This window comes from Diadema antillarum, unplaced genomic scaffold (genome assembly GCF_040938485.1).
Source record: "Diadema antillarum isolate AM-2024a unplaced genomic scaffold, OU_Dant_1.0 seq00000057_RagTag, whole genome shotgun sequence".
Lineage (NCBI taxonomy): Eukaryota > Metazoa > Echinodermata > Echinoidea > Diadematoida > Diadematidae > Diadema > Diadema antillarum.
In genome coordinates, this window is record NW_027271163.1 from 654150 (window position 1) to 726238 (window position 72089).

The window sequence follows — 72089 nt, forward strand, 5'->3', positions numbered from 1 at the left end:
AGTCGTAGTAAATGAGATTCCTGCGGGAATAATGCGCAGGTAATAGATGCTCGCTGTCTGTTGGAGGCCGATGACTTGTTTACCCCGTCTGGGTTGTGTGTGTGTGTTGTGTGTGGTTCAAACGAGCCGGATAAAAGAACAGAGAAGTGTGTAAGATATCCTGATTTTTATTTTACCTTCGCACATTACGCTGTTTCAGGAACGTGTTCCAAGAAAGTTACCAACCTGACATATATGGTTAGCAAACATATTATTCTCTGACTCTCTCTCTCCCCCCCCCCCCCCCCCTCTCTCTCTCTCTCTGAATTACGTTTACGTTTATCCTGACATCATTTGTGAATGAAGAGGGTGAATCAGAATCTGTATATTTCTTTCAGCAAAACATCGAAATTGGTTCAGTACAGGGTGAAAAGGTAAAATTTATGGATACAGTGTAAAGGTAAAACGGACAGTGTGCAATAGAGAGACAAGGAACCAAACAAACAATAAGTATCAGGGAGAGAGAGAGAGAGAGAGAGAGAGAGAGAGAGAGAGAGTGAGAGAGAAGGAGGGGGAGGGGCCAGTGTAATTTAAAAAATTTGATTTGATTTGATTTGATTTGATTTCTGCATTTTTCACGAAGTAAATTCAACGTTACCGAAGAAATTTCTATAGAATGATCATACATTGACAAAAAATAGGGTCTATATACACCAATCATACAGTTCGCTTAAATCATAGCATAGTAAAATATGGATAATTGGAAAATCGACAATAATTCAATCAAATTATTATGAAAAAGGCCTACTACTAAGTGGAAACTTGATTTTGATGACGGCCTCTGAAAAGAATACATATGAAATAATAGATATTATTAAACATTATTGTATATGAGAGAAAGAGAGTGAGTGAGAAATGGATGAAACGGGGGGGGGGGGGGGGCATCATTTTCATCCTGATGCGAAATCAAAGAATGGAACAACGTGCATGCGCCGCCCATGTGTTGATCGCACACAGTCATATGGGGAGTCAGTTTGTTCTTTTGCCGTAATGGCCGAATCTCAAGAGACCTCTCCTTAAAACATGGTTTGCATCGAGGTTAAAAAGGCGAGCTGCCTCAATAGTAAGACAAACAAATTGAGAAGACTATTCAGCAGACATTGCACTCAGTATAAAATAGTAAATCTCTGTATTGTGTGCACAAACCTGTGGATATACATACTATAATAATGTTACACCGAATAAAGATAATGCACAAGAGCATTATTGAATATGAAAATATATACGTAAATGGGCATAAAATTGTATGTACACTTTGTTCGTATAATGTACTAAGTGCCAATGTGCTGGCCTACGTAGCATTATACATCGCGCGAGCACACACAAACCCACACCCACACCCACACACACACACACACATACACACATACACACACACACACACAGCTATTGGAAGGATGAAGGCTCCCGTTGGTAACATGATGCGGTAATTCAAGAGTATCTTTTACTTGCACATTATGTATCACGTTTAGCTGTATACTGTACTAGTATTTTGGTATAACACGTGCACCATCACATACTGCCACTGCACCAACCCATCCCAGTCTATATATCTGTGTTGCAGCTGCTATATGAATTACTTCATCAAGACTCAAGACTCAAGAAACTCACACGCGCACACACACCCACACACACTTTTGCTGATGATTTGATGAGGTTCTATATTTGAATTTTATTCAACACACACACACACCACACACAAACATGCACACACAATCAGCAGCCCACGCGCACAACGCAATTATCTTCCTATCTTGAGGGACCTGCTCCTATTCAAAACTTAATTTGAGGGCCTGCAGTGCCCCTGGATGCCATCAGCGACAGCGTAATGAACTAAATCTATATTAGGTTTAACGACCTGATGTAATGAAAAAACCTTCACACACACACACACACACACAAACACATATATATATATATATATATATATATATATATATATATATGGATATATATATATATATAGATATATAGATATAGATTTACTCAGGCCTTTCAACTTGCTTCTTACTGAGGTTTTCCAGCGCATCGTCACATTTTTTTAATGTGTACCCACAACGCACACTAACCGTGCACATTCAAGCAAAATATTAAAACGCACATTCCTCATACAAGCACACACACCCACACGCATATACATAAATAAATCTTGTGTGTATGTATGTGGATTATATATTTATAGATGTACATATATATTCACTATTTTCCCTCATGCTGCAAACTGATAGACAAAAACGCGTCTATGTGTAGTTGTATGCACATCCACATTAAAACTAATAAATGTGCATATCAAAGAAGAGAAGATACATATCAAATGCACTCAACGTATTGCCTCAGTTTCCAATACATTCAACATGACTAACACGCCATTTTTTCATCCTTTGAGGGCAAATACCCTACCCACCTTTAATGGACGCCAAGCAGGGAGTGTTTGAATGTGCAGCCTATATTTGGTATTCCAGTCAGATCTTATCGCTGACGATCTACACTCAACGGGGAGAGAAAAGTTCCAAGAATTTTTACATTCAGTCCGTCTCGCCAGATGTGGCTCATGTCGACGTTGAATTTTGAGCAGAATGAGTTGAAACACCCACCTAATCTGTTTGATGGGTTCTGAAGTATCCGATGAATCAGATAAAAAGGTAGAAAAACCGGCCTGCATTATTGTCATCATGATTGCTTCCAACTCTTGATGACTTAGTAAGTTGCAATACAGTATGCCCCCCCACACACACACAACAACAACAACAACAACAAAAACTCCAACATACAATATATTGGATTGGCGCATTGATTACTTTTGGTAATGGAAAGTGAGTGCTATTTCAGGGTCTAAAAATATAACATCGTACCTACATCTTGCAGAAAATCCCATTCAGTTTGGTTAAGTTGTGAAAGAAAAATGTGATTGTTGTATTAAAAGCATGTCATGGGTTCTGTTTCTTCCAAGTATAGCACTCGGACGCTCTTGGAACTGTGAACACAATGAACAAAACTTGGAGGGAGGAAGGAATTCCTGACACTACAAAGATCCTCATTTCTCTTTCACCACTGAAACAAATTGGATAGGGTTTTCTTTGAGGTGTTGGTAATAAGTTATGGTTTCATGCTCTGACATTGTTTTTGGATTGATTTACTATAAGGTTATTGTTCCGGAGGGTCCCATTGTATTTTTTTCGGGGGGGGGGGGGGGGAGTCATACGGTACCATCAATTTAATCAAAAGTCCTTTCTCTCTCTCTCTCTCTCTCTCTTTCCCTCCTCTCTTTCCTTACACATTTTTTATTTTTTTATTTGTTTTAACACTATGACATGTTCTTTTTTTTCTATCGATGAATTACTGAGTTTTGTTAATACATAGTACATGAAATATACAACATTCTATAAACTGAAGTTTATTTGGAATCTTCATTCACGGTTTACTGCTATTTGTTTTCAAATCCTATTGTTGTTTTTTTCTTTTCAAGTGTTACGTTTATCTATGATTTTCTTGATGGGCAACCTGTCATGAGTTATAAATCAAACGTTGTATTCATGTCAGTTGGTATACCCTGTAGAAGAAATACATAAGATACTAAGTAATCAAGCCACTAGTACATCGTTACTTTACTTCATAGTATAGTAAACATGTTGTGTTTATGTGCAAATATGTGTTTAAATATCGTCTGTTGAGAATGAGAAGGGCGTTAAGTGGTCTTGAACACTATGGGTTTTGAGGCAACTTAACGCCCTTATCATTCTCAACCGACGATATGTGTATCACTAAAATCTTTGAATCTGAAATTTTGGTGGTCTGAAGAAGATACGTACTGAGCCGAAATAAAAGCTAAAATTGCAATCCATTTTGACTCTTAATTACCCGATCGGGGCACAGCTGATATCGTGCTCTGTAGATAATTATTATCATATATTAGTATTGACATCATTATATGTATGTATGTATGTATATATATATATATATATATATATATATATATATATATATATATATTATATATATATATATATATATATATATATATATATATATATATATATGAATATGTGGCTGTCTTTGTTTTACAAGATTTATGCGGAGAGTAATATCGTGATTTGGTAACAACAACGTGATACAGTTTTGTTTGCTTGACTTGTACTGCTTTTTTCTCCTGCAATTATCTTGCCCTCTTCAAAGGCCTCGAAGTTTATGAGAATAGTAAAACAAACACGAACAAGGGAAAATGCTAATTGATCTGATAATAAAAACAAGAAAAAAAAAAACCGGAACAGATAAAAACCATGAATACTGAGCAAATGTTTTTAATGGTGTATGAAAAGAGAAACTACAATGTGTTGCTAATGAATATGATTATCTAGGCTGACCTTTTTTTCTTTACAGTAGCTCGAATAGAATTGCAAACATTAATCCTCTTTTGGAGTGGTAAGACCTCCTTTTGAATCCAGGCCATTGCCACATTTAATTTGTTTGCCATGCCAGAAGTCACGTTTTCAGGAAACACCTTCTTCGTTTTCTCCATATTCTTGTCATTGACACAGATGAGTTTCACCGCCCGTCTGAGGGGCTATTACGAAACTACGAAACATCCCTGGTAGTCATCTGGTCAACCGTGATTCCGACATCCAAGATCTTTTAAAGGGATAGTATACTATTGGTTGAGGTGAGGATTCAGCTTTTACCTTTTTGCGAGATACTAAGAAACCACTTTATGAAAATGTAAAACAACAACAACATGCAGTTCTAAGAGAAATTCAAAGTTAATAGGATTAAAATCAGTTTTGAGATGGCTGAGATGTCAAAAAGTAAAGTAAAAAGTTTCCATAAAAGTAGTTCCCACCTTTGATTAGGATCACTTTGTTTTGAATAATTCAGCCATTTCATACAAATTTCCATCAAATAAACTTGGAATCATTACGCTCCTTCTTGTCTCATGAGAGGTTTGTCATTATCTCCACAAAAAAAAATCGTCATAAAAAATGATGGGAACCTGAAGCCGCATCTTAACCTCAAACTCAAACTATATCATCCCTTTAAGTTACGTCGTTGTATAACTCTGCATGTCGCAATTTATGTAACTTTTGTGTGCCCCTCCCCACGGGAATTGGGTTTAGGGCTAATGACGTAAACTATTGGTCAGTATGAAGTGGTTCGTTCACCGGCTTCTGATACTTTACACCGATACTTCAGAAATTCCACGAGAGGTTGTACATACATTTGTCAACTTGAGTCGTATTCCCATAATCATGGCTATTGTTGAAAAAGTAGTTGTTGTCGGATTTTTTTTTCTCGATATATTAGATTTGGGGAATGATATATCGTGATAACTGCACTCTAAAGAAAAACTCCCCCAGGTCGAATTGACTCAAGACGTATTATTCCTTTGACATTTTTCTATCTTCCAAACATGATCACCTTTAGGCAATCTTTCATGTTTTGACGCTGTCCTTGAATGACTGAATAGGGACGTGGTATTTTGTTTATTTCACAGTCAAAGCTTGTTTGTAACATTTTCGAAGGCCTTTTCTTTTCTTCGTCGAGAGTAGATGTAAAATGATATAGATCACACGACCTTCGATGCATGTGAAGCGTACATTTTTAGGTATTATGTTGCTAAAGAGCTATGTGAAGACAATCAAATCAAGTGTTACATGACAACACTTTACTGCCCTGATTGAAATGACTTTATCCATATGAAAAAATAAAAACAGGCAATCGTGACATATAAGCCCGTTCGGAGTTCCAGTTTGCATGAACATAAAAAAGGGTAATTTTCACTTAAAGGCGTATTGGTTTCAAATTCACTCAGATGAGAATCTGTGATGTAATGATTATTCATGTAATCCTTTTAAATACTACTTCTTGCCAGCATATCCATCTGACAACAATGGCATTCGGTAATATCAACAGAAAGAGATTGTCAATACATATAATACAAAAAAAAAAATTATTGAATGTTTTCCTAAGTGTATAGTTGACTTATCATTCTGGACATCTGGTCTACGCAAGTTTGTTCTTTGTCTGAGCAGGATTGATGAATTACATAACTTTTCACCTAAAGCTTACGCATCATGTCGCTCTAATCACGGTTGAAGTGTCCCTAACTGACTAAAAACCAGAAGTACGTAGGAATGTGCCAAATAGCTAAGTCCGAACTGGTTAATCGAGGCGCATGAACATAAACAAACAAACACACACAAACACAATATGTTTGTGGTAATTATGTATACACACATTTTTTCCTTAATATCGTCTTTATTTGCAGGCTTGCTTGTTTGGTTTTGCAACCATTCAATATTATCAGCTTTTGGGCGTGAATAATTGACTCTGAGAGGGGAAAGAACGCAGATAAACGTCATGTTTAACTCGGTAACGTAGGTTCATATCTTCCGTAGATATTCCACATTACACATTGATACAGTAGATATACAGACAAACTTACACAAGGGCGGCGGTATGTGTTTCTAAGGAGGGGTGGCTGCAGGTGGCTGCGGGGGGGGGGGGAGGGGGAGATCAGGTGCAATGGAGAGTCGCCCACCCCCCCCCCCCCCCCTTAGACGGGAAGAATAAACTGATGGAACCTTTGAAAATGTATGGGTGTTGTGATTTTTATCGATTTCTTGTTGTCGGTTTTTTTTCATCCTCACTCCCCTGTTCCGAAACTCCTGATAAATACAGACAGACAGACATACATACATACATACATATATGCATATTTATAGATAGGCGCACGTTTTCACACACACGGTATTATGTCATTCGTTTTCTCCTCTTTCTCTCCCGATGCTCAATACACCTAATGGATAGCCACCCTGGCTGGTCCCTACAGTCACCTGTGGGGGCCAACCACCAGTGGGTGGGCATCGTTCATTTCGTTGTTGGGGGAATGAGTCAAGCACAGACAATGTACATAATTCCCCTCCACGAAACTAATGGAACAAAAATAACAGATTAACGGACACACACACACACACACACACACACACACACACACAGATTCTCCGGTGTATATATTAATTCTTGATTGTTATCGAGGTGCAGATGTGAGTCAATCTAGATCTTTCAATTAAGTTTGTCCAGGGAGGTGGAAAGAGATTTTTTTCCCCACCTCCCTGGTTTGCCTGTTCATAATTTTGAATGATGACATAACACAGGGGCCTCGGAACCGGGGGCGGAACAGGCATTGGTTTGTCTGCTTGTTCTTATTTGTCTTTTAAGTTGTCTGCTTGTTCTTATTTGTCTTTTAAGGGTGGGGGCTCCAGTCCCCCACCCTCACATACTCTTTGGGCTGCTAAAATTTGAAAATGAACAGGGGAAAAGAGAATGGCTTCATTAGGGTTACGCTTCGAGATTTTTCCATTAAAGGGGGGGGGGTGGGGAACATTAACCCTCGATCACAACCAACCACTATGACTGCCCCTAACCCACCCCTGACACACACACACACACGCACACAGACACACACGTTCCGAGGCCCATATCAACTGGTATGTCAAGAGACAATCTCGACACTGCATTTCCCGTAAAGAGTGTAAGATTGCCGACATTTACAATGTCCATTATACTTGTGGACACGCCGATTTACACTCCGGGGGAAAAATTGTTCCAGCGTTTTCGGGTTTGAACAATACGAGAGCAGGATAGCTAGGCATGTTCCGTACGTCTTTTGACTTGCTGTACGCAGCAATTGTGTGTATGACTGAACACATGCATTGATTTTCTATAGGCGCATATAGAAATCCTGTTCACGTTGTTTCTGCATTTTACCGGACCGCTCTCGCTCTCTACATCGCCGACGTAGCTCGTAGCGTGTAACAACAGCAGGACAGCATGACCCTTAGGGCATGTTGACGACTGCTCAGGCTCACTATAGAACACAAAATCTCCACAGCTGCTTCACTATCCGGTGCATCGGTAATGCAACGCATACATCACGATCAGAAACAACTATAATCATATTCGTTATGATTCATATTAGGTACATGTATGTATTTGCCGGGCTCAACACTAAGTTTTTCGTCTGAAAAAAAAAATGAAGAAAAATCAATACATCTGAATACAAATGTCGTGGCCAGAAAAAAAGAAATAAAGACAACAATTCATTTTGAATCTTATGTACACGATACGGCCATACCAAAAGCTACCTCTTTTTTGTTTTGATTTGGTGGCTTCACGTTTACATTTAGGTGCCACCTCTAATGTCCAGCCTTGTATTATTATATACACATATAGCATATATACATATATGTACATATCTATTATATAGTATACATATATATAGTATGAAAATATGTATATGTATATATATATATATATATATATATATATATATATATATATATATATATATATAATGTGTGTGTATGTGTGCGTGATTTATTCCTTAGTTTATTCTTTCTTATAATCGGTCTTGCCTGATGATTTGCCAATTACGCAACAACAAAAAAAGCAAAATTAGATAACCCTGATGGGAAAAAAAATGTTTGCGTAAGCTCTCAAGAGCTAAACCCGTCATGAAGGCTACACACACACACACACACACACACACACACACACACACACACACACACACATACACACACATACACAATTACACAATTACACAATAATTTGTATACGGTGGGGGCCATCGAAGTCTAAGTACATCCTCTTGAGAAGAGGGGTACGCCGGAAGCAACCTGACACCCAGCAAGGAGTGTCTGTCGATCAGTTCTTAATGAGTGTCCATTAAATGTGCACTAAATTTTACAGTGGTTAGATGTTTTTATCTCCTGCAGTAGTTAATGGAACTATTTTTCCTCCGACACAAGTCCTCTCGTAAAACAAGTCGTGGCGCAATACATAGGCAAATCTCATATGTCATTGTTTATGATAATCGGAACGTCAGGTAGATCTTTTTGCGTCAGAGCGCAACACGGGTGCAAGTGGTACTCGTGATTTGAAAATGTCAATCGTATTAAGTACCTCAAAGCGTAAAGCAAATTTTGAAGCTGCCTTAGTCTTCGTTTACATGTTTCTGTCTGTCTGTATTCCGGCAACGCTTTTGTTAGGCCTCGTTATATTTACCTTCCTATGTTTGATTGTATTCCTCTTCTGTTTTCACTGAATATTCTACTTTGCCATTACCCTCCTCATAACGTTAGAGCATCTTACTGTGTTGGGGTTGTATAACACTTTGAACGATGGACTTTAAACAATAAGCGATTGATATTTCGAACGTAATCATCTTTAAACCCTAGAAGGTAGAAATAATTTCCTCTCCATTCAGATCATTTTCATTTTATTTCAAGACGCTGATAAAAAGGAACTTGCTCAGCCAGTGGCTGTTATTCTGCAAGTCTGTGTATGTAATGTAACAAAAAAATGGCACCATAGATTCGGTGTATAAAAATGATTTTTAAAAAAGAAATCACTCATAGAGAAAAAAGCATTCATACAGAACATGAAGACAATACAGACATTGACAAGAGATTGACATATCATATAACACAACAATGGTACTTGGGAATAAATTCTGGTTTACGAAAAAAAAAAAAAACAAGAATCATCTAAAGTCTAATCACTCTATACTACTATAGCTGAAATGTTTTAAAGCGTACGTTGTCCTGCCCTCTTTGTTTGAACAAAAACCAGATTTTCTTTTCTTCTTCTTTTTTCTTTGCAAATCCAATGTCAGGTCTGGAACAGAAGCTTTCTTCTGGCGCTCTGATAAATGATCAAACCACGCCGGGCGTATAGATTACTTGTATCGCTGCGTCTCTGTTCCATTCACATCGCTGAAGAATATTTTAGTCAAATTGTGACTAGTCGTGTGACTAATTGTGAATAGTCATGCAAGTATGGGTAAATTTATTTTCAAACAGGCATCAATGCTTTCTTACCTTGAACAATGTCGACTATGGCGGTAACATATTGTGTAAAATAAATGGAAATAAATGTACATTGTACGCACAGAGTGAACTTATCTTCAAGAAATTAATATTTTTGTTTTGTGAACCCCATATTATCATTGTTTCAATGTCTCTCTTCTCCTCCTAGCACTTTTAGAAATAAGTTTACACTGCATAACCTATAATGCCTTTGTGAAGCTTGTAGGTATATTATGTTCATTGAGCATGTGTACACAGAACAAATATACAGACGTAAACACAGATAAAAAACGTATATGTATACATACACTTGTTTCATTACAACTGCCTTCTTGTTTAAGTTTTTACATCCCGTATCACAAGTACTCTATTGCCATTTTTCCCTACTTAGCAGTGCACTTCGGAGGGGGGGGGGGGGATAAGTACCTCGATCCTGCAGTTTTTTTTTTTCTAATGTATATATCCTTAAGACCATGAATAAGATTATCGTAATGACAAGCCTTACTAGCCGAGATATCTGCTAAGAATCAATTAACCTCGTTGAACGACACGAATGAGCTGAATAGAATTGAATTAATCAGGGATACATCATGTCGTTTTCGCAGCATGATATCTTGAGTAAATACCATGTAGGCTACTTCAGCAGTTCATTATCGCGTATTTGGAGCATGAACGGGTGAGAACATAGCATTATAAACACTTGAATGCATTGTATTAATTAAAACTTATAATTATCAAAGACACGCATAATCTTTAATTTTGAGGATTATTCATAATACTTGTCTAGTTCTGATAAATAAGATATTGTAATATATACAGACAGTCAATATTCTACAATATCTTCGCGATTAAGCCCTTGTAATATCATCACTGTTCATTATTAGATTGTGTGGGCATTAAAATGAGACCAATTTGTTCTGAAATAAAGTGGAAGATAAAGAAAGAAAGAAGAAGAGCAAACGCATGTCTTTATGAAAGAGAGTTTACTGAATGCCGTCGCCTTATCCCTCATAACAATATTGTGAATATTCCATTTCAATGGCAGATAAATGCTTTTGTACTCACATTTTCTAGTACACTTCATGTCTATGCGCGTGGGTGTATTAGGTTTGGAAGTCTATTCATTCGGCACAGTGATACAAGTGCGCTTCGGCGCTCTCCTCGATTGCAAAAAAAAAAAGAAAAGAAAAGAAAAGAAGAGAAAAATGCACCGTGAGCGTGTTGAACAAGTCACGTTCCCCGCGAATCAAACGCTCACATGGAGACAATGAATAGCAACGTGTATTCTAGAATCGCACAATGCCGTGGAGATTTATATTATATCGTCTGCCACTGAGCGCTTTCCTTGATCCTTCATAAAATGGTGCCCTACTCTCATTTTTTGACAGACGATTTAAAGAGGAATGATGGGCTGTTTTAAGTCATACTAAACTCTCTCACTGTAACATGTAAAGCAAAGTTTCAAAACTGATATTGCACTCCGTTCAAGAGTAATTTCTTATCAAGTCCAAGGTAACTTTAACAAACAAAACTAAACCGCACAGTGAAAATATCATAGAAATCTGACTAAAAAAAAGATCAAATGTATCAATTCTTGCATTTTACATGTCATCACGGAATGGTAATATAGCTCTTTTGAAAGCACCAACCTAGCTTAGGTGATAATGTCGTCATTTTATAGCTGCCACATTGGTTTTTTCCCGAAAAATCATGAAAATCAATGGTTTAATCCATAATTCATCAACTACAGGGCTTTCTACCTTAAAGACATCGTTAATATGTTAAAACATCTATACAGTAATATGATGTGAAGGATATGAATCTCTTTTCTTTGCTTTTTTGATAAAAAAGGACTTCAAATATAGTTGGAAATTGTGTAGGTGGATGGGAAACTTATGAGGCCACGGCACCACCAACTCATCTGAATTTACACGTGTGGTTACTACTGATATCACTTGTGAAAACATGTGAATCCCATAACTTACCTATCTAAACTCCAAGTCTGATGATTATTTACCTTTCTTCTTGTTTGTTCTTTCTTGTTTCTTGTGTGGAATCGCATTGCAAATACAAAAAAAAAAAATGTGTTGCGTTTTACCCACTAGTAAGATGCGGTTCATGTTAATAAAGATTCATTCTAACAAATCCCCAAGAGGAATCGAGTCACATGATCCATTCAAAATAATCTTTTGATAGTGTTTATGGATTACTTTCATTCCTCGAAGATACCACAACCCTCAAATCTACTGTGGTGTTTTGGTTTTGTTTCGGGGCTTTCTGATTGCCCCCCCCCCCCCTCTCGTCTTATTTTTGTAACTTTCTTTTTACCGCGTGGGTTAGATATGAATGTTACTTGATTTATGTATTTGGAAGAGCTCTCGAGATCCCCCGAGAATATTCCTCTGCAAAGATAAGAGATATTCCCAGGTCAACATGGCTGTATTCAGACCGTTTCTCTCTGAAGTCCAGCCACGTGGGTTGCGCCAGGGCTGGGGTACGCCTACACACTGGCAGTTTACACAGCGCTCTCCATTAAGGCTCTTTGTCAGACGGCTCAAAGGAGGTAGAACAGTTGATTGATTGAAGAAAGCATCTAACGCCCAATCTTGACGATTATCTGTCGTTACAGGAGTCAACAAATGTGTTTGTAGGGGGATGGGGTGGGATGGAACAAAGTAGACACGACGTAACATGACTTACCATTACACTCCCACAGGTGACCAACCTCCTACGCAGCTTATGAGCCTTAGCAAGTATATGCCTTCGTATATTCTGACCACTACTATAGTGCGGTGAAATGGTATAGAACCATCGTATTGTGTGTTGCTTTCAAATGTTAGAGTCAGTATGCAAAACACGGTATCCATCCTCTTTCGCCAACCAGTTCCAATGCATCATTCTTCCACCTTGCAGCAAATCAATTTGTTTACTTTATTCATACCATGATGCCAATTACTTTTAACCTCTTTTTGTGAAGTCGGGACAGAGGTTCCTAGAGCAAATAAAATACATTCAAGAAAAAAAGTAAGAACCATTACCCTCTTCATCATTGTCACTGCAGTACGACTACATAGCCTTGAAGTGTATTAAAACAATCTATGCAAATTTTAGCACGGCATGAACATAGAAGCAATATTGTACATGGCTGGAAACAAGCATCATGATCTTTAGTTTGCACATCAAAGGAATGGTATAGTTTTGTTTGAGATGGGGCTTCAGGTTTCCAGCTCTTTTTTATATAATGAGACAACTCTCATGAAATATGAAAGAGCACACAATATCTAAGAAGAATTCTATGTTTATTTGATAAAAATTGGTTTTGAAATGGCTGAGACATCCAAAAACAAAGATGTTGTAATAATAGGTGGGACCCCCTTCTTATGAGGACCTCTTTATTTTACTTTTTTGTGGATATCTTGGCCATTTTAACACCAATTTTCACCAAATTATCTTTGAATCCCCATTTCAACCAAAACTATGTCATCCCGTTTAATCAAACCTACTCTAAGATACATTTCGTGGACTTACTCTCTCTCTCTCTCTCTCTCTCTCTCTCCCACCTTCTCATTCTCCCTCTCCTCCTCCTCCCCCTTCTTCCTTTCTTAATTCTCTATACTATCTTTCCATCAATCAATCACGTTAACTCCATCTCTCTTCCACAATCTACCCTTAATGGAAAACATTAAGGCACAGAAAATTGAACTTCTCCGACAGCGCCAGAGCTGCTCCGCTGATTGATGACTTCGAACATGATCCGTTGATGGCAATCTTTAATACAGCGTATTTTTAGGTGGTTGTTTGTTACTGCACATTAGACATTGTTAATATATCTCCTTCAAAATACGAGGATGATAGTTATGAAATAAACAAGTCTTCTCGAACAGTCCTGGCTACAGGAGTGTAGCATTTTTTCTGTCCTTTTTATCCTTGTTCCTGTCCTTGTCATACGCATGACTCAGAAGTGCTTTACTCGTAAGTCCTAATGCATAAAATATGACGGCTGTATGATAATTTGACAGTGTAATATGTATATTGCACAACAGACAAACGCATCCACTAAAAGCGTGTGGTTCGCAGCAAGCATCAACATAATAGGCAAGAATACACGCACACAAGCACACGTACACACACATACACGCACACACACACACACACACACACACACACACACACACACGCACACACACACACACGAACACACACACACACACACACACACACGCACACATTCTGTGACATAAACACACACGCTGACGCGCAAACAACATCACTCTCATCTTACGAAAATTATTTCGCCCGGAGTTAATGTCAACAAAATAAATATAGCTTGACATGACCGCATTATCTGACACGGTGTTATGACCTATAGCTATATCTGTCTGGTCTTCTGTTTCTTTCTAATGTATATCTCTCCCTATCTCTCTTTTTCTCTCTATCTATCTTTCAGGGTGTGTGTGTGTGTGTGTGCGTGCGTGTGTGTGCATGAATACTTGTATGCTTCTCGGAGATAATCTTTCAGCAATTGAACACTCGTGTTCAATGAATTTTTTTTTTGATGACGAGTATAACGTGACTCGAAACTTCGTTGCAATTACGTCCAAGCACAGGATGTTTTCCAAAAATTCGTAACTGAGAATAAGAGGATAAGAAGCAAGGAAAAATATGAGTGGAAAAAAAAGATTAACAGAGATGTCAGAGATTGAGACAGATTAGGAGAAGAATGGAAAGAACAGGGCTTATGATTACAAGGAACATCGGCCTTGCGAAGAATTAGTGTGTATATCTTTGACTATAAACACACTTTAGTGGTCGATCGTACTAGTTGCTTATTATGATTGCATTATCTAAAGCTATCTACTCACTGGCCTCCTTAACTCCATGTATGTTTCGTCTCTTTCTAAATCTACCTCTGTTATCTCCTCTACTTCTGAGTTTGACAACAATTGAACATACACCGTGTACACAGAGTTCGTGTTGTTGATAAAAGAGACATAAATGTATGTGTGTTTTCAGTCGCTCACAGGCAAAGACACACATATACGCACACACACACACACACACACACACACATACACGAACACATTCACAGAGACAGACAGACAGACAGACAGACAGACAGACAGACAGACAGACAGACACTCACTCACAAGTACGTTGTTTCTTGCACGCTCCCAGATTCTCTCAACAACATTCTTGCATGTTTTCTGTTATATATTTGTGAGTCTGGTGCTGTTTGTCCTTCCTTGGCATACTGCGTCAGTGATATGAGTTGTAGAATTATAAGGTGAACACACACACACACACACACACACACACACACACACACACACACACACACACACACGCACATGCAGGCATACACGCTTGTACGTCTTTCTTTTTTTCCCCACTCGGATAAGACATGGTATGAATCGAGATATCGTAGTTGCCATCGTTACCAGATTCACTCAACAGTGCAGCAGTGCACAAACAAACAAACAAGCACAAACAAACACAAACAAACAAACAAGCATTAAACAAAAGTGTTAAACAAAAATTACACAACAAATTCAGCAATTTAAACTCTCATACCCACTCACTTAAGGCACAATAAAGGTTCAGATATCCACATGTTTTTCATTTATGTCTGTCACGGACAGTGTTTTTAATAAACATATATTCATACATCCGTATGTTTGGGAAATTTCTTCCCAGCTCACGTGTTTTGACATGTCCCAAGTAGAAACTCGTAGGCATATCAGTGATAGTCAATATCAACAGCGCACAGCAATTTATGAAGAAAAAAAAAGTTTGTATGAAGATGAACAAACATCTTAACATGCATTTTCATATAAATTTTGCTAATTGAAGTTTCAAATTACTTTAAAAAATAAAGAAAAAATACTGATTATGCAATTAGGTATATGTCCTGTCCAGCAAGGTATTTTATCTCTTTCTATGCAGATCAAAGTATCCAAATATATATCGTCTTTTAGTTCAGAGTAGCATAACATTCCTCAGAAAAAAAAGAAAAGAAATATCGATGATGCACAGCAACCGACAAAAAGAACAGAAATAGCAGAGGAATTCATTGACTGAATGTTGTTTTGTCAAGAATGGAAGCTAAAGTTTTTTTAGGAATATAAATATTTTTGAAGCTTGCAAAAAGAAATCATTTCGTGAAATGGACGATTAATTCGAACAATCGATACACATTAATGGAATCAAAAAATAGAAATACAATGGGCGGAAACGGGTCAAGTGAGTGTCGTAGAAACATTGATATACAGAGTAGCAAGCAAGTCCAAATTGTTGCACGGCAAACACATCAATCAGAGTTTACTGTCCAGTACTTTGATGTTGGTGTCCATTGGTTAAGTTCGTACTGAGGAATGGTGCAGTTGATGAATTACGATCAAGGTGCGGCTAATGTCCTTTCACACCGTCACCCCGCTGTCACTTTCCGTGGGGCTGACCGACCCGTCACGCCTGAAAGGAAACCGGGAGATGAAACTGCCAAGTCGCGATGAGATTTGAGCATTGTTCTGTCCAAGAATGGCTTTGAGGGACCCCGACCGCTTCCTCCCTTCGCCACAACGCGGACTTTTTCGGCCGGGACTCGTCTGGCGCTGCATTGCTAAGTGCCGCTCGATGGCCTCTCCCAGCAACTGAGCGTCGAACATGGCCTCTGATGAGATGTTTTCCGCATTCTCGTTATCAATGTTCGTGGGGATGTTTTCACTGTCGGACTCGTTGTGCTGCTCGTCCACGAGCTCATCGATCAGCTTCTCCTTCGTAATGATATGATTGCCGTTCTTGTCTTTGGGAAGCATGGGTTCCAATTCATCGCGGTTCATGTCGCACTTCGTCAGTCGGTTGGCAAGGGCCTTCGGTGAAAGATGAATGGAACGGATGGAAGCATTATTGACATTGTTCTTGTGCAGCATGAGTGGTGAAAATTTAACATTATCCCTCCTAGACTCACTCAAGTGTGCCGGGCTGTTGGGGTCGGAACCCGCGCACTGCCGCAATGGAAGCTTAGTAGCTCGGTCTCTGCTCTCCCGGATCTCAGGCAATACATTCGCCTGCTGCTTGGCACTCCACTCCTTCTTCTCAGCCAGTCGGTTGTCGAGGACTATCTCCCCTTCCTGAGGTACCTCGGGGGTCGATTCCAGCTGAATAACCATGGTGTTATTTCTCTTGCGGCCGAATCGATGTCGCTTGGACTCGGTGATGATTTGCTTGAAATCCTCGTTGCTGCAGATGATGCCCTTCGGCTTATCCCCCTCTGCCGGCACCGTTGAGCTATGCTTCATGACGCCGCGAAGTAGGTTCACATCTATCGCTGATTCGCTGTGTGAGCGCAGCATCTTCTTTTTGGGATGTGGTCCAAGCTTCTGATGTTTGCTCCGCCGCGTCTCGGCAGACGACGTTGGCGATGGTGGTTTGATGTCAACGTCTGCTACGGAAGAAGAGCGAGTCATTTTACGATCTTGATGCATACTGCAAAGCCGGTTAGTGGAGTTGATGGGGAGTTGAACAAGTCAGCACCTGTTTGATCCCAATTAGGACGGTTTAATCAGATGCTTGACCGAACCGTCTGAGATCTATAGAAGCTCCTCTCGTATTGTCACCGTGGTGTTGGGATGCAGATTGACTGCTTCGTCTGGAGAACTCGCCGAGGCGCTTCTCTACTCTCGCTGGCAGATGGAATATCTGTGCCACGACAACGGAGGCGCGACGCTTATATGCATATCACCCAGAATCCGTCCTTCCGACGTGCGTGAGGAGGCAAGCCTGTGATTGGTCGGTTGCCGGCGTGCCGTCGTGTGGCACAAGATTATTGTAATGCACGCCTGCAGAGCCGTTCTACTCAGGTTCACCCTCTGAGTGCGTGACTTCAGCACTGACGTCATGGATCAAATCTTCCTATCCTTTCTGAAGATCGTCCACGGAGTGTACGGATCTCACTGCTGTCCCGAGTGAGCGAGAGGAAAGGGAAAAGAAGCAAGGAGACAAAACGAAGACGTTATTGAGATGAGTCAAGCCGTTTTGCAGGCAGCAACTGAATATAAAAATCGCGCTTTCCAAGGACAGAGATTCACGAACTTCGGAAAACGTACGTGAAGGGTGTCTTAGATGAATGAGTCAATGCAACAAATTTCTGCGACGTTCGGAGCAATTACATATCGATTAGTATTTGTCATATCCGTTCTTTGTCAGTCAGATAATTGGTAACTATTTCTACCCCCAACAAGCGCACTTAACGAGCATACGTACATGTACATACATTATATACTATATATGCCACCACAATCATTAGCGCCTTGACTGTAAAAAGACTTGTGTCTTGTCCCAAGTCTTCATTATTAAGCTCCTGATATTAGAGTACATTCAATTAGCCCTTAGCACAGTGGCACTAATCATCCCTACGAAGATATGCGATCAAATTATTAGTATCGTTCTCTATTACACTGGGTAATAGGCATTATTGTCAGCCTCTTTTATTCACTAAACCAGTTTACTAACTGTTTGCATACTTTTATAAGAAATGCTTGACATTGCACAAACTGCACTATGCCGATTTATTTTCAGTTTAAATATCATAATTAGGAGGGACAGATGAACGGGATATCTTTTAACTCTGTCATTTGAAAATACGCCAGGATATGTCCATTTCCTTCAAAGCCTATGATATCATTTCGAATAAGGTCCATTCTTGCAACTGATGACACATTGCCCTACATCGACGTAAAACATCTAGGAAAATATTTCATGAATTTGAATAGGTCCATTTTTGTCTCGTAAGTTTTTTTCATTCTCTCTTTTTCGACGTAAAAACTAACCTTTGTCGATAAACCTGTCGATAATGGAAGATGCGGACATTAGTTGTCAACTGCCGAAACGACATGACATAAATGTCCATTTCTCCCTCCATGCAGATCTATCAAAGAAAGGATGCACATTGTAGTGCAGGGAAGGAACTATGAAGGGCGCCATCATACACCCAGAACTCGCCATGCGCGAATTTACTTTTACGAACATAATAACTATTGCCTAGATAATCGACCGTTCCTGTAATTTATTACAATGCATGGATGTTTCTTTTTCTACAGCCTAGCAACGAAGCATTTCAGTCACCTGATCCCTCCCATTAAGTTCCATGCAAGAATTCATTTAGTTGTTGCTAGGCGGGGCAAGCCTCTATGACGGCAAGCTTTGTAGTTGTAAAGGGCAACTTTTTGTGAACAAAGCATGCATAAAATCTGAATACATTACTGAATAGGGTGTATTCTATACTGCTACTGAACTTGGTGTCTATCTATCATTAGGTATTTCGTGGACACATGTTTTCCTGAGATATAAACACACTTTTGCGTGTAACAAGTATAGCACTAAGTAGAGCTACGGTTGACAGCAGGTGCGAGAACAGTATTATGATACGATGTTACTTATAATGTTATTGTATAATTCAAAATGCAATGGTTAAAGTTGGTAACAAAAGAACGTAAGATCTATCACATATATTCGAAGCATGCAGATACCAGTTATATTGTGGGAAATTTGGTTAAAGATGTTTTAAACATGGCATATAGGGCGGGGTAAGTTTCTTGTCATTTTTGTAGTTTCCTATGCTCAATGACTATCATTATTTAGGAACATATGATAATTCATGTATATATATATATATATATATATATATATATATATATAACACCATATTGAGATTTCACGTATTGACTCCACAAACAGGTGACGAAGAAATTACAAATATATAATGTATATATTTATGTTACAGTAATTACGTTGACATCATGTCAGTTTTGACATTTTTCAACATTTCTAATGCACACACACACACACACATATATGTGTGTGTGTGTATATATATATATATGTATATATATATATACGTATATAATAAATTATATGCATGTATTTACATATGAAGTTTACATAGCAGATACAGACAACATTAAAGATGTAACTGTCAACCGTCAACTTTATCGTTGTATTGCTGTGTACACCTTCCTTATGACGAGCCATTGCTCTGTACATTATGAAGTAAACAGGCATTCTTAAGGGTGTCACCCCATAGTATCACTATTATCATGACCTCTTTGGGTATGCCAGAACGGATGACACTGTGTAAAGTGCAGCACTTCACTGTTACGCAAGTTCCACGCCAGGAAGTCTTAGGAATAAAACCTTACGTCAGCCACCTGGATCATTTATATCTATACTATCGTTATTTATTTTCCTCTATTTCGGTCTTCAAAAAAGCGGAAGGATTTTGCAAGCCACAAATCACTTCCTATGGAGTTTTATGGATTCCCTATAATAGCTGTTGTAAATCCCGTCCTCCCACGGTACATACGAATGTGTGATTACCTTCATTCACATAGATTCAAGCAACATTTACTATCATCGTGTCGGGTAGACATTTTTGTTAATTATAGTAGTATGAATTATCGTTGGCATTCGACCGATCAGTTCCAAATCCTTTTCCCCATTCGCTCATAAGCCATGTTTGGCATTCCCTTCATCGTGTCGTGCTACTTGAATAGAAAGGATTAAATGATGCTGCGAAAATGTCAACGATATGAAACAACAACAAATCAGGCGATCACATGTATTATCACATCAAAGTAGCCACATGATTTATGAACTTGAGAACCGAAATGAAATTGTTTAAGACTTGAGACGTAGAAATCGTTCGATGTTGTTGTCCGAATAAGCAATATTCACCTGGGGTGAAACTTTGAAATCGATCGTTCCAAAGAGCGCATGTGAATTAAACGTGAAGAGTTTGGTATGAATGTATCCTTCCGGTTGTTTCGTAAACCCTGCGTTCAGTTCATTTAGTTCATTTATTTCCACATCTCAATAAAAGAATCACATGTTGGCAAATGACAAACATGAGACACATAGGAAATATAAAATATACAAAAAAAGTGCACATTATTACATAAAAGACATAAAAATAACAAAGTAATGAGTGTGGAGGAGGCTACATAGGCCATTGGCCTTTCGAGGTAGCTCTCCCAATCAAACAAAGTTATCAGTTATCACAATATACAAATAACAATATGTATGGGTGGGATTATCATATTCATGGCTTATTATTAAAAAGAAAAATCTCAGAACCATCTAAGGCGATCTGCTTTTTTTTTTGGGGGGGGGGGCAAAATACACCCTCATTGCTAATATTTTGATACCTATATTATACTGGCAACCAGAACATAATAATCGACTCCCTCATTTCCGTGGACTTGTAGTTGTGCATGTCATCGTATAAAAGGGATAAAAGTTCTGTATTATACCGCAGCTTCCGGTAAATGTTGTGACTTACCCGCGATATTCGATCGAAAGTAACATAACAAATTTCCCCTTTATGTCCTTACTCTTTCCCTCCTAGATTTGTTCCTGTCATATCTATTGATTCCTCTCAATCTTTACATCGGATGATGGATCAAATGTCTCTGGAAAAAAAAAAGAAGAAGAAAAACTGAATGATGGTCATTACAAACAACATCTCCTCTCTTCATGAACTTATTATTATGAATTCAAATTAGGCTGTTAGACATTTCTTTAAAAAAAAACAATAAAACTCTTTCCGGTCCCATATAAAATGCAGAAAATGAACTCACAGATTATTTTGATTCCCACGCTGTCGTGATATTTTTTTTTTATTTTGTTGTTGTTGTTGTTGTTCTGTTTAATTTGAGGTCATACCACAGAGAAGCAACAGAAAAATAACCGTTTGCGTACAGAAAAGAAAAAAAAACAGCCGTTAGTGTATAAAACAGGAAAGAGAAGATACAAAAAAAAAGAGGAGCAAAACGACCGTCAGACTGTTCCAAACGCAACAACAAATCAAACAGCAAATGAACTGTCTGGCAATCAGTGTCGAACAACTTGGGGTACCCTGTTTTCATCTGGACTTGTTTTCATCACCTTTTGATTAGTAATAAGCGTAAGAAAATGATGCGTCATTGCCAAAAATTTTTCGACAAGAAACAATAAAACAACAAAACTCACCAGTTCCGAATATTTTTTCTTTCTCTATCTATCTATCTATCTGTCTATCTATCTATCTATCTATCTATCTATCTATTGATTTGATTTTTTATTCATCCATCTATATCAATCCATTCATCTATCTATCTATTCATCTATCTATCTATCTATCTTTCTATTTATCTATTTATCTATCTATCGATCTATATATATATATATATATATATATATGTATATTATATATATATACATATATATATATATATACATTGTATATATATATATGTATGTGTATATATATATATATATATATATATATATATATATATATATGTGTGTGTGTGTGTGTGTGTGTGTGTGTGTGTCCTGTCATCCCTTCTTATCTCTCTCCTTTTCTCTCCTTTTTATTTCACATCCGCTAATCAGCCGAAAGAGCAAAGTAGATAGACGAGAGACAGCGTTTCGAGGATAAGAAAGGAGCAGATAACGACTAGACAAAGAGATTGACTTAAAACACCCGACGTCTGTTCAGGAATCTCACCGACCCGAGGTCAGAATGGCCCACACGCAGACGTCACCACTACACGCGGCACACTCTAATTAAAGATCTCGAGGTCCAAAAGACATCTCGTACCGAACGATTCTGACACGAATGTGCGTGACAGATACTTTCTTCGGACATTAATTAGTCAAACAAGGATTCAACTGGTAGTGCTTCGCGTTATTAATACTACTTGAAAAAAAAAACTAACAGCAATCAGATCAGGAAGAGAAAAATATTTAGAATTACGCAGACAAAGGACCATTAGTCTCCTACAGATGCTGCTAAAGCACACCCTTACGTCAACCACCGAATACAAGACAACGGACAGTGGTCTTGAAATCAATATTCCGCGTGCGTGTCCATTCTCGGTGTTCCATTTACCAAACAACACAGTCACTGGCACCACATACTACTAATAAGTACTTGGTCCGCTAATACGAAAGAGAATAATTATGACGTCAGATACTCTCCGTTCTGCTTTCTTTGTTTTGGGGCGGTGCTCAGTCGTAGGGATAATTAGACATATCTATGCACGTATGTAGAGAATTATAAATATCAGGGGGAAAAAAGTATGGAAAACAAAATTAGAAATAAGAAAAGAAAGAAAGGAGGAAAGAAAGAAGAAAGAAGGAAGGAAAGAAAGAAAGAAAGAAAGAAAGAAAGAAAGAAAGAAAGAAAGAAAGAAAGAAAGAACGAAAGAAAGATGACTGAAATATTTCATCCAGGCTTCCATCGATCATGGACCTGATTGACCTAATATACAAGGACATTCATCGTCATGCACCTGTACATCTTAAAAGCCCCACAAAGACATTTTCAGCATGCTTCACTGCTTTGATCCCATGATCGTCACCGCCAGCAAGCCGGGAGAAGAACAAGACGGAGATTCGGGAAATCTAAAACTATATGCGCAGAAGAAAATAAGTCACAAAAATCAAGTAAAGTGAATGTGCAGTTGTGGTGTATGTTAGGAAATCATACCTCAAACAATTTCGCTTGGGAGAAGCAGGCAGTTCTTAAAAGAATGCTAACATTTTGGCAGAATGATTGTCATTCGTGATTTCAATATTTCACTTTTCCGCAGCTTATTCCAGAGCAAAAAGGGATGGTAATGGTAGAGAACAGGCATATCTTGCCATTAGGCAAGGTCTTATGCGTGTGCGAAAATGTGCGAATCAGCAATTGCCCATCTTTTGACACAAAATTTGTCATGATATCAGGTTTTGCCGCTCCTCATCATCTGTATTTATTCAAAGACATTTCCGTCTGAAAAAGGCACATCAGCGAAACGAGATTGAAATGAGGGAAACGATTCTTTTGTTAGTGACGATACATGATTACACAATCGTTATTGTCAAGACACCTGAATGTACTCATTAAGATGCACATAATCATGTGTCGGTGACGATCATTACATCAAAGAAAGACTGTCGTGAATGGTCCATGTTATATTTGGTCCATGCATCGATATACCATGACATCGTTAAAACATGAATATACCGCATGAATATTTCTGCCACACCATAGCCATTAGTCCCCTTTCAAGGTTTAACGGCGATCAAGGTTACTCCGCTTAAGTTATCCTTTTTCTTCTCTCTCAGTTTTTGATCAATCGACTCAAAACCAATCTGGGGATGACTATCAACAAACACACACATACACAGAGAGAGAGAGAGAGAGAGAGAGAGAGAGAGAGAGAGAGAGAGAGAGAGAGAGAGAGCAAAGAACTAAAATAATTCGACTCTCACAAGCCTGTATAACATCGCTTTGGATAATGAACAGAACACTATAATGGCCCTGTTTCTTCGATGTGATGAATTAAATTCGGGTTTTGTTTTGTTTCGTTTTGTTGTTTTTTTTTTTCATTCTTTTCCGGTGTATACCGATGGAATGCAAATATGTAGGCCTAAGCCTCATTTTTTATAGCTGTGTAGAAAAATGATTTGATAAGTTTGTGAGATGACAAACAGGTATATTCAGAAGGGCCTGTTACGTAACATTTGACCATGTGGGCATTATCGGCACCTGCCCAACGGTCCAACATCTGGATACACCAATGACGTGTTTGACACGGAACCTTCCAGATCTTACAATTCTTTACAAATATTGTATAATGATTTATACGCTCTGACTGATACCGATTGGTGCAGGTCTAGTTTAAATTGTTAAGTATATTAATGCCAACGGAGGCCTTCATGTATTGTCATGATATGGACCCAAGACATTCGAATAATGACGGCAGATGATCAATTGCAGTTGCCATGGAAACAAGTGATCGCAATCAAAGCTGCATGGCTGTTGCGAAAGCCGTTGCCGTGGTCAGCAGGCGATCATGTGAGTCACTCTAAGACTGGAGCACGTAATGACGCGAGGCTTGCTCACCTGTTGAGACTACCCATTACGTAAGCCTCTCCATGATGACGTCATGTGAATGTGATTGCGAAATGTCTACAAGTCTCCCGAATTCATCGAAGATCAGATATTTTCCAGACAGGAATCTTGAAGGCGGGAAATATTTCTTTTTATGGCCAGAGTTGGTTGGGTAATAGTAGATACTACAATTGTATATCACTTCGGTCAGAGTCCGTCATAAACACCCCCTATAAAATTGGAAAACAAAATCACATATTCATCATCATCAAAGCATTAGATTATTTTCAGCTGTAACACTCATTCGCTTATATTAGGCTCGTTGACTTATTTTAGGACGCTTGTGAAGAGAAACATCCACAAATACGGATACAATTAAGCGATTCCCAAACAATTCTAAATCCCCAGCTATACGAAAATCCATGTCGTCAACTTCCTTGACAATGTCCTTGCTGACTCATTAAACTCTTCTCGAGCGCATCCCGAGTTCGTCTGTTGTACCGTAGGAACATCCGGTTGCTGTATGATGAGGTGGTAGAGAAGGAGAGACAACTACTGCTCTCATTTGAAAGTATGCTCGGTACCGCCGAGAAGTTATGCGTTCAACTATAGGTGTTATCTCATGTTCTTTTACAAAAGAGAGTATTAATAATCGCGACTAGCGCCCTCACATCGGGAGAGACTTTCCGCGTACTGCAGTTTGCTCTCTCTTTCAATGTGATGGCAACAATGACTTTGGGTGCCTTGAATGGGAGCAGCGAATCAAAATACAGTGTAAAACTAACAATTTTAACAGCAAAATAATAATAACAATAATAATAATAATAATAATGATAATAATAATAATAATAATAATAATAATAATAATAATAATAATAATAATAATAATAATAATAATAATAGTAATATAAGTGAACAGATAAAATCACATGGGAACACGCTGTAGCGAAGTAGGCCTACTTTATTTGAAAGATCAAAATATTCCAGGTTAAAGGATAGAAAACTATTATGCGCAAAAATGTGCGCATCATAGCAAGATATTGGGTTTTTAAGAGGACCTAATTTTCAATTAATTTCAATTTGCACATTATGAACAAAGTACAAATACATGTTTATAATGTTGAGTTCTTTCCTTAACTGTTCTAAATCAATTCGAGCACTTCATTTAAGATTTTACAGTGAAATATAACTCGTAATTCGATGAAAGTGAAATGCATTCTTCGTCCCCAAACTTCGTCTCATAACTAGAGCGGTGTCGGGCATGATCTAACAGCGTAGTGGAATGTTAGACATCTCATTGTAAACCTTTGAACCAAAACATAAATATGCTTGCATGAATTACGAAGAGTTGCCGCTCCATCTCTGTAACACAACCTTGATTCTACCACTACAAGTCTTAATCACTGTCTTGTCCTTCTATCCCTATAGCACGTTACGCCGAGTTACTTCTCTGTACGATTATGAGAGAAGTCTTGCAAATATTTGATGGCAACAGTATTTGTAGATACAACAGTGTCAGAAAAACAAAAAGCAAGAAAAGAGTACAGCATACTTTGTGACATTCACATCAGACAGTGTGTCAGATGGCTGCAGAAAGGAAGCTACAAAAAGGAAAGTATCACGTGATCTGTACGTGACTTGTACGTGACTTGCCATACAGCACTGCCCTCATGCTTCCTTATGCGAACAGAGAGCAGCGTGATAAAAATGTACAGAAGTTGGAAGGACACTCTAGAATATATCATTAAGAATGAAACGTTTGGCTACCTCATGTATTTTCTTTTTGTTGACACTACAGCTTACCTGGCACAGTTCCTACGACATGGCTGTTGGCCATGTAATGATGGTCATCTCCATTAGCGATAACCATCACAGGAGGCCACTGCGTAGAGTAGAGTTCTTTTAGAGCGATCTGAATTATAGGTCTTTCCCCTCCCATTTTCGTCACCTCTTTATTAAATTTCATCGGGAGAAGTTCACTGCTTTCTGATCCGAGGCTAAATTTCGTCAAGTTTACTGACGTATGTTAATTGATGTTTGCTTTTTTGCTTAGCACATATAAGAATTCAGCATTCAAGTTCGTTTATTGTCTCTTAAATTCGCCTATGCCACGAGTATAAAGTTAGGAATGCCAAAATGAAATGCGTTATTTTGTCAAGTCAATCTAGTTGACATTTTATATTCTCAAGTATTACATATGCTTTTATAATAGAGGGTAGGGCAGATATTTGACAATTTTCATATTCATGTACTGTACTTATTGGCCCGAATTCAAGGACGGTGGTTCAAATGAAACTATGGTTTAAACCATGGACAAAACCACGGAGCGCCAAGTGTCGCATGGAATATTTCGTTACGAAATCAGTCATTTCGTCGATGAAATGACTATTTTGTAACGAAATGACAACATTTTGTAACTAAATGAACATTTCGCCCACGAAATGATAATTTCGTTAACGAAACGGTCATTTTGTCGACGAAATTACCAATTTCGTAAGGAAATATTCTGTGTGACACTTGGCGCTCCATGGTTTTTGTCCATGGTTTCAACCATGGTTTCATTTGTGCCACCTTCGTGAATTCGGACCATTAGGGTGATAGATTTCATGTTTATGGAGACTTTTTATTCAACCAATAATGTTTTATGTATACATCTATTCATTTTGAGAATAATGCTTCAACTTCATTTTTTTTCTCCTATGACTTGGCTTGAAGTGCATTATTGTGCTATTATATTTGTTAGTGTGAGCATATTTCTGCGTGTCTATCGAGTGAATATGATATGAGTGAGGGCTGTGAAAAGAAAATGCGTTTCACGTATGATTAAAGCGACGTAACATTGTTACGAGGGAACTATTCGATTCAGGCAATGATTACACCATTACACTGTATGGGAGACGATATTCAATGAAACTTCGACAGGAATGAATGCCAGTAGTAGACAAAAGTAATTTTGCCATCTCGTGCTCAGATAAAACTGTGACCGAAAAACTTGGGTTGCAATTGTCGAACAGTCAGACAGTTGACAAAGGACGAAATTGAATGACAACGCTTTAACATATTGATGGACAAACGACATTATAACGAGTATTCGCACATTCCAGAGTGTCCAGAACGAAAGTGGAAACGCAATTTGAAAAATAGAGTGAAATAATAAACATAACGGGCGGGAAACCTATTCTTGTAACAAGTTCCTCGTATCATATGTGCACACTGGACCACATTCATCAGTGCGAGAATTACACGTAAAGGTATGTGAGGTTTTTTTTTTTCCCCCACGAAAAGCGTGATTGTGTATGCAACAATCGATGACAACCAGTAGAGGGCAGTATGTCGAAAATACGATGCGTCCCTATTGTACCCGTAATGCTTTGCATGATACAGAGTGAAGAAGGTACATGAAGAATGGATAAAACAGTCGATCACGTTGTAATTTCTCCCTCCGCGCTTTGCATTGATGTGGCAAACGTGGGCGCTTCGCCCGGGAAAAACTGAATTAGAAGCAATTTGTAAAAGCTAAAACTTCCTATCGTTCGATGTACCAGTTTACACCTAATGGCAAACAAAATCTGACAGTGGCATGGCACATCACTGCATGCATAGGTCTAACTTTCAATGTATTGACGGGTCAGTCTAATCAGGATGACACGATGTTAAGTCCTACAATGATTGCTGTAATCTTATTTTCTACAAGGACTTTCAGGGTTAGGGTTAGGGTTGTGAGGTCTTATGAATATATTGAGTTAGGGTTATGTTTGTGTTTGTCGCCCTTAATTACAATTTTGAGTTCTTATCCTTATGCACATATTTGACACTTATGTCTAAATGGTAATTTGTGCAATTGTGGCAATATTTCATTCTGGTTTACACATAGAGATAAATTGGATTGAATATCAACCAAGCACAGGTGTTGTATTTGGTCCAGTTTTGTTTGGAAAAAAGCACAACTGCAATCTTGAACTTCCTCTCCTATCCCTCTCTCTCCTTCAATTTCCTCCATCTGTTTCTCCTCCTTTTGTTCTCTCTCTCTCTCCCTCTCTATCTATCTATCTATTTATCTATCTATTTATCTATCTCTCACTGAATTAAAAGCGAGGTAAACAGCTAAAGAAACACAAGACATAAACAAATGTAATACAGGTTGTATACGAGAGGGCCGTTCTTATTACAATGTATAAATCTTTTAATGTCAGAGCATGACTCGTATTTTGCCACATCTTTTGCACTTATCTAGTAACACCCAACCTTGTCATGCTCTAAAACCTTTAATTTCTTAAAGGCTTCTATCACCCTCATCTTCAATTCACTTGTTTTTGAAATGAGAGGACGTGTGACATTGATCCAGACGGCTATTTTTTTTTTTCTGAGTATCTTTAGTATAATTACAAACATCTCCCACCCTTTTTTCCCCATTAACATAAACATTCTACCCTTGGCCAACTAACAAAACAAAAGATGAAAGATAGTACAAATACATTTACAGAGCGCTAATCTTTATACAGTGGTGTAGTGAAGTGCTTAGTTCTAAAAAAGGAGAGGAGTTTGGGGTTGGGTTTATATTGGTACAAATGTACTGTATGAGCTGTTATTTTCACGAGGGTTTAATTTTCGTGAATTTCGAGAATCACAGTTGGACCACGAATTTAACAACACTCAAAAATGTCATCATGCCCTCAGGTAATATGCACTTATGATGGCCTCTGTGTCAATTCGCAAAAACAATATCTCGCAAAAACAACACATCGCAAAAATGTCTTGTGACCTCCTAATTTGCAAAAAATATCTGTGCATGAAAATAACAGCATACACAGTACTTCATGTCAATGTGTGCAGCGCAAATAAAAGGTCTGAATATCAGTTTCCCATCTGCACCTACTATCAGAAATACCTCTATGATTTGAGCAATGATGTGTGGTTTCTAGTTCAACATTCACCCAAACTTGTACTGGGAATGTGTATGTTTTAAGCATAATTCACAGCCCTCAAGTGAAAAATGACAATTGATTTTGACAACAAGCCCATACTTTCATCATTGCAACTGAGATCAGACTGGGAAACATCTTAAGAACACTCAGTGTGAATAGTATCACTTCGATACATTTCTCATGACCGCCCACGTGATACTCTATACTACCATCAGTATTTTACAAATCTTCCTACAGGATTCATCTAAGACTTTCCCTTCGTGAAACTCCCCAAGGATAACTAAATCTAAAGCAATTACCTCCCTAGGAAACTTGCTATACAGGGCTGTTACCATTATATTATAAATACAGGAGTACCACTTGTGGCTGAAACTATAAAGACCGTATTAATTGCTCCATTATGCTCACAATTTCTGTGTGTTTTTCACCCACTTAACATTTTAAACGAAAGAGAGTTTAATAGATGCAGGTTTGCTGAACACAATGACATGTCAAACACTCTGGAAATATATGGTGTTCTGTGGAATATAATCATCTGATCAATGAGAAACCACATGATTCCTCAACACCACATTTCCATCCAGAATGTGTTGACTGGTGATTGCTTGATCCGGGCAAGCGTTTACACCGCAAGCAGATCCACAAGGCATTATGTGCATGTATGAGGGACAGTGTCTAGGTAATGTGTCAGAGCGACAATGATGTTATACTATTACCTGTAATGTCAGTGTTTGCACAAGTTGAAAACGAGAAATTGAACACTTGAATGCAAGCATGCATTGCCTGAATGAAAAAGGAAGATTTTACATTCTGGAGCAGATAATCGTGAAATTGAACATTTATGCAAGTCTGCATGACCAGAATGAAAAAGGAAGATTTTACACACTGGAGCAGATAATTACTACAGTATCCAAGAAATACCTCCTCCATATCATGATACAAGTAGTGCTACAAGCATCGGTTTCCAGAATACCCATCTATCTGATAAAACTCAACTTGATGCAGTATTTGTGAAGATACCGTAAGTAATGCTCATCACAGTTACGCATGTCACCTACATTTGAAAATAACTGCCTACTACGCAAATGACTGTTGAGATGTAAACTACTTAAGCAATAGTTTGACCTCTTCACGCTTTGTCACAGAACATGGAATATCACTGGAAATGAGAGAACTTTGATGCCAATCCATCTAAGCTAAAGTACTCTGAGCACATTCATATGTGCCATGGAAAAAGGCAAAACCCTGATACAGATTTAAACGCTTCACACATGATACCACTTTCTATGGGCGAAAGGTGATAATCTAGAAATCTGTTCAATGACACAACTTGAAAACATACAGCTTCAAGGGAGCACACATTGAAAAAAATAACCACATAAACAAAAACATATCACAAGACATAGGGAACTGAATTGACACTGTTACAGTTGTTTGTTATACTTGTTTGTTGGAACCAGGTCAGCGCTGATTCCAAACAAGATATCCTTGTGTAAGGCTTCGGGCAGTGGGCTGGAACTGGATAGGAGTATGGTTAGCAACCAGTGTGTTTACAGATAGTCAGGGTTTAATAGTAAGGTTGTACATAACCACTTTCAATGGCGCTGAATGATTATGACGTCATACTTGCTGAATTTTGCAAACATTCTTGCTTTCGCCAGGGAAAATTTCCTGCATGGAGCCATGTTAGAATCTGTGTCATGGCTTGAAAGTGTCCGGATGAAAAGAGCTCTCTGTCATTCTTTGTATACTTGTACGTAGGGGCTCTACAAGTTTGATCATTAGCACTCCTGGTGTGTACTCAACACATGCCTTTGAGGAACTGGTGCATCAGAGTCTTGGGGATTTTTGAGAATGTTTGTAGTTAGCAGATTGAAGGTGGTTTAGTGTACATCATCGGTGGCAGTTCGGTACGAATGTTGGCAGTCCTTTTCAAAACGACACATGCCGTACAGCAATCTACACACAATCTACCATATCGCCATGCAGGGGTATACATGTACCTTTGAACAACACATCAAGGAAATTCTGCTGACCATTACAACTTTAGGCTCTGTCCTTAATGACAATTTGTAGCATCTCGCATGAACGTAACCCATCATAATGTCAAGCCATATTACTGAATGTCCAGTGGAATGAATACAGTTTGCTGTCCCTTCTACACACCTCCCTTGGGCCCTTTTCATCCTCTTCAAATCTCTAGATAAATCACACTGCTCACAGAGCTATAACTGGCTGTAAATATCTGTAAGAATCTGCAGAGACGGCAAACCGCAAAGAAAGACTCTGCAATAAAACATCTCTATAAATACTAGTTTAAAAATCAGTTTGTACAATTTGTGACTTGACACTTCTCTAACTACGATTGTACTAAAAACTTATTTGACGTATGGCTGAAAGAACCTCTTTGTACAGTACATAGCTCTTTACTACTTGGTAAGAAGTCGCTGCAGAAAATCTCTGCCCTGTAGGTAGATGCATGAGTCATGTTTGCAAGAGTCACAAAAGTGTTCTCATGAACACAAGAGAGGGAAAGTACATGATAAAAACACATAGAGTGTCTCTCATGCACTCTCCTCGTGAAATAAGGTATCACTGTAGCTGTTGTTTTCAGTCACACGAGATGGCGTGGATCTATCAGGCGAGTTGGGTGGGGAGCCATTTTCGAGTGGGCCCTGAAAGACACTTTCGCCGTTGCTCTGAACGCTCTTCTCACTGATGTAAAAGCCATTCTCCCTCATGTGGAGGTCATTGCCCGAGCTGTTGGAGAGATTATTTTCGTCGCTGTGAAGCGGTTCACTTTCGCTGTCCGAGTGAAAGACATTGCTGCATGCATCGCGAAGGTCATCGTCAAATAAATCCTTCTGTAAGTCGCTCTCCACCGCATTGTGCAGGTCATCATCTCCGACATCGCTATTGTCACTTGGCATGTACACCTCAGCCCCATGGAAGACATATCGGCAGGGTGGGATGAACAGGTAAGATGATGCTGCAAAAACAAAAGTGGAAGCTTTTACAAGAATGATATACATGGAAGCATTTTTAATAGTGCTCCTGCCATAAATACAAATCAATAACAACAGATTATGGTCCCACTTGTAAGGACATCAAAGATGACAGTTCTATCATTACATTTAACCCACTGAGGACGAGCTGCTCTTGATATAACACACATGCGAACACAGACACCTGTGTCCAAGTATTTAAAAAAAAAAAAACACCCCTCTGAAATATTAAAGGGTGTGTACAGTTCTGGTCGAGGTGAGGATTTAGCTTTGAACGTTTAGCGAGATATTCAGAAACCACCCTATGAGATGTCAAAGAGCATGCAGTTCTAAGGGGTATCAAAAGTTTATTTGATGAAAATCGGTTTTGAAATGGCTGAGATATTCAAAAACAAGGTGAAACAAAGAGATCCTAATAAAAGGCGTGGCCTGTCGCCTTTTATTATTATTACTTTTTCGGATATCTCACCCATTTGAAAACCAATTTTCATCAAATAAACATTGCATCCTTCTTAAACTTAAATGCTCTTTCATATTTCATACGAGGTTTCTCATTATATGTATCTCATTCAGGAATTTTCAAAACATGAATCCCCACCTCAACCAGTACTGTACAGTCCCTTTAATGTCCTTCAAATACAGAGATCTCTTTGTACCCTTTTTTACTTAAAAATACATCAAATCAACTCATAATCAAAGAAATTGTGACAAATGTTTGACATGACAAGATGAATTTGCATGTGCATTACACACTGCACATTCTCTAGAACAGAACAAAGAAGTCATATAAAAATAACTACTTCTATATCATGCTATTCACGAAATTCCTTCTGAAAAAAAAAAGATACTTCTTGACAAAGGAATAACCCCTAATCATCATTTCTTTCATGGTCAGTGCAAGTTTTCCACATGTTTCCTGGGACTAACCTTGCTAGGATATAAATTTTAACAATGATTGTCAGTATTAATGACCTAAAATTTGATGACTCCTCGGGTGAGGTCACACGACGCGAAACTCAGCATAGGTTCACTTCCATGTATTTTGTTTTGCGTATGTAATTTGGGCAGTGTGACCACAAACTTTTTGAAAAGTTACCAGCAAAACTTCCCACGAAAACTTCCTGCACTTGAGAAACAATGTGATGGCATGCAGCTGAAACTTTGAGAAGTTTGTGACGTCATGATAGATCCAATCATGACGTTTATGCAAAATTTGCATTTTTTTTTTTCATTCTTTTCCTGTAGAGCTTGAAACTACAGGTAGTTTGGTATCACTGAAACTATGCATAGTTTTATCTGGAGTATGGCCATGTGCTCAATCTTTTGGAAGTTATCCGGTAGTAAACTATGCATAGTTTCGCCTAAGGTGACCACAGCTAGAAATGGAAAATGTTATTACACAGTGTGCATGCAAATTGTCTACCAGCTGTTATTGTTTTGCATATCTAAGAAAAAACTTTTGGCTGACCCACTCATATCCTAGTGCCTTACCTTCCAGGTACGTCGCAATGCTTTCCCTCTTGGGCCCCTCAGATGTTGATGCTGATGGCCCTGACCCATGCTCTGGGGACACCTGGTCATCTTTCACAGATTGCACCTCTCCTTTGTGTTCCTCAGCCATTTCCACACTCGCTATCTCTGATACATTGTGGTGAGAGAGTTCAGAATCTGCTGACTGAGTTGGGCTAGTTCTGTGGTCAGAAAGAGATGGGTGGGCATATTCTTCAAGATGTGTATCTTCTTTACACTGTGTTTTGTCCTTAGGCTGTGTATCTCCTTCAGAATGTGTATCTTCCTTAGAATGTGTATCTTCCTTACACTGTGTTTCTTCCTTAGTCTGTGTATCTCCTTCAGATTGTGTACCTTCCTTGCACTGTGTTTCTTCTTCAGGCTGTGTAACTCCTCCAGGTTGTGTACTATCTTTACACTGTGCATCTTCTTCAGGTGGCGTATCTTCAAAATGTTCTGAGCTGCTTTCCGTGCATACAGTCTGTGCCTCACCACTGTGAGAGTTTTTACGCTCAGTTGATGTTGCTGGGATATTCCTGTGTTCAGTAAGAGATGATTCGACTTCACCTTTTGGCAATTTCTCTACTTCGGGCACTCTCCCACAATCTGTGCTGGAACTTGCGTCTTCACGCTCACAATTGTCAGAATGCTCAGTCTCTGCTGATGAGGGAAGACTGGTTTGGTCTTGCGGAGGACTTAGTCTGTCACCTTTTTGGGGCGGTGCCTCTTCCTCCTGCCTGCCTGCCTTGCTGGGCATGTCTGGCACATCCTGAGTCTCCTTCAGTCTCTGTTCAGAGTGGCAGACATGGTCCCATCCCTTGCCCAGGCAGTGGAGGAGTTCGTTGATGATGACATCACAATCCCCAAGGAGCTCGATGTCAAAGGTCATATGGGGCAAGGGCTCGCGGTTGATGAGGATCTGGGGAACGTTCTTGGGCAGGAGACCTGTGGCAGGGAATGGAATGAAATTACAACAAACCAATTTTCAGTCAACTGTGCACACTAGCTATGCAATGCTTCCATGATATCATACAATTTGGGGGGGGGGGGGGTGGATGTTTAATATGAATTAAATAAATTTAGTCTATTTAACTAAACTTCCTAAACTAAGAATCATTTGTTAAAAAGCAATCTAACATCATGCATACACTTCTATGTACTAGTTACATTAAAAAGAAATATAAGTGCTAAAAGTGAACAATAAGCTAAAAAGTACATGCTACATCAAAATAGGAAATAAAATTTGAAAGTTCTAGAACCTAACATTCTATAAAATACTCTTAAGTTCTATGTACCAAATTGGCTAGCTGAAAATGTCAACTACCGGTACTCACAACCCCTTCATCGGCTTTAGCACAAATATGCCATCAAAATTGTTCTTAGTTGCCTACTAGCATTTAGTAACAAGTTTTTCCTGCCAAGAATTCACCATTGCTTGGTTATTTCAACACAATAGACACTTGGTGCAAAGGGTGAAGTTTTTGGTTGTTGTAGTTTTTTGTTTCCTTTCAATTTCATGTCACAAACAGAAGTCTAGTGAATATTAGTGTGTGGGTCAATGGGAGACCAGCAATGCCACAAGCAACATCACATCATCCATTTTGCACAAAGGATTGCTACTAATATCTATGCTTTATGAAAACATGTGCATCTCTATGATGCTATAACTTTCTAATTTCTTTAATAGCTAATTGTGATGGAAACACATGGACAGCCATTCCATTTGTTTGATATCACATGTACTGAAGTTGTTAGAGCCAACTTTACCATGGTGTGGAACTGCCTCAACATCTTCTGTCGGAAGTCTTGCACATTAAACTATTCAGTTTGAAAAAATCTGCATACATTTACGACTTAAACTGTCTGATTTGAGCTTCACAAGATATCCACGCCCAGCATTTACGTCCACAGGATACAGTCAAGGTTTGCGTACTTCAGCTGGAAACGTGATAATACTCTGGACTTGCATTTAAAATACACCTACATATCTGACGTCAACAAAAATGAAGCTGCACAAGAGTAAAACTAGAATTTTTCTGTGGGTTCAATCTGTGGCCTTCATGGCTGCCACTGTGATGAAAGACACAGTGAGAAAAGCGGACACATACATCTACAGGAAGTGTATGTATTTCATAAGTCATCTCTCGCCATGCATGCCACGACATTACCCACGATGAGCATGCTAAGTTACGCACAACAAAACCCTAAACACATTGTACATATGTGACCCGCTACAACAAAAGGATCCGAAAGTCGGGCAAGGACAATTTTCTGAAAATGACAAGACATTTTTCCCTCACTCTTCTACTTTAATTTCATATATAAAACAACTCATAAAAGTACTCCGTTGCGGAGATATTGATGATTTTATTAGCGCATGTCAAGTGGTTGAGGAAATCAGAGTTTTGAGAAAAACGCCTTCAAAATTTTCCTTCCGATGCTATCATGATCAAGGGGAGGGGAGACAGTTTTCACAGCTTGACAATAGAAGGTATGATCGTAGCGACCTCCGCGATGTTCATTCAAGCTTAGCGCCAGCGGTCTACGCACGACCAATCAGCGATCAGGATGCCACGCACTGACCAATAAGATCATTCCCCCATTGCTAGGGGCAGAGTCTAGCTGCGGCGCTAAATCCAAATCTTCGAACACATTTCTATTACGTAGGAAATATGAAAATCATGGCCCAGAAAAAGGCTGATTTCTTGTCTTTCCTTTGATCATTTAGCTTTGAAATTTCGGTAGATGGTAGATAAAACATTAGCCTACAAAATTATGCCAAAAACAGAAATCCAATTGTTGTGACCAATTTTGATGATGTTACTTCAAAGTTCAAACTTGATTTTCTCAGCTCAGCCATCAGCGACTTTAGGATCCTTTTGTTGTAGCGGGTCACATATATTCATACACACAATCAAATTAGTGACATTACCTTCATGAAACAAATGAGAAGTATGCATATATGCCATTAAAAATCGCTTACATGACTATGACTCTTTGATGTTCTGGTAATTTTCATAAGACATATCTTTCCCATTCTAACTACAATTTAACTGTTCTGTTGCTCCAATACTTTTCCCCAATCCATCTTTATTTTTTTCCTCTTTTTTTTTTTTCACCGCATATATTTTTCTTAGAGTACACCCTCCTTAAGCAAAAACTTGAGAAATTTTACAAAGTTACATACTGAAATTTATCAACCCAGTCCATTATTCCTCCAACAAAGATATTATAATATATCAGATAGCAGACTACTGCTTCATTCGAACTGTATCACATGGAGTACTTGCAACAGGAATTATAATTACATCAATAGTGTATCTCCAACTTTAAATTCATTTAAAAAAAGCTTTACATTTAAAATTTTAGCAAAGATAACAAAGAACCTTCACAAAGAAAACAAGAGACCCGCGGGTCTAGCGCTCACCTGAGTATCGCAAGTTCACCTTTCACGCAGTCACTAATCTAAATTAAAATTTGACCAGGCATTCTACCGAAGTAGAAGATGAAAATGTACAATAAGGGCCCAATTTTTTTAAGATTCCTTAATTTGGGGGGATTGGGGCCCCCTGGGGCCCTCTGGGTGGGGCATGGTGCCCATTTTGATAAATTGAGATCCTGACCCCCTAGGGATGCTACCTGCCAAGTTTGACAAAAATCCATCATGAGGTTTTCAGGAAGAAGATGAAAATGTACAATTCAGGCCCCCATTTGGACCCTTCCAACCACCCCCCCCCCCCCCCCCCCCACCCAAGAGGGGCACCCCTGGATCTCCTATGAACAAACTTGAAACTACAGTCATTAATGTACTCACTCATGATATTATCTCAGCTCTATAACTTCTGATTCTAGAGATTTATAAAGATTCCTTCATTTGGGGGGTTTGGGACCCCTGGGGGCCCCCTGGGTTGGGCATGGTGCCCATTTTAACAAATTGAGATCCTAACCCCCTAGGGATGCTACCTGCCAAGTTTGGTGAAAATGGGTCATGGGGTTTTCAAGAAGAAGATAAAAATGTACAATTTAGGCCCCATTAGGACCCCTCCTCACCCCCTCCCCTGGGTCCCAAGGGGGGCACCCCTGATTCTGCCATGAACAAACTTGAAACTACAGTCATCAATGTACTAACTCATAGTATTAACTTAGCTCTATCACTTCTGGTTCTAGAGAAGAAGATTTTTGCGGATTCCTTAATTTTGGGGGGTTTGGGCCCCCTGGGGGCCCCCTAGGTGGGGCATGGTGCCCATTTTAACAAATTGAGTTCCTAACCCCCTAGGGATGCTACCTGCCAAGTTTGGTGAAAATGGGTCATGGGGTTCTCAAGAAGAAGATGAAAATGTACAATTTAGGCCCCATTAGAACCCTTCCCCACCCCCCTCCCCTGGGTCCCAAGGGGGGCACCCCTGATTCTGCCATGAACAAACTTGAAACTACAGTCATCAATGTACTAACTCATAGTATTAACTTAGCTCTATCACTTCTGGTTCTAGAGAAGAAGATTTTTACAGATTCCTTAATTTTGGGGGGTTTGGGCCCCCCTGGGGGCCCCCTGGGTGGGGCATGGTGCCCATTTTAACAAATTGAGTTCCTAACCCCCTAGGGATGCTACCTGCCAAGTTTGATGAAAATCGGTCTTGGGGTTTTCAAGAAGAAGATGAAAATGTAAAAAGTTTACGCACGACGCACGACGGACGACGGACGACGGACGACGGACGACGGACGACGCACGACGCACGACGCACGACGCACGACGGACGCCGGACGAAGGGCGATCGCAATAGCTCACTTGAGCCTTTGGCTCAGGTGAGCTAAAAAGCAATGCAAAGGAAAATCAATGTATCAAGGAATCAGGATTCACGCCAAGTTTGGTATTACTTTCTAGCTATAAACAAAACTCGAGATAGGAGGGTGTCTGAGTAGACCTAGCAGCCGCAGCTGTATACAAAGAAGCAAGAGTCACACATGATTGTTTCTGCTGCGCTGAGACAAACATTACTCCAAGATGTGCCCACCCTCTAACGCTGCATAAATAGTAATCACATCAATCTGGACTCACTTGGGATGGTGGCAACAGGTTTGACTTTCAGCGAGGAGCCAATGACGATGAGTAGGTCTGCCTCATCCTTGTCATCGTCAAGCTTTTCGTAGAAATCCTTGGGGAGACCCTCGCCGAAGAAGACGATGTCGGGCTTGAGGATTGCCATCTCTTCTGTGTCAGGACCACAGAGGGGGCAGATCGGCACCACCTGTCATGTCAAGGGAAATGGTGGATTTACAAGGGTTGATGTGAATTCATCCAAAGTGAATATGTCTTGCACATTCACAATATAAACTTATTTAATGGTGGATTTCCATGGGTTAATGTAAATTCATCCAAAGTGAATATGTCTTGTACATTCGCAATATAAACTTATTTCAATGCAAGTGATGCAACATATACACTGCATATTGTCCCTGGGTTAACAAGACCTTGTACTTCATTCACAAAAATAGAAACACTGTAAAATATGTCCCATATATAGTACCGCATGTAAATGTTTTCCATTTCTCTTTATTTAGTGCACACAATACTTAAATGCATAATTCAACCAGTCATTTCCTTGCATGTGAATATAATACATGCTGTTTTACTATGCCATGTATATACACAACTATGCATCTATCTATCCACCTATCCATACATGTATATTCTACCTGCTAAATACTTATCAGCAGAGGAACACGTAGACATTGCACGACAACATATTAATTCATAGCATTTTGGCGGATTCACATTTTAGCTGCAGAGAGGAACTGGTGAAGCAGAGTAACACTGTCTAAAAAGGTAATCTAGGATCATTCTAAATGTTCCCTTATCTGTGCATACATAATACGAATGCAAAGTTTGTCCTGAATCATGAGTCGTATGAGAGAAATATGCCATGAAGTATATTGCACGCAGAGAAAGAGAAAGGTTAAATGATCACGAGAATGTGATGTGATCACAACATTTCCAAATGCTCTAATATATAGATACACTTGTGGCCTCGTTGTGACCTAAAAACAAGGAAGCCATGGAATGGAACTCATTTGTATCACATCATGCAAGATCTTATGTGTTGTGGTATCACTTTTTGCATCTTCACAAACACATTCACTGTCAATATTGATGGTGCCTTTACACATAATTTTACCTGAGTGGTAGTGGTCTAGGTTTCATCAGGAGAAACCATAGAACCATAGAAAATGCACACTCTTCAGTGTTGAAAAGAAAAGAAAAGAAAAAATAAAACAGTGAGCACAAAGTGAAAGAGTTTTGCATTTCAAACACAACCAAATTTTGAGATCTGTGCAAAATACATAAAGTACTGAATACGCCAAATATTTCACGAGGTTTTTATTTTTTTGCGAAATTAAAGACACACGAAAATATTGACTCTGATCCCGATGTGAATGTGACATACATGTGCACACTTCTCCGTTCAGTACAGAATTCAACCATCGCAAATTTAACAACTCGCGAAATTGTCAGAAATTCCCAATTTACGAAAATTCAGACTTGCCGTATACAGTACTGATTCAGACTTGCCGTATACAGTACTGATTAGACTTTGCAGGGAAAGACATATCATTACTTTTCTTGTTCCTTCCTCTGAATGTCTTTTAGGCTTACCTGATTGAAGACGTCTTCCCTGATAACTTCTGAATCCACCTTATGGCCACATCGCGTACAGGTGGCCGTTGCAAAAGAACCTAAAGAAGAGATTTTAACAAGGGAATAAAAATGAGAAGCACATGCGAATACTGCTGCCTATGAAACTTTTGGTGTCAAAATATTCTTCACTTATAGTCTCACAGAAATGCCAGTAGCATGGAACTACCCATACAATCCTTTTTTGAACAGGTACACAGGCTAACATTGAGATTTGGTCTCAGTTAATTATGAGACAAAGGGTGCGTTCGAGCGCTCTAAAGCGAACCAAAGCGAACTGAACCAAAGCCTACCGTACCAAACTGTGCCAGTTTTGGAGCGTTCGAGCGCTCTGTGGAGAAAGCGTACCTCACGAGTTATTTTTAGAAAAGGTCACGCTTGTTTGTAGCAAGAATGTCATTCACCCGGCGCTTGAACTACTTACAGCTGTCCCGAACAAAGAGAATGATGTCTTTGCATTGTGACGTAGGCCAGGCGCATGATACGCGCATGCTTTACAACCAACTTTTGGAGCACATCGGGAAGTGGGGCACTTTTGGCTCGGTACAGTATGGTACGGTACACTTTAGGATCATTCGAGCGCTCCTCTGGCGCGGGTACGGTACGGTACAGTTCCCTTTAGGAGAGCGCTCGAACGCACCCTATGTTCATTATGGGGGGGGGGGGTGGTCATGATGACCTGAGTGTTGCAAGTTCACCTTCCACACATTCTTGCAGACGTCTACCCTAGAAGAACAGAGCAAACTTGGAGAGCTTTAAAGGAGCTCCAGGATGGTATGGTGTCCATCTGAATGTGTCCGCTTGAATATTTTATTATGCTGGCATGAATACCTGCCAAGTTTGTACATAAATTTGGCAATGCTTTTTCAGAAACAAGATCAAAATGTGACCAGAAATGTCGCTAAGGCGACTGGTATGCCTCCACCATAATGCATGATTCTCCTAGTAGGTCTATAGTACATGTGGCCAATGTGTTATTACATTTTCACAAAATTGGCAAAATATCAAAATGACAAGTTTGTCACAAATGTGTTGAATGTTCACCTTCCTTGACCTAGGTTCAATTGGATGAATAGGAGAGCATGTATTTGGGGGTTTAAGGACTTTAAATTGTTAAGTTTATGCATTGAGTAATTCTCAAGGTATTGAGAAAAAGTGCAATTTCTGTATTGAAAAGTACATTGTTACCATTTTCATCTGGCCTTTGACCCTAAAATTCATAGGATAATCACTGTCAGGCAGAACATGCATAAATATGTAGAAAGTTTCAAGATAACTTGAGCCACTTCCGAGATATGGAGGAAAAAGTTAGTTCAGCACTTTCTCTTATCTTTGAAATTTTGACCTTTGAGGCAAAAAATAAAAGACAAAAAAAAGAAAGTTTCCAGAGAATCTCTATGAGGTGTATGCATACACCAAGTGTAAAGAAAAAAATAATCCTGCTGGCATTGCACAAATATGAGGGAAATAGTAAAATGTTGAAGTGTTGCCCTTGACCTTTGACCCCTAACCTTTGACCCCAATGAACCCTTGTCTCTAGATAATCACTGCCAGTCAGTACATGTATATATACTATGTTCCATGAAGATACCTTGAACAATTTCCAAGTTACGGAGAAAAAAGTGAAGCTTTAATATTTTTACTTGACGTTTTGACCTTTGACCCTTGACCTTATGACCCCAAACTTTCACCAAAGAATCTTAATTGGGTAATACATGTGTATACACTAAGTTTCAAGAAAATATCTTCAGGCATTGCATAGATATGGTGGAAACAGTGAAATTTTACGTATTTGACCTTGACCTTTTACCTTGAGCATGTGCACCCAAAAGTTGATAGGCACAACTTCACCCCCTAATACACATACATGCCAAGTTCCATTAGGATACCTCACAAGGTTTTTTAGTTACGCTGTCCACAAAATTCATTACGGACGGACGGACAACCCGAAAACATAATGCCTCCGGCGCCACTTCGTGGCGGAGGCATAAAAACTGGCCCTTAATCTGATCGTAAGGAGGGGTGGGGGAACAGCCTTGGATATACAATAACTTGAAAATGCACTCAGTAATGTACACTGTTTTTACTAAGAGCATCTCTGGTTTTACAGAAAAAGATTTTCACATTTTTGTGGGGTTGCGGGTTTCCTGATGAAGTGGGGCATGGTGCTCATTTGGGCAAAGATGCAAATCAAACCAGAGATCTTATTTTGGCCTAATCAAAAGCACTGAGAGTCTACTGATTGGTTCGTATCAATGTTTTAACATAATAAGTATTCAACAATTGCACATCATAAAAACTCCCCAAAGTCATTTCAATTTTTATGTAATTTATTGTTTTGGGAATTTCTTATGCATTTCTTTGTTTTTTACTTTTTTCATTGGAAATTATCACTGACCACTTTTCTACCATAATTAGCATAAAATCAATCCAACTGATAAAGAGTTCAAATAATCAGGTTTTTATGAATTTTATGACAGAGCACTGTTTTTGCATAGGAAATGTAGACAAAATCACAAAATTGTTCCCATTTGGGTGTGACATGCAGTTACCAAAATGGGCGTGGCTTCGTACCGGTACGTGTGGATGTTGCAAATTTGGTCTCAAAAGTTGCGCCAGACGAATTCAAAATGTAAATGAAACAGGCATCACCAAAAAGACATGAACATAACTTATGCAACATATCTTGAACAGATGAGGAAACTGTGTACGTCAAGAAAGGTGTACAAAACAATCAAGTCATACAAGAGGAAAAGGGTAGCCATATGGCGAAGACTAGATTGTTTGCATTCTATTCCTAGATGCCCTCGGGACTTAACAGATAATCTGCTGGCAACAACTATGATATATTTCAATGCTTGTATGTTCTCATATACTGACTTCTGTGTCAGCTCTAATTCACTGTAATGATTTTATACAAAATCCTTTTGAGCGTAGGGGTAACTTACATTACCTTTGATTACAGCATTTACATAAGTACATCCCCCCCCAAAAAAAAAAAAAATAATAATAATAATAATAATAATAATAAATAAATAAATAAATAAAAAATAAAAATAAAAATAAAAATAAAAATAAATTAATTAAATAAATAAATACATAAAAAATAAATAAATTTTTTGAAAAATTGGACTGGAGGGACTTTTCTATTCCTTTTGCTGCCAAGCAGATACTCACCATGACACTGCACCACTCTAGTAATGCCTGCTGCCTGTTCCAGAGTATCAATGTTCTGGGTGTAGTTCCTCAGCAACTTTTGGTGCCGCTCCAGCTGAGAGATGAATTGATGACTTGTAGAGGGCTTGAACTGACCTGGAAAGAGCTCCTGCAGAAAAACAAATAAGATAAAATACCGGTAATGAGTTTATAAGCAGCAATGGAACCACAGAAGAGTATTTTCAGGTAAGCAATAAAAAATATTTGAGGAAACCACGTCAAATCGAAGAAGACATTGGTGTGTGAACTTTGCCTCATGACTCTTGGTATTCAAGCTTGGGTCATAACGATTACAGAATATCATTCTCAAAGTGTCCACATTTATTACTGGACATTTGCTAAATGAAACTTGAGATGGAAACTTTAGGCAATGCCAAAGAAAGAAGATATTTTTTCCCCTTTCTCTGTCCTTTCCTCCGCAATTTGACAAGTCCTAAAATGACATCACTGGTGTGACTTGGTCTCACTTTAGAAAAACAACAATGTTGTGTGGGTGATAACAAGAGCGATTCCACTTGGAGTGACAATCTAGTATGCTGGCTGCGTAAAACTGTACCCACAACTTCTCATTTTTACTGATATGAAATAATTTACATAACAAACTAATAGTCAAACTAGAAGTCAAACTAACAGCAGTATGCATATAGTCCTTAAGTGCTGGCATTCATGATGAGGGAGCTCCCAGTGCAAAATTGGGTTTAGTGTACAGAGTATAATCAAACAAACAAATTGGTAGAAATTTATCAAAACTGGTCCTACAATAGGAAAGCTACAAAATATCTTAACTTTTCAGCACAAATAGTAGCGAGCTTTAGACCTATACCACAAAGGCTAAACAAAACAAGTACACCATGCATCTGCACACATTATCATGATCATTGTCCCACAACATACTTTGGCAAACTTAAAGAATGGCCTCGGGTCTTTTTGGAAGTAGTGGATTTCAAACATTGCTTGTGGATTAGGAAGGTCGGGGAAGTCCACTGCCAGGCGAGCGTACACTCCATCACGTGATCGGAAGTCTGGAATGCCACAGGACACAGACACCTGCAAAACAAAGCAATATTTGCAGGCATTCAATACAAGTGGATGGATACATGACAGTCTTATCTTCCAGTGATTGTGAATTCTGTAACTTTATGGGTCAATTATCCACTGAATATTTCCCCATTGCCTGAATGAGGTCATTGACCCAATTGCATTTTGTGATTTGCGTCGTTCATGTTGTTGATTTTCCTGCATCACAGCAGCACGCACTTGAACCGTTACAATTTAGCACTGCAGCAGTCCAGTTATGAAAGAAAAACCAGAAAGCATGAGTGGTGAGTAGGCTAGACCCAAGTTTTTGAAATATGAATAATGTTTTCATCAAAAAAGTTACCAATGAGATTCCACTACAGAATTAATCTAGATATAGATCTACACACTAAGAGATATTAACAGATTGGGTGATTTCAAGTTCGGTGCTAGTGCTAGTGCTAGTGCTAGCCCCCGAATAACAGCGTTAAATCGAGCTCCAACACCGACGGTCAGATTAACGAGGCGATACCGATCAAAATTATCGATCACCAGCACTAGGTGTTGGAATCACAGCACCGCGAGCTCCGCGGGAATTGCGCGACGAAAAAAGTGATTGCGCGTGATTACAGTCAAATATTAAAAGATGTAGCGAAAATTGCTTAGTTTTAGGGACATACTGGGGAAGAAATATCTAAATGCCACAAATTTCATCCACTCCCCAAAATACAACTATCTTAATTTTGCTCCCAGGCTCAGATTTATGAAGCCATGTCGAGAGTGTTCGTGTACGTTACGTGGACGACCACTGCATTAGCATAGACTTTGCACGTAAAACGTGCATCTATTATGGACGTGAATATGAGTCTCGCACGGTAACGCTAACACCAGCACCGAACTTGAAATGACGAAAATGTTAATCCCTAGGGGCTAGTGTTAGTCAATGGCGAAAAAGCACGTAAATCGCTAACACAATCGTCGGAGCTCGGTTCAGCAGACGACATTCAACACCGAGCCCAGCACCAGCAACCGGAAATACGTCATAATTTTGAGGTCAACTCCCAACACCGACGTGATTTCAAGTTCGGTTTTATCGCCGGTGCTAGTGCTGAGATAGCACTAGCACTAGCACTAGCACCGAACTTGAAATCACCCACTGTTGCTCCTACTTGTTTGAACAATTATTGGAACTTGTTCTACACTATGTTGGCTATGTACTAATATTTCATTCTACACCATGTTGAAGTAGTAATTTCTTTAAAGTTTATGGACTCCTTCACCATGATTTACTCATAAAAACAAAAGGGAAATACAAGGGAAAATTTGGGTGGTGGAAAAAATATGAGAGTACTCCTAATTCTGATAATACTGTCAGATGGCACTAATTTACAGAGTTAAAAAGCTATGCCTCTGACACATTTCTTGTCCACTGTCTGTTTGCAAGCATATGGGGTGCTATCAGTTACGGAGTCCATTCCAGACTATTACCGGAATACTGTTGTATTATCCAGAATGGGTATCATTTTTAACCATTTACATGGATCCAGCTAATAGTGGAAGTGACTGTTTCATGCAACGTTTTAAAGTCCTAAGGTATACTTTATCTTCCTGAAGTTTTACACAATTGAGAATTACAGCATGACCTGTCTCTTTCTTACCCCTGCCCCTGTCAGAAGGAGTATGTTCTTGCAGCTTTGGAGGAGCTGAATGGCATCCTGGAATGTGTTGTACTGCTCCAGCTTCGGTCTGGGAGGGGGCTCCTCAAAGGAGCGGAGGTACTCGGCGATGGCCGACCACATCTCAAAGACGCTCGTGTCCTCCGGGATGATCATGTTGGATGGGATGATGCGCATCAAGATTCGGCGAGGGTCCACACCATTCAGCATCTGCTGCTGGAGCCATCCCATCGGCCCTGTGAATGCCATGGCATGGGGAGGAGATAGGGGAATATGCACTGTAAATGATTAAGGTATCCATAGTACTAACTGTACAACATTTGACACAGGGGCATCCCGTTTTTATTTCTGGGCAGTACTGTTTCTTACAATTGAATACACAGGTCTTTGTCTGTCAGTTAGCCTATCCATTAGCAGCAAAGGATTATGGTATTCCGTTCATTGACGTATCAGTCACAGAATGAAAGGGAACATTTTCTTACAGAAATTTATTCCGGCTATTTAAAAAAGAAATGACAAAAAGGATCTCAGCTGATTAGCATCGAGTAGCTAATGCCATGGTAAACTGCAAGCAATGAGCATTTCTTGCAAAGCTCTCATGATACTGGGCTTGCATGTTAACTCAGTAATTCTACGTAGCACAAAATCTACCACTTTCTGGCATATACAAATGTACATCTCCTATACTGTAAAACCAGACATTTTCGGGTGCATGAAACTTTCAGAATTTCGTGAGGAGCCAAGATTTGCGTAAGTAAAATGCAAGCCAAAGTTTTGGTACACAAAGAATTGAATGCCAGTGGCAATTCACAAAATGTTAATGCCATGAACAGGGCCATTGGCTCCAATTGGTGAAAGCTTCATCATGCCACCAATGTTTCTGATTTTGCAGTATCTAACTGCCATATTACTATACTATAAATAAACTTTGACACATAGCAGAATGTTGTGGGTGCAAACAAACAAACAAACACCTCTTGCTCTCTTTCTCATCACTCTGACACTGGCTGCTAGTATAACTTTGTACCTGAGAGCAGCTCTGGTTGGATATCACCCAGTCCCATGTCCAGGCTCTCTGGTAGGCTGTCTCCACTGGTGGAGTCTCCGTCTCCCTGGGCATCGCTACTGCTGGAGTCTGAGCTCCCGCTGGAGGATGCTGTTGAACCACAGCTCGCTGGCCCTACAAAGACCTGGTCCTCCGCAGGCTGGGCACCTGTAAAAGCAAGAAGCACTTTCTTTTAAAGGCATAATTTACCATTTGCAGATGAAATAAAAACCCAGCATTGGTGCTTCAAAACAGTTCTATTGCTGAGTTAGGGATAGAAACAACCAATGTAAAAATTTGAATCAGCATAATCTATGTTAAGTATTGTTCAATATACAAAAAGCTAACAACAGTTATAATAAAAATGTTTCCAGACTAAACCGTCTACAGTTATGGTTTTTTTTTAGAAAAACAGTGATATCTCCTTATATTTGTATGAAATAGGCTTTATTGCAAAAATGTTATACGGTAGGATGTTTTGTGATAGAACTGACCTACACATGCATCAAATGTGATATCTTGAGCATTTTTTAAATCACTACTCCCAAAGGTAAACAGGACCCTTAAAATCTACACATTGTATGCAAAATTTGGCATTTTGACGAACAGCTAATATTCTGAAACTTGACAAAAAGAACTCTCGTAAAAATGCTGCCAAGGAGTTTAATCAAGAGTACCATTTAACTTTGTGAATCCATAGTTGTTGTTATTTCTCTCTCTCTCTCTTCTATCAATGAATCAGGAAATATTCTACAATGGTCCTAACACCTAGTGTATGTCATTTTTACCATCTCAATCTGTGAAGATACATAGAGTCTAGTGAAAGAAGCATGTACAATACTACTGTTGAAGCTAAAACATAGCTCTCTGAAGGGCTCAAAAATTACAATGTATTTCCCACCATTATCTTGCTTGCAATACATCCAAAGGGTCTACCAACAAATTTACCTGGCTGACATGATTTGTCAGGATGATGAGCTATTTGGAGTATTTTGAGATCAAAAGTGTTGAATAATTTCATAGCACACAACTTTTATTCCTGAAGGGCCATCCCCTTCAGCATTGTGGGGAGGTAGAATCTATTACACGATGATCAATCTTGCACTTGCAATTGTAATCTCCATGCGATTGACTCTAGCACGGAAGATCAACTGATACTGCTGTGGCCCAATATGTCGATTTAATACTGATAATCGTTTATGAAAAATGACATAGCAACCACGATCAGGTAAGCTCTGAGACTGTGGACTTCTGGTGAACAATTTTGGCTAATATTCGCATTTTTGTCGTTACACGACTGAAATTGTGTTATTAAAGAGTTGTTTTACACATTTCCCATGCATGCATGTACATTTTGGAGCAATTATCGACAGATTTGCAGGCATACGAGAACTATGTTGTTGTTGTTGTTGTTGTTGTTTTGTGTTTTGTGGCGTTTTCCATTCTCTTTAGAATATTTACGCCAAACACTTATCTATAAATTTCTTTTCCTTTTATCATTTTTTTTTTTCAAAAAGAATATTGTAATGAGTATCCTTGGTCAGCTGTCGGTACGTCTATTTGCCTGCTTAATGTTTATGTTTTGGCTTTAATACTAGACTCTTTCACCAGATGTTTTCTAGATGTTTTAGGCCTTATCATTCACTCAAATGTCAAAATTCTATTCCATGCGTAACGCTTTCATTCGTTTGTAACAGACATTTTGTATGTTTGTTTGTTTTTAAAGCAGTGGTGAAAAGTCACACTTGGGCTTCAATATTCACTATTTTTGTATCTGTATTTTGCTTTTTGTTAGATAAGAGTTGAAATTTGAATGAGAACTACATGTTTGATTAGACACAGTCTTCCAGTTGAGTAAGACAGTTATTTCCTCACCTTGCATTAGATTTAGATCTAGAAATCTACCACATGTTCAGCCGTGTTGCACATTGTAAATAATACTTTACAATTGTATGTAAAGTTTTAATCAAAAAATGGCACAAGCATGCGATACAGACAAACTTGCTCTGCTTAAAGGGATGGTATAGTTTTGGTTAAGATGGGGCCTTCAGGGGGATTCAGATTTTGACTTTTTGAGAGATAATTAGAGACCACTTACAAGTATGTCATGAAAGAGCATAGAAAATCTAGACATAGCTTATTTGATGAAAATCGGTCTGAAAGGGCCAAAGGGCCTAGAATCTCTCTAGGCCCTAACGTTAAAAGGAAAAGTAACTGTTAGCAAGGTACAAAATACAATTACAATCTATTAAAGGACAAGTTCACCTTCATAGACATGTGGGTTGAGTGAATGCAGCAATATTAGTAGAACACATCAGTGAGAGTTTGAGCAAAATCGGACAATCCGTTAAAGAGTTATAAATTTTTGAAGTTTCTGCTCAGTCACGGCTGGATGAAAAGACTACTATAGCTTGTGATGTCATATGAGTACAACGACATAAAGAAAGAATAGAGAAAATTCAACATATTTCCATTTTTCTCGCATAACAAAAGAACACTCGACTTCTCTCTTTCAGAAGGCAGGGGGAATGATATTACCCTTAACATACGTCAGTAGCAAGTCAAAGAAGTGTGCACTTTATCCAAAAAGTAAAGTTTTGTGAAATTCTCTTTTTATTTTCCTTATATAGTTGTACGCATGTGACATCATACACTGTAGTAGTCTTCTCTTCCAGCAGTGACTGCGCAGATACTTAAAATATTCGTAACTTTTGAACGGATTGTCCAATTTTCCTCAAACTTTCACTGATCTTCTTGCTTGTGGTCTGTCTGTCTGATCTGTCATCTTGAGTCTTATGAAGTGAAGTATGTATTCTACTGATGTATTCTACTAATATTGCTGCATTCTCTCAATCCTTATGTATATGAAGGTGGACTTGTCCTTTAATGTAAATGCTTTGGCAGCTTTGATCCAACATGAAAAACTGCACCACATCACACCACACAGTCATGACATAGATCATGAGTATAAACTGTTATGTTAGAATTAACTATACACAGCCCAGTCGCTGTACATGGTACGTCGCATAGCGTAACAGCGTCTGGTCGGGCTATGTTAGAATGAGAAATTGTCCACTTCTACCATTGTGCTGGCCGTAGCTGTACAAGCAGAGGTACGAGGTGGCGGTCGCCTGCTGTGCCGCGACAATCTCGTAAATCGTTCCTTCCTCAACCGGTGCCGTCGGGGACGCAATACCAACACTATAGTAAACGTCTATAGACAAACAACTCACCTAACTGACCGAGTGTACGCACATGCAGCACGATCATACCCTCTCACACTGTATTTTACTCACCCGTTTTCGGCACGTCGGGCGGCGACTCCTCTTCATCATGACGTTGCTCTATGTCTTCATCGCCCCCTCGTTCGATACATGTCCTCTTGTGAGGACTACTGTCTTCCTCGATGTGTGCTTGTGGACGTTTTTCAGCCATGTTTTTCAGCAGAAAACAGTCTACTGGAACAACAAAATACCCGAATCCCTGAACGAAGATGATACAGTACGTTCTGTATGTACATCGCGCGCGACGTCGTATCTAATCAACGCACGGTGTGGCGCGGGTACGGAGCACACACAATGTACTGCTACACACTTGCACAGCATGCAAGATCGACACACGCAGCACAAATTTACGCGCGCGCAACGATTTGTTTCGCGCGAGTCACACGCAATCGTGGAAAAAAAAAGTATAAAAAACAAACAAACATGTGTTTATGAATGAAACATGTTTTTGACGATAAAATCACTGTTTTGTTGTATTTACAGATTTGTTATAATTCAAAGAAAGAAAAAATGAAAAGATGAAAGAGAAATTTATAATGGAATCGAAGAAGATTTGAATAGTAAGAAGCGATATCACGATCTACTAAAACAAAATACATTGTACTGATGCTTATTTTTTCAAGTTTTTTGCACACTGTTTTTTTTTTTTCCTGTCAGGAAATGAATGTGTTTAGTATGTTGAAACATGAAGACAGTAAGTGTCCAATTGGGATCAAAAACAAAATCACTGTGCTCTCCCCCCCCCCCTCTCACTCTCTCTCTCTCTCTCTAAAAACGTGAACTCTTGAAGAAGTGAATAACAGAAAAAGAGGGAGTTTAGAGTGAAATTGGAGTGACTTTTTGAGTGAAAATGTTTATTTTCACTAATTTTGGAGTGACCTTAGGGATCACTCCAAGATTTTCGAGTGATCCCTGAGGTCACTCCAAAATAAGTGAAAAAAAAAAAACACTTTCACTCCAAATTTACGAGGATTTCACTCTAAATTCACTCTTTTCTGAATTTCATTTCTTCAAGAGTGAAAATTTTCAGTCGGTTTTTTTTTAGAGAGTGCTATCTATAGAATGTCGTCATAAAAAGTGACGTCATCTTCTAAATAGTATGATACTAGGAGTTTCAAACAGACAAATATTCTAAAATAGTTTGATAAAGACGCATAATGATCATGTAAAGGTCTTTTAACCAGTCACTATAATAGGGGATTCATTTTTAAATCCAAAATATGATATAACCTCATAGTACTTTCTCGTAAAGAGGTCCTCATGTAATAGCCTACGAATATAAGCCAGTATCATTTAGTATCTACATAAGTCACGTTACATTATAGTTTAGAAGGAAAAGGAATAATATTCTATAGAGACCCATACTGAACGAAATCCACAAGCATTAAAGCTATAGTTCACAGTTCAATGATTTGCAACATGCGATCTTTATTCCTTATTTCGACGCCTCGGCATCTTATCTCTGTCTGATTTGGTTTTGTATGAGACTGGAACTTTTATGCATAAGTTCATTCATAACAAAATTCCATCTGTTTTTATGGATTATTTCAAATGTTGTAATGAAATTCACTAAAAAAACAAATGGCATCAACCTGATATTTATCCATTTTGTTTCCGAACAACTCGTGCCCAAAAACAGTCGATAAGGTTTAACGGATCTAATATTTGGAACTCCAGAATTCCGGAAAATCTTAAAAAGCATGCACAATTTCAAGAAAAAGCTTCGATATGTTCTTGCCTTCTCCTCACTTTAGTCAAAATATGAAATTTGAATTACGTTTTTTTATTATCATGTATTTTACATGTGCTACAATCGGTAATGCTTTCTCGTACTATTAACACATATGTGTAGTCTCGTTCTATACCTCGTTTTGTTTGCTTTGCTTCATGTGTTGCTATTTGTTTTGTCCTCTGTCTTAGTATGTTTTATACTCTCCATGCTCCCTTGATGTTTTCGGTAACTTTTGTCAATTCTAATTTTGTTTTAATATTTTTTATTCTCTCTGTGCTCGTTCTATATTGTTGGTAACCTTTATCATTTGGTATTTCAATGTTTAAATTGCAATTGATGTATGTGTATGATTTGTTTTCAAGAGTACATTCTTTTTTAACAAGCCTCTGGCTTTCTCAGAACTGTACCTGCTACATTTTGTAAACATCTTATATTCAAACGATTTTTATTACTGAATAAATGTATGAATTGAATTGAATTGAATTGAATCTCTGAGCCTTAGACTTTTCAAAACATTAATCTTTTACTATGATATAGACCATTACTGAACTAGTATTCAAATTGTATGCATAGTCATGCTTTGTTCGCGAAAGATTACCTCAAGGCCTGCCAGAGGCTTGCCATATATACGTAATCTTCCAAGCAAGAACTGATGTATGCTAGGTGATTCCTGCCTAAGAAACGTAATTGGAGGGAATAGGATAACATAGTAATGGTTATTAGGCTATATTGGAAAATAAACACCGCATGAATTGTCTAACACATAACAGAAACGGTCTATTAGAAGAGCAGTTAAAACAGCCAAACAGAAAGTTGTCAACTTACACAAAATGCTGTACTATCTTAAAAAAAAAGATCGAGTGAAAATATTCACTCTTGAAGGAGTGGGTACAAAAAAAGAGTGAATTTAGAGTGAAATTGGAGTGAATTTTGAGTGAAAATGTTCATTTTCACTCATTTTGGAGTGACCAGAGGGATCTCTCTAAGATTCTGGAGTGATCCCTGAGGTCATTCTAAAACGAGTGAAAATGAACATTTTCATTCAAAATTCACTCTTAATTCACTCTTTTCTGTTATTCACTCCTTCAAGAGTGAACATTTTCACTCGATTTTTTTTTCTGAGAGTATAATTGAATGACCTTTTTTTGTTGTTGTTGTTGAAAAGAATACACATGCATTCACCTGTTCTATAGGTGCTACATTTCGGGATACATCTCGTTCATAAAGAAATCAAATCCGTATCTATAACAATAGTTGTCATGAAGACCTCCCAGTTTTTCAAATACCTCAGTTAGGCCTGCAAGTCGTTTTCAGTTCCAAAAGAAGGTCTGTAATAATTTGACCTTTATCTGCATTATGTTCAGATTGTAACTGTGAACTGGCTTAAATTGACCAAGCTAGTGGAGCAGTGTTTCAAGGAATACCACTGCAAAGCTCAAAGCAAAATTCGAGGGGGGGGGGGGGGTGGCTTTATACTTCCGTAACAGGACTGATCACAAACGATCAGAAGCTCCTTTTGAATTATGCTGCAAATGTTATCCTGGGTTTTTTTTTTTGCACACTTGTTGATTTTTCTTTTCAAATCAGACAGAATATCAATATCTAGACTGAAGAGGTCTCGGTTAATATTTGCCAGGAATATTTCATCGATTGAAAGTCATTACCCTCATGGCTGACGCACGCAACATACAAGCGGAGCATGCACTTTCAACAACATCAACAAAGAAAGAATATTAGCGGAGGGCCATCTTCAGAGACGCGTGGTTTGGCTGAAAGTATAAATCACCAGTATTGAGTGCTCTATCCTTGACCAAGCTGTCCAACTTGCTTCCCCAAATTCTTCTTCCCTTCCTCCCTCCCTTCCTTCCTTCCTTCTTTCCTTCCTTCCTTCCATCCTTTAAAGGATAGATAAAAAGATTTCAAAAATGAAAAGAGATATAGAACAAATCAGAAATGGATGAGTTAAGTTGACCTACTAGTGCATTGTAAAAAATAAATATTGTCATGTGTTTGTCACGAATTTAAATCTTAACGTACGAAGGAACTGGAAAAGTCACAAGAAACTAGAAGTCTGAAATTAATTAATAGAATTCATTTGTTAATACTATTAAGTCCATACGACTACTAACATTGATTTCTGGCGTGATACGTCCGCGTTCCGATATGATTGTATGCCGTAGAATAAAGTCTTTGTTTTGATATGTACTATAACAATTACGGAATAAATATATAGGTTATGAAACACTCTGAGCTGACGACAGTGCCCACTATCTTGAGGTTTCCCCCAAGGAAAGGGATGTTTTTGTAAACAATATTTAGAAAGTTGTCCAGTTTCTTTCTCCATCGGTCACGGTCTTTTATATATAAACGCTTTTGTTGGTTAAAAAAACCCGAGCATAATGTCGATCCATGAATATTTCCTAGAAATGATGTGAAAAGAAGTTTACAGGAGTAAAACTAATTAACAGCTACAATTTACATGATGATCAACATACTTTCAGAATTTGCTTTTTATATTACGCAACTTTTTCGCTGGACAATTATCATCTTCTTAGAATGACGACAAGAACTGCATGAAATGTGATTTGATACTATCTGTTGCCAAATTGACACTATACCCGGGAGCACTCAGTTGTCACGTACGTGATATTCAGTTGAAAAAGAAATGAATTGTCCAATCTATTGAACTGAAAAAACAAAAACAAATATACACACAAGTTTTCGAAATATCCACAACATATTTTTGTTATCCTACATGTTATCATGGATTCTGAATGCGCATACTTCCATTTCTTCAGTCATTGCTGTATTATTACCATTTTATTTGTCGTATTGAAACATGAAAATGTACAATTATCTTTAAAAACATTATTTCCTTATGTTTGTAAAGTAATAACAAAGAGAATTGATGTGTTTTGTATTACATGTATTTTATTGGAAGTGAATAAACATGATTTGAAAAAAAAAAAGTGTACGTGTGTGTGTCCGTGTGTGTAATACTGCTTGTATGCGTGTGTGTAAAATTTCTTCAGTATGATTTGAAGACATTTTAACCTATCGATATGAAAGCCTTCGTGATGGAATATACAGTAGCCCTTATCTGGCGTTTCTATTTCAGTCATTCTTACTAACACGTAGCTTTTTTCCCCCATAAGTGTTGTGACTTGAATGACAATTAGTCTCATCATTGGTGTTGTAATGCACATAATCATCAGTGCACTTTGTTATTGATGTGAAACTCTGAGTGGCTACTATGACTTGTATTACTTAAGGGAATTCAAATATGAAAGTTTGTCGTAATTTTCCCTTTTTTTTTTTTTTTTGCTTTCACTGACATTTATATAACAAGTTATGATTCTCAATGGTTTCCAGGCTGTGAACAACAATGATTGCTACTTTGTGTGGAATGCTACAGACTTTGTGTCATTTTGTTGTTGTTGTTGTTGTGTGTGTATGTGTGTGTGTGTGTGTGTGTGTGTGTGTGTGTGTGTGTGTGTGTGTGTGTGTGTGTGTGTTTAATATAGCTTCTTTGTGTTCTGTGTCGGCAAATAAACTGTTTTTCTATCGCAGCAATCATTTCAGTCACCTTATACGAGCACAATCTTCAATCATTGCTCTGCCATTTTTTTTCTTAATCCTTGGACAATATTATGACAGTCAAGTTAAAGAAAAACATGCATAATCACAAGATATTTGAAAATAACGTTATCATTCCGTTGTGACAAATGAACACAAATAGTGAAGAAAATGTCATCTGAGGGGATGAGAAAGAGAAAGCAAGAACCATTGTTGAGTATTTGTTGAGGATATAGAATTAGGATATAACCTCAATAATAACATTTCATCATATTATAATGTTTCCAGGGATCAGAAAGAGACAGGTTATGAATTTTGAGCCTATCGGAAGAAATTGAAGAATGGTATTAAAGATGCAGAGACCTGGAAATATGGGGGAAGGGAGAGCGATAGGATAAGGGGCAAACGCCATCCATCATACGTTCGGGCGCAGACGTCTAAGAATTCAACTAGGGGGGGGGGGGGATGGAGGGGTGGGGTGGGGTCGAAGGGTGAGAGAATGTGACAGAGAAGATGAGGAAAAGAGGCAGGAGTGACAGAAAGAGAGAGTGGAAGGGAGGGAGAGAGAGGGGGAGAAAGATTCGGGTAGAGACAGAAAAACGATTGCTGTTGATATCGGCCTGCGAGAAGCCCAGGAGCGTGGAGAACGATTGGTTGCGGCAGAAGTAAGCCAAGACGCCGTGTTTATTGACGGGCTATGATAAAACGTACCTCTCGCCCCCCACTCTCCCGAAACCCAAAGCCAGACGGCGGATCCGACGCAACGGCGTGAGTACGCATATACACTGGAGCTGTCAGCAACTGTAATGCCACCTTACACAAAACGTGGGCTGTGGGACTGTGCTTTCGAGCTTGCTGCTAAATACCCATACCAGGATACATAGAAATGTGATAGTAAATTCATCAACTCGTGGATTTAACGCCTTCAGAGCATAGGATAACAACGGGAGGAATCAAGACTCTACCGAAAATTGTTCTCATCAGGCTTATCCAGGTATGCTATAATACCACTTACAGGAATATACATATATATATATATATATATATATATATATATGCATATATCATATGATTACATTATAATATATAATTGTATATGTAAATCACATATACAATTATATATTACGTATGCCTTTATGCATATTCATGTTTATATATTTGTCTGCATGTGATATGCTGTATAATCATGTTGTGTGTATAAACAGCGTACAATAACAAACATTGGCTGAGGTGTCCTCAACTAAATCTGTCTTTGGAGAGAGAGAGAGTGAAAGTGAGGGAATAAAATTCAGTGACTCTTGATGATAATTGTTTTGCTTTAAAAAACAAGCGATATCCGAAACGTCAATCAAATTGTAATCTTTTTCCTAAGTCACAAAAATGAGTTTGCTGGGAGAGTTTGCAGACGTGCTAAACATCATTACTTGCTCTCTGCTAGGAAACAGCATTATGAAAAATCAACAAAAATATCGGTAGTCTATGACACGATTGGCACTTGCATGGGCCTTAAATTGCTTCAGCATTGATGGTATACTATTTTGTAAATGTTGCCTATCACTCTTTTCTTCGTCAGCAATGATATCAATGTTGTTATCATATAATTTCTCATCGTTACCATTGTTTTTAGCATTAGTTATCAGAATGCATTATCAATATTACCATCAATTCTCATCGTCTTCACTATCGTTATCATTATCAATTTCACTCACCTGTGTTACGCATTCACTCTAGCACACCGGAATAAAATATCCTTTGACACCATTGTATGAGTACTTTGATGTCCTATATAGCAGCACATCCTCCCCAAGTCCAATTATCAACACTGCTCCTTTTTCTTTTGCGTTTCTCTTCCTTAATTCAGAAGTCGAACATGATACATTATGCTCTTATAATTATTATATCGTTAAAACAGCACTGTATACTGTGTCATTTTTGTGACTATCCTGTCTCTATAACCATGTTGGTTTGATTATCATTTTCAAATCCAGCAGCACTTTTCTTTTTTTCTTTCGGCGCGGGGGGGGGGGGGGGGGTTGGTGGTCAGATTTACTAATCTAACTGTTTTCCTTTCCTTCACTGCAGAAAGATGTTCATCACATTTTTTTTTCTCAAATTTTGCGTCCGTGCCACTGAACTCACAAAAACATTGGAACTACATGTAAAGAGCAATTGCTGCAAAATAAATGAAAAACCAAACGAAGGAAAACGGCATCAAAGATTGACTTGAATTAGATTATATCAAACTGAGTTCGATTCTATGCATTTCTATTCGATAATAATCCTTTCATTCATCCAGTAAAGGAGAATAAACTAAATTTAGTTTTGTGCAATGTTTTCATGTTGTTTCAATGTCAAGCAAAAGAGCATTTTGATGAATATTGGAAAAAAGCGGTGGAAATAAGAAAGAATGAAATGAAACACATCGCATCTTTACGTAATAATCGTAACTTAAAAAAACAGAATTGTGTGTAATGTATCAAAGTATATAATAAAGATAAAAGCCAGTAAATGAAATGGCAAACTTGCACAATTTACTTTGGCAACTGAGGGTAAGCCGCAGTGTCGTGCTGTGGATTAACTTTAATCAATCTCGATTTCATAGTTGAGTGGTTTTGAGTTTGTGAACACTTCGCCATTTTTCTGTCTCGTACAGGACAGTATGCGAAAATTAAAGCATTCATTGAGCGCATTAGTAAAACAAAAAAGGATCATCGATTTTGCGGTAAACATGTTAACCAACACAGCATTATAATTATAATTACACACAGAGATATAATAAAAGATACACTAAATCTAAGTTCTTTTCGTAAGAATAGGAAGATGCGTAAACGACTTGGAAGACTGAACATTTCATTTCTTCTTTTTTTTTTACTATTTCTCCTCTCCTCGTTTAAGCGCACTACTGATGAGAAAAACGTATAGGCTCTAGGCTTAAAATTTCAAAGTAAATTTTCTTCCATCTATATGTCCTCATAGTGACTGGAGTGAAAATGATCGCTAGACTTCATATCTGCATTCAATTTACTTCGATACATGTATCCGCAAGTAGTATACTAAGCCTTAATGGAAGTCGAATTGTTCATGACGTGCCAATTACTAACTTGAGGAAAAAGCCATTCGACATTAAACGAATACCATAATATGTATATATATATATATATACATATATATATATATATATATATATATATATATATATATATATATATATGTTGATAAGGTAGTCCACGTGTTGGCAAGATAAAAAGATAAGTAACAAAGCTGCAACAAAGTTCATGGTGTATTCACCAACGGTTTATTTCTTCACACAAATTTTCGAGCGTCTCGCCGCCCTTTCTCAAGTGTTGATACTGAGAGAATAATAACAAAAAATATATATATATATGTATATATATATATATATATATATATATATATATATATATTTATATATTTTATATATAAATATATAAAATACATCTTTTATATATATATTTTTATTAATATATATATATGTATATATATATATATATACATATACACTATATATTTGTATACATGGTTCATTGAGCTGTGTTTGTGACAAGTCGAGAAAACAAACAGAAATTGAAATGGTTGATATGGATCGTACACAGCTTTGTCTACGCCACCAACCAGCAATTGTTCTTTAAGCCTGTTTTTATTTGTGATTGTTTGTGTGCATACCACCACAGTCTCAGCAAGTTAAACTGTACATGATGGGCCGACCAGTCAAAACTTTTCAATGAAAATAAACAAACAAACAAACATACCAACAGTTCAATTAATAAACAAAACTGTGCCGGTATTGAGTGATGTAATCAAATCATTACTTTGATTGTTTATTCGTGTGTTGTGTATGTGCTTTCGTCTGTGTTTGTTTGATTTTTGTTTAGAGGATGGACTCTAAGCATATCCATACATATCCATATATATATATCGTTTCCTCCTCCTGGGTTCCCCACTGTAATCATGTCTTACGGAGATCCGTAGACCCTATAGAGTATAGACATAGTCAGGAACCCCTCGGTTCGCCATCAAAGGTCAATCAATAAACTACTTTCCTTTGTTTACATCGTGGGTGAACCAGGAGAGGTATGCGAGGCAACTTGATAAATTAAAGAGCATAAAGTGCATAACATCGAGGAAGAGAACAGCTTACATGTAGATTTGTTCTCTTCTTAATACAATGTTTTACTTTTTTATTCCTAGACATTACTCACCACGAAAGTACATTTGATGAATATGGGATTTCAGACGTTACTTGTAGGCCTCCCCCTTTTTTTATATTAAATTGATGTTCGTGTCATGACAGTGTACATAAATATTAAGTGCACAGTGTCATGGCGATGATCCACGGTGTAATGTCGTGTAATGTGATGTAGTGTGGGGTGATGTGATCTGCGGTGTGATGTGGCGTGATGTCATGTGATGTGATGTGATGATGTGATGTGATGTGATGTGATGTGATGTGATGTGATGTGATGTGATGTGATGTGATGTGATGTGATGTGATGTGATGTGGTGATGTGATGTGATGTGTTGTAGTGTGGTGTTGTGTGACTTAATGTGTTGTATTATTGTGATGTGGTGTTTGTGACGAGATGTGGCGTGGTATGTGATGTGGTGTAATGTGGTGTGGTGTGATGTGATGTGATGTGATGTGATGTGATGTGATGTGATGTGATATGATGTGATGTGATGTGATGTGATGTGATGTGATGTGATGTGATGTGATGTGATGTGATGTGATGTGATGTGATGTGATGTGATGTGATGTGATGTGATGTGATGTGATGTGATGTGATGTGATGTGATGTGATGTGATGTGATGTGATGTGATGCGATGTGATGTGATGTGATGTGATGTGTTGTGATGTGTTGTAGTGTGCTGTGGGGTGGCGTGGCATGATGTGGTATAGTGTGGTGTGTGCCTGCCTGCCTGCCTGCATGTATGTGCGGGCGTAGCGGATGTTTTATATATATATATATATATATATATATATATATATATATATATATACTTGTGTTGATTTCGCCTGACATCTATATTCTCATAGGTCTGACTGAGGGATTCTAAGAAATTGTGACACATTGCAGTCAACCCCGAATTCACTGATATGGCTATCATGGAACTAGGTATAGTGATGCGTGTTACGCAGCGTAGTGTACATGAGATTACTTGGCGCTTCTTTTTTTTTTTCTTCCCCGAAGAAACAGTTTCAATCTCAATACACTCGATGACACTGCTCCATTAATGTCCTAGAGCCGCTAAACACATTGGCGGCACTAGTCGTAATCGCGGGCAACAGCCGCTTATGTCATTGTGCCAATTACCGCTGCCTAGTAGCGATAATCAAACTGCTATCTTCTGCCGCACCTTTCGCTAGCAGTGTTGGCGACAATAAGCAACTGTTTTGAGGGTGGGTCGTACGGCGCTTTCACTTGAGTGTCGAAAAAAGGCTTCAATCTATCCCAGATAATGACAAGAGCAGACCTCAAAATTCAATAATGGAAGATCCATGATGGTAGGATAAAAATAATCATAAAGGTGTATGATAAGAGGAGAAATGAGCATGCCAAGGTCTCGGCCGCATCGACCCGTTTCAGAAAATAACCCGGTGAAGCTACTCTCCCGGGGCAACGGGTATGAGTAAGAAGAAAGTTGGATCAAAGTGATCGCCTGCTCGTCATTAGAGAGGTAGATCTAGTTCATCCCTCAGTGCTTATAATATGTTACTGCTCATCTCTGACTAACACTGACTTCATCTCAAACTGTTATTGAACTTGATTATCACAAGTATACAAGTGTGCGTCGTCTTCAAGAGTTTTCACTACAGTTAGAGAATATTACGCAAAAATATTTGCACATTGGGCCTGTATCTATAATGTACGTATATCATATCATGTTGACTTGTACGTGTCTATACGTTTTTGTAAGACAGAACAAGATTTGAATGGGTGCTGTATGTAAAACGAATGACGGGCCTTTGTTATCATACAATTTCGTGTGCTCGATCGTGGATAGGCATTTACATTAGCTTGTGTCGGATAATGATTACATACACAGATAAAACTTTACTACTTCTATAATTATTAGAAAATGTTATTTATTCAGCGCATAGATATTTGATGCAATGCGCAACGCTCGTAAAATATGCACAACATGCATGCATACCTTTACGTGCGTTAGTATTATTCACTCTCATTTGCTTTTCTTTCAAAGAGCTTCCAATGTCCTACATTTCTTCGTCTTCCATCGCTGAAGTGTGCACGTAGACGGAAAAGGGCTAAGCCACATAATCCTGGACGTCTCTGTCTATATTTGATCAGTGGCCGAATGTGCTATCCGGAACGTATCGAGTTATAGTTCTTCTGACGGCTTTAATTAATATTTATCGTCCAACGTATAATAACCTCACCTAAACTCCGCCCCATCAATCTTCAGACGGCTTTCATCGCTAGAGTCTCAAATCGGAACGAATTACGAAAAATATACGCCACGATTAAAACCAGTCAGGTCGAATATCCCTGCAGTGTATGTCTGTCCCTACGGCGTTTGTCTGTGATGAGCGATAAATCTAAGAAAATGGCTAAACGTCGGTAGTCTTGGACGTTGTGCTATGTAACTTCTATCTGCGGGCGAGCATCTAGCTGCAGAGTTTCGCAACTCTCAATCCGTTAAGCCGCACGTGGCCATGTGCCAAGTGACAAAAACTAACAACCATTAGGAATGTTTATAGGGAGGATGCGATGCGTCGTGGTGGAAGCCGAGGGAAGCCCTTGGAGCACTGTACATTCGAGCTTTGCCAGAGACGGGATGAATGCTGCGTAGACCGACAGGAGCATTTTAAACATTGGTAATTCCCCGGCTTTCATCAGGCGAAGATTCCCTGGTACTCGGGGCAAATTGGGTGTCTGTTGGCGCCAGTTGACGGGTACCTGTTTGCTCTCCTTGCATTTCTACAGCAGTGGGAAAGAATAGTTGGCCTTCAATATAATCAGATTTTTTTTTTGTCATGTGCATTCATGTCAAGTTTTATAACGCACATAATCACAGATCTCAGCTCCTCTCCCCCCACCACAAAAAAAAAAAGTTTTTAAAAAATGAAGCATCCACCCAATAAAAGCTATTTCATTCATTTTTCAAAAAGTATTTAAGACATTGTGAACCTCAGTGAAGGTAAATAGAATGTCGAGTCTGATGAGTTGTTTTGTACACCGAAGGGGACAGGACATGTCCTTCCAAGACAACATACGTTGCCATCCATAAGGCTGCGTTCACATAGAAGTATTCGCTATTCGCTATTCGCTATTCGCTATTTGCTATCCGCTATTCGGGCACCGAGTACACCATCACCCGCACCGTCAACTCACCATCCCATGCAGTGAGGATTTCTTCCTCCTACATCCCAGCAAATCTTATTAACAATTTCTAAACTGCATCAGAATGTCGGTCTACATGCTTATTTTTGCTAAAGGGCAAATCCAGACCAAAAGTGTCATTATTTCATAAACGAGAGACGGTATACGCTGCAAGAAAATCGAACAAGCTCGATTCCCACTTTGCTATACTATTCGCAGCTATTCGGTACTTTCGAATAGTGCCCTCTTATGTGAACTGATGTGAGGAAATCCTATCGTTCGATTCAAGCTATTCGCGTGCCCTCGAAAAACGAGCCCGAATACCCGAATAGTATACTTCTATGTGAACGCAGCCTTAAGGACACATTGTCTTAGAATAATGCAACGAATCAAACAGTTGCTTTTGCTGGAAAAGGAATGAGGTGATTACGATGAGATGAGAATATACGATAGGAGAAGATACAAACATGATAAGACTAATTCTGCCCTCTCGTTTCTCCACACTGAATTCAGTGTATACTCTCACTTTGTCATTCTGACCCCTCCCCCCCCCCCATTTCTTCGCCGTTGCGTTCACTCAACACTCCCCTCTCTCACGATGCGATGCGGAAAGTTTCTTGTAACAGTCGTTCACACCATCTTTAATCCAGACGCCATCCCCTTCGTACCTAGGCTACATTCACCCTGTATTCCCTCTGCTTCACACTGCGTCCAGTCCGTGACGCCACTCTTGCCAAGTCTCCGGTGCCATTTCTTCACACCGCTTTGTAACTATACGGTACACCATCTCCTTTCAATTTAACATTAATCTGTGCTCAATTCATTTCTTTTAATACTACACACTTTGTCCGTCGTCGCACACCTTCATACAATCTTCAGTCTGTACTCCTTCGTTTTCATTGTGCCTATAGTCTGCACCTCCACTTCACTACTCTGCATTGCACTATATGTCGGCACCGGCTCCTTTCACACATCATTTCCTATCAATTATCCCTTCTTCACATAACACAACGCGTAGTTCAGTCTGCACTCCAGCTTCTTCACACTGCGTTCAGTCTGGACTTTCGCTTCTTCACAGTATTCTGTCTGTACTCCCGCCTCTTCACATTACGTCCAGTGTGTACTCCCGCTTCTTCATACAGGGTTCAGTTTGTACTCCCTGCTCTACACACTGCGTTCAGTCTGTACTCCCGCTCCTTGACACTGCGGTCAGTCTGTACTCCCGCTCCTTCACACTGCATTCAGTCTGTACTTCCGCTTCATCTTCACACCGCGTTCAGTATGACTCTCGCTTCTTGACACTGCTTTCAGTCTGTACTCCTGCTTCTTGACACTGCGTTCAGTCTGTACTCCGCCTCTTCCCATATCACTGCGTTCAGTCTGTACTCGCGTTTGACACTGCGCGTTCAGTCTGTACTCCCGCTTCCTCACACATCGTTCAGACTGCAGTCTGCTTCTTCACACTGCGTTCAGTCTGTACTCCTGCTTCCTCACAAAGCGTTCAGTCTGTAAATATATACACTCCGCTTCTTCACACTGCGTTCAGTCTGTACTCCCGCTTCTTCACACTGCGTTCAGTATGTACTCCCGCTTCTTCACACTGCGTTCAGTCTGTACTCCTGCTTCCTCACAAAGCGTTCAGTCTGTAAATATATACACTCCGCTTCTTCACACTGCGTTCAGTCTGTACTCCCGCTTCTTCACACTGCGTTCAGTATGTACTCCCGCTTCTTCACACTGCGTTCAGTCTGTACTCCTGCTTCCTCACAAAGCGTTCAGTCTGTAAATATATACACTCCGCTTCTTCACACTGCGTTCAGTCTGTACTCCCGCTTCTTCACACTGCGTTCAGTCTGCACTCTGGTTCTTCACACTGCGTTCAGTTCTGTACTCGCGCTTCCTGACATAGCGTTCAGTCTGTACTCCCGCTTCTTCACACTGCGTTCAGTCTGCACTCTGCTTCTTCACACTGCGTTCAGTCTGTACTCCCTCTAGTTCACATCGCATTCGGCCTTTACCATCCACTCTTCTCACTGCCTTTTATATAGTCTGTATATTCCCCCCTTTTCACACTATATTTTCATACTGAGTTTATAGACGAAGCTATCAATTACCAAAACAATGAAGAGCATAACACAAACAAGCTTGTTCAGTCTTTGGTTTTTTTTTAGCACTTTGTTTGAAGAATCGCTGACAAAAACAAACTCAGTTCACTTCAATCCAGGTTTAGACAATTTCATGCAAATTATTTTCATTTGTTTTTTCTTCAACGGAACATAACATAGTTTAAGAAAATTACAAGTTATCTAGTATGCAGTGGTAGACTGTATGATGAAAATTAGAGGTAACAAATTAAAAACATTTGTACATAGTTTCAAACCAAATCTGTTGCATCATTACAAAGTTTAGATAACTAGTGTTAATTTGGTAAGAAAAATTCCAAATAGATAAAGCGGGACTGTCTTTCCAACTAAAACGATCGTATATGTTTCATATCTTCTTCTTCTGATTGTTTCGCATGACTGCAAGAAAATTTCATAGTTTGTACTTTTGCTCAGTCGTTTTATTAGAGATTGTCATTACAGACATCGAGGACGAGATTTCCAGGTTTCTTTTATTCTAAGCGTCATAATACAGCAGCATTCAGGAATTTAAAAAAAAAAACATTATACATACCAAATTATATTATCGGATGGACCAACGTTTACGGAAATGACGCGAATAATGACAATGGTGATAATGATGACGAAATCAACGACGGCTTAAGGTACCCGTTTTGAGAAGGTATTTCCCAGTGAACACGGAGTTATAGCGCTGACGGGGGATAGCCATGCCGTGTTGACGTGACAGGTCCCAGATTTCGTCACAGACCTGGTGTGTGAATACCAACCTGTCCTATACCTGTCCGTATCAGCTCTCCCGACTGACACTCGTGCTCAATCGCTTTAAGCCCAGGGTATACTCCTAGTATTACCGAAACCAAGCCAAAATAAATGAACACGGCTTGTTAGAAACCATGGGCGTCGGGTTTCCCCCATTTACCCGCGATCGATCGGGCGATAACTCGCGCGAAAGTGCAACAGACGGGGTGAAATAATACATCCCGCTTTTTAGCAATTTCCATATTTTCCTCCCACCTATACTCCCTCCCCCTCCACACACACACACACACACACACACACACACACACACCCTCCAATCTCGCCGATGCACGGCCAAGGCAAGCCAAGTTGAAATCTAGTTGATATCAAATATTCAGCTCCCGAAGGTTGAAAAATATTTTAACATTTCATCGCATTCTCTTGGCTGAAAGGGAGGGCGAGCTTCATCTTCTCTCTGTTCCTACAGACAAGCTGGTTTCTGCGTGGGAAATACAGTTCGTCTTTCATTTAAAACATCCTCGTACTTCTCTGACCATAATCGCGACGCTCCGCTCTTCGGAAAATGAATCTATCTCGACACTGGAGCAGTAGCGATTTGCCGCCGATAGAATTTCATGTCGATCGATAAAACTCCATGTCGTCCAGGTAGGAAAATTATCCGCTGGAGAATATTTTAAATCGACCGGGCAATCGTTCGGCTGCAGACCTTTCACATCATCGCGACATATTGACTTTTTCGAATCATTTCGGAATTAGAGAATGAAAGTGGATTTTGCGATTTTTCCAAAGTGACATCTGACTTTTCTATATCGATTTTTTTACAAAAAATCTCATTTCATTTCATCTCATCCAGAGATCTCATCTCATTAATTTGCAATCATATTCAATCATGTACATTTTAAAAGAGAACTAATAACCGAACAAAGCCGAAAATGACAGTCATGATCTGTACACTCGGCAAGACAAAATGTCATCATGCCGCCAATTAATCAAATTGTATTAAAAAGAAAACAAACCAACAGAAAACCAAACGTGCTTACAATAAATGGCGGGAACGTGCAATATATGGGTTGGCATTTGTATATGTATAGCGATACTCAATTTTCATGTATATGGCGATGTATAATTTCTGATTTATTCTGTGTTATGTTTTGTTGAAAAAAAAAATGAGAATGAAAATAAATCAATTTAATGTTACAATGTTGCACAGGAAATCAATATCCACTCGACTGAAAGGTTGAGATGGTTAGTTACTGTCATTTTGACTTTATTCAGTATATTTTACAAATACTCCAAGGTGAACTACAAATATCTTAATAATTCAAAACAGGTATGGTTGCAGAGAGACTAGGGCACAAATCTGTATACCAATATGTAGGCGGTCAAAATGAAACAAATAGTAGTTGAACCCTAATAGGAATAGAGATAAATAAGAAAAAAACAAGATTATCAGAATCAACTGCATGTTTGCGTCTGTCCAGGTGGATGAGAAGAAATAATGGAGGAATAGACCAAAGGGCATAATGTCATCCATTACATTCAAGGACTTCGTTAAAACGGATTAAAAGTGTTGCCCCATTATCATGCTTTCATATTCTACTAAAAAAGATTATTATTTCTTTAAAGAAACATGAATATAATCGAATAGCGTAGCGAAAACTTTAGAAAATTTGCTAGTTATCCACCATGGCAGATTCGATGAATATTAAGTGAGCCAGCTTGCATGGTGTTCTATGGCAACCTTGAAATACAGCCATTATCTTATCAATGGGACTTCATGTGCTTCGAACTAAAAAAAAAAGAGAAAAACATACACAATACAAAAACAAAAACAAGATAGTTCAGACTTCTATTTCTTGCGTATCTGTGGTGCAATTCTTGCGTCCAAGAGCACTTGTATCATTTTTCATTAATCATTTCCTTCAGATAATTTTTCTATATAGAATAAAGCCGTCAGGAAAATAATCACAAGTAACAATATAGTGGATCTTAATCAAATAGAACTAAGAAGCTACTTTGACTTGGCACAGAAGACTCTCTTTGTGTGTCCGCTGAGCGCAATGCTGGATGACGGATAGTCATTCTAACGTTCATAACCTTGAAGATATTCATTAGGTTCAATTCAAACCTACACTACTCGTTGGCTTTCATTTTGCCTCGTCCACAGAATAAAGATTCTCATTTGAGCTACCTGCATCTGATATATGTGATGAATCTATAAACGCCTTTTACTAGTGATCATGTTTTATCATCTTACATTTTACAACCTAAATACAATATGGAAGCCTGTGAAGCATGCTCATGAAGCTGAACACGGGGGGAAAAAATCAAATTCTGACGACACAGAACACGACCGACAGCTCGTACTTGGCCGCCGTTTGATAAAGGTTGCGAGTGTGCAAGAAAATGGGATAAGAACGAACTGGTACCAATCAATACCGACCCCCATGAGGGTCACCCCTGGGCTCCAACGCAACGCCGCTGTGATACAAAATGGCGGCTGTATGTAGGCCTACGTCTCAGCATTTTGTTTCTTCCTTCCTCCATCCGAATATATGTGATTCACTTTATAGTAGCACTATATGTTGCGTGGAAGTCATTGTTCGAATTTTATTATACGAAATAATTCAATGCATTGTAGCATCCAAGTTAGCCTGATTATACCATTTTAATTTTCAACAATTTTTTTTTTCAGTAGGCTATTTGTCTTGAAATTTATAAGTTGTATCACTGTTCGTAGTTTGCTGTTCATTGCAATGTTGTGCTATTATGTGTATTCAAATGATGTAAGCATATGTGTTGGAAATGAAATACATTTGTAAAACGAAATGAAATGAAATGAATCTACAAAATACACATCTATCAGTCACATAATGACGTCAAAACTCAATTAAATAGGCTTTGTACCAGGCAAATGGTGTTGTTATTACTCGTACACAATTTTTCTGTTCTATTGCTGATTTTCACATCGATTTTTGCAATTGCTTGCATTATCTCAAATGAACAAAATGAACTGATAGAGTCGTTTCATCATCTATCCATTTCAAACAATCTCTTCAAATGAATTTATAGACACTATACGTGGTGTTGAACCAGCACAATGATTCATTAAATTGTTTTGTCATCTAGATTAGATATAGTAATGAAGAGGACTGTCGGATATCAAACCGTTTTTAGGCCCTGATGTGTAATGACCTTGGGAAACGCAAGACAACGAATACATTTACAAGAACTTTTAGTTGCAGTGCATGAAATCAGGTTGGCTTTCATGCAGTCAGTAATATTCGACGAACAAAATGTTGCTTGTTTCATCAATTACCTGCCAAAAAAAGAAGAAGAAGAAAATCCCCATTAATTTTCTTGTGTTTTGACAGAAAATCAATAAGATTTAGCTGTGTTTCTCTTGTCAAATCATTATAGTATTGTCATTTCCGTGGTAACGATAACAACTACAAGAAGGAAGGGGTTGTAGTAAAATGTAATTTTGTAAAATTGCTGCGTATGAACTAGCGAAGTGTAATTTGTTTTAGCTTATGGTGTTTTGAATATGTTTGAATTGGTTGTCAATCCTTCCCTATATTACACTACAAAAACATTGGTGTTAAATTCAACACCATGGGTGTTAAATCTGGTGATATTTTAGACACTGCGCTGGTGTTAATTCAATAATGACACCGCATGGCGTTGATTTGATATTGCTGGTGTTAATGTCAATGGTATAACACCCGTCCAGCTTCAATAGGAGACCACACCAACTGGTGTTACTGTGGTGTAAATGTGTTTACACATTTTTTCAGAAATCAAGTACTTTATCGGAAAATTCTTCATTGTCTTGTTGAAGTTCAAAATCAACAAGAAGTGTAGTAACTAAGAAACTCTTCAGAAAACAATTTTATATTTTGAAATGACACCCGGAGGTGTTAATCTAACACCATAAATGAGCACCGGAAATTTAACGCCAGCTCGGTGTTTCATATTTAACACTGGACTTTTTGCAGTGTACCTTCAAATTTCATTTAAAGACGTGAAGAAAATTTTGCATCAAAACAGCATGTGTGAAATTAAGTATCTTTGCAACTTTCTTGTCTGTTGATGAGGAGTGATTTTCTTTATTTTTCTCTCTTTTTTGCATATTTCGTTCATCCTCCGAGCTCTTAAAGCGTATATTTGAGGATAATATACGCATGACGTTGAGCAGGACACGAACTCTTATGTTATGATGCAAAGATATCATCGATCTTTGATACAATTATGTTTCCTTCTTTTGTGAGAATCTCAAAATGAATTGCCCATGAGGAGACAGAATCTGTTTTTAACACTGTCCTGCTTTTTAAACAGACATAAATGTACTTCATATTTTCTACTCATTTCTCCCTTCTTTTTTTAATGATGAAGACTGCGATTAGCGTGCAGTTGATAAGGATCGCGTTGCAGCAGACACATCAAAGATAATAATCCGCTCCGTTCCATATATTATTTCCTGTGTTATTTCTCACCCTGGTCGAGAAAGATTCCTGGCTGTGTTGTGAGTCAAAACAGAAGTACACTTATCTCGCAAGATGGAACATATTCCCATCATCGTCGTCATCTCTGGCATTTTTTTTCCTCTATCTCTCACTCGAATACAGTGAAGCCGAGAATTCTACAACGGCAATTAAAATGGGCCATCTGAAAACACTCTTCGGGGCTTGCCGACGCAGTCGTGTTTGCGAGAGAAATTTAGTTAACCCGAAACTCTCCTGCACTTTGTCAGTATCTGATTCAAGCGAGTTAACAGACCTCTCTCTCTCTCTCTTTCTTTTTTTTTCTTTCGCTTCCCTTTGTCTCTCTCTCTCTCTCTCTCTCTCTCTCTCTCTCTCTCTCATCTTTCGAAATGCCCCAATTTTCGTTAGATCTGCTCGTTGTTCAAATTATTCTAGTTGTATTTGATGCTTTTTGCTCTAAATTTCCGTTAAACATTCACAGTAACATCTAGATTTTGCACGACTGTCGTAATTACCGTAAGCCCAATGATGACACAGAATGGACAAATGAACACAAATACACGCACACATACACTCAAAATGTGATTCGTCACAGAGCTACTTTGGTGATTAAAAGTAATTGACAAGCGCGTGGAAAGACTAGTGCATATAGTCTGAAGGTACATTTGGTGAAAGAAGGACATAATAAATTCAATTAATTATGAACTATGATATAGTATGCATTTATAATGATTAATAAATTACACTGATGAAGGAACACACCGACAAACTATGCAGCTCATGCCGTGGTGCAGGTGCCTTAAAAGAAATGAAGATAAAATTAATGTTGATGAAGAAAACAGGGAATTTTGTTCTATGTGCGGACACCA

The 72089-nt window shown here is 38.6% G+C and overlaps 2 protein-coding genes across 2 annotated transcripts; both read right to left on the reverse strand.

Moving 5' to 3' along the window:
- Positions 1–16157: 16157 nt before the first annotated feature.
- On the reverse strand, positions 16158–17547 carry LOC139725713 (uncharacterized). Its single transcript, XM_071636796.1, has one exon. The coding sequence runs from the start codon at positions 17381–17383 to the stop codon at positions 16319–16321; it is 1065 nt and encodes a 354-aa protein (XP_071492897.1). The 5' UTR covers positions 17384–17547; the 3' UTR covers positions 16158–16318.
- Positions 17548–31912: 14365 nt separating this feature from the next.
- On the reverse strand, positions 31913–51392 carry LOC139725715 (uncharacterized). Its single transcript, XM_071636797.1, has 9 exons — positions 51197–51392; positions 47883–48068; positions 46838–47091; positions 45057–45209; positions 44124–44271; positions 40908–40987; positions 39312–39501; positions 34238–35200; positions 31913–32730 (listed from the first exon to the last, which is right to left on the reverse strand). The coding sequence occupies exons 1-9, from the start codon at positions 51333–51335 to the stop codon at positions 32306–32308; spliced, it is 2538 nt and encodes an 845-aa protein (XP_071492898.1). The 5' UTR covers positions 51336–51392; the 3' UTR covers positions 31913–32305.
- Between the last annotated feature and the right edge of the window lie 20697 nt (positions 51393–72089).

Bases quoted from the DNA above. Each gene is read 5' to 3' on its own strand.
- LOC139725713 (XM_071636796.1), bottom strand. From the start codon at position 17,383: ATGCATCAAGATCGTAAAATGACTCGCTCTTCTTCCGTAGCAGACGTT.
- LOC139725715 (XM_071636797.1), bottom strand. From the start codon at position 51,335: ATGGCTGAAAAACGTCCACAAGCACACATCGAGGAAGACAGTAGTCCT. The intron at 48,069-51,196 runs GTGAGTAAAATA...TTGCTTTTACAG, and splicing joins GCCCGACGTGCCGAAAACGG to GTGCCCAGCCTGCGGAGGAC. The intron at 32,731-34,237 runs GTAAGGCACTAG...TTGTTTTTGCAG, and splicing joins CATTGCGACGTACCTGGAAG to CATCATCTTACCTGTTCATC.